The 71,432-nt window shown below is 44.7% G+C and overlaps 2 protein-coding genes across 14 annotated transcripts in view; one reads left to right on the top strand and one right to left on the bottom strand.

Moving 5' to 3' along the window:
• The window catches only part of TP53INP2 (tumor protein p53 inducible nuclear protein 2), a 23,848-nt gene extending 4,993 nt beyond the window's left edge, over nucleotides 1-18,855 (top strand). Inside the window, exons 2-4 of one of the 2 annotated variants that reach the window (XM_030009400.1) lie at nucleotides 4,747-5,086; nucleotides 8,723-8,852; nucleotides 10,289-18,855. In XM_030009400.1, the coding sequence (XP_029865260.1) occupies nucleotides 4,963-5,086; nucleotides 8,723-8,852; nucleotides 10,289-10,541 (507 nt within the window). In that variant the 5' untranslated portion in view covers nucleotides 4,747-4,962 and the 3' untranslated portion in view covers nucleotides 10,542-18,855. Of the gene's footprint in view, nucleotides 1-4,746; nucleotides 5,087-8,542; nucleotides 8,853-10,288 lie in introns of both variants that reach the window. The other variant, XM_030009399.1, reaches the window with a different exon arrangement.
• A 3,002-nt stretch (nucleotides 18,856-21,857) lies between these two features.
• On the bottom strand, nucleotides 21,858-69,475 carry NCOA6 (nuclear receptor coactivator 6). Of its 12 annotated transcripts, XM_041122737.1 has the most exons (17): nucleotides 63,860-65,096; nucleotides 61,954-62,056; nucleotides 57,775-57,889; nucleotides 56,359-56,511; nucleotides 55,985-56,259; nucleotides 52,813-52,968; nucleotides 52,100-52,222; nucleotides 50,549-50,677; nucleotides 48,028-48,843; nucleotides 45,084-45,230; nucleotides 43,018-44,137; nucleotides 36,100-36,221; nucleotides 32,192-35,179; nucleotides 30,502-30,570; nucleotides 28,534-28,570; nucleotides 25,690-25,838; nucleotides 21,858-22,453 (listed from the first exon to the last, which is right to left on the bottom strand). In XM_041122737.1, exons 5-17 carry the CDS (start codon nucleotides 56,217-56,219, stop codon nucleotides 22,407-22,409), a joined length of 6,138 nt encoding a protein of 2,045 aa, XP_040978671.1. In that variant the 5' UTR covers nucleotides 56,220-56,259; nucleotides 56,359-56,511; nucleotides 57,775-57,889; nucleotides 61,954-62,056; nucleotides 63,860-65,096; the 3' UTR covers nucleotides 21,858-22,406. The 12 variants fall into 12 exon arrangements, with proteins under 12 accessions (XP_040978671.1, XP_029863737.1, XP_040978672.1 ...); XM_030007877.1 differs by lacking the exons at nucleotides 57,775-57,889; nucleotides 63,860-65,096 and adding an exon at nucleotides 69,430-69,475; XM_041122738.1 differs by lacking the exon at nucleotides 57,775-57,889 and having other exon boundaries at nucleotides 21,858-25,090.
• Between the last annotated feature and the right edge of the window lie 1,957 nt (nucleotides 69,476-71,432).

Raw genomic sequence — 71,432 nt, 5'->3', positions numbered from 1 at the left:
CTCCAGCCCGCCAAGGTCCCTCTGGATGGCATCCTGTCCCCCGCAAATCAACTGCACCCTCAGCTTGGTGTCATCTGCAAACTTGCTGAAGGTGCATCTCAGGGATAAAGAGCCTGATCCTGCCTTTTTAACCAAATGTTGTGGAGGGATTTCAGAGCAGACAGGATAAAGTGAGGGTGAGGATTAAAGCTCATTTTGGTCCTTGCTTGCCAGGATCTATAGCTCCTGCCTCCACCATGCAGGTTTAATCCTGAAGGCTTTGCCAGCTGCACTGGCAGGAGCTCCCCCGCAGCTCCCTGAGTGCCGCCGGGGCTGGCCCTGGCAGGGCTCCTCCGACTCTTGGGAAGCCTTTGCTCTCTTCCTGTGAAGCCTGTCTGATCGTGCTGTCTGTCCTCTGCCCAGCTCCTGCTCCGGCCAGGACAGGCAGCCAAGGCAGAGTCTGGCCAAGCAGCCCCGGGCAGCCATTCTGTGGGGATCACAGCACAGCACCCTGGCTTTGCCGGCTCTGTCCGTGCTGCCACCAACACATGGGTGCTTTCGCAGGTGTTACCAGCGAACCAACCTCCTGTTTAGGATTGCAACATCCCCAGGCAGCGGGAGCTTGTGGGGTGGGGTAGGCTTGCTTTATCCAAGGAGCAGATCCTGCAAGCTCTGCCCTGCCTGTGTAGCCCACCCATGCACCATGGCACAGCACAGACCCCCTCACACCAGTGGGTGGTTCAGGGCCACCCCATGCTCCCTGGCATGGAGAAGGGGATAGCTGGTGACTTATTTAAACTCTTTGAGGAACGTTCCTTTAAAATGATCCAGCTCAACTTTTGCTTTTGGGGGAGCTTTTAACTCTTTCCTGCTGCCCCCAGAGCTATTGCAGCTGCCTGTAAGCACCCTTGCCCCAGCCCTTCCGGCATGCCGTGGGTTTGCTCTGGAGCAGGATGGCCCCTGACAGCCCATTCTCATGGGGTTGGCTGTGTGTGACAGGAGCGTGGTTATCCCAGGCTCTTTAATTATAGAGGTAAGGAAAATGAAGTTGAATTTGGGAGAAGGGGCAATTGAAACTAGTAGTATCTTCTATGTCTTGTGTCTTCAGGAAAGGAAATTTATCTTTGGGTTAAGGAGGGCACCTGTGGAGTCCACACACTTCAGCTCCTGACTTCCCCGTTGATGCACTCTGTGATTTTTTTGGGGACTAGTCTCTAAGCAGGTAGGTGCCAGGGGAATGAGCGCTGCTGCCGGGGCAGGGGGCAGAGGTAGAGACCAGCTTTGCTACTGTTCAGTGAAAGCTGCTGTCAAGTTTTAACAAAATAAAAAGAAGAGGTTTTCTCCTCTCTGTTTTGACTGTGTAATTTATCACGTGGCTTTGAACTCACTCAAGGATGAACTCCAAGCCAAGCCCGCAGAGCAGAGGGGAGTGCGCCGCTGCTGTCCGGGCAAGGAGCTTCAGCAGGGCTGTGATGCCGAGCCAGCCCACAGACCAGCAGCAAGCTCATTCTAGGCTGGCTCTGCCGAGGCTGTGGGGAAAAATCTCTGCCTGGCTCAGACCTTGGCCTGCAGTAGCTGCTTGGGTGCTTTTCTGGGTGACCTTCCCCTTGCAGCCGGGCTGGGGCCACCAGCCTCCTCCTGTCCCCTGTGTGCCAGCTCTTGACCCCAGCTCTCTGCTGTTGTGTGGCAGGCACATCTAGGAGGGGAGAAAAAGACTGAAATTTGCATTTAGGCCACTGGCCAAGGCAGGCCAAAAGCATTGCTAGTGTCCTCCCCAGCAAGGTGGGCTCAGGGCACAGCACAGGGGACCGTGCTGTCCCCAGCCCCTTCATCCCTGGTGTGTCACCCTCAGAAGCTTCACGGTGATGCTGGGGTCAGCTTTGACTCGGCACTTCTGCTGGCCTGGGAATGCTGAAGGCAGAGCTGCCCCAGCTCAAAAAGCACATGAACCTGCTCCTGGCCTTGCACGGGGCCAGGGCCATGGTGTTCTCGGGGGACTGGAGCCCCCTGTGCCTGCCACAGGCTGCTGGCTCCTTCCTGCCCCTCTCCTTCCTGCCTGGGGACCTGGGGAAGAGCAAACAGTGGGAAGCCCTGAGAGACATCACCAGCAGGTACCTGGCAGCAACAGGGTTTCTTCTACAATTAGATATTTAATAAATAATATTAATATAATATTAAAAGATATTTACTAAATAGGCAAATGCTCCAGGCACATGCCAGATTTCAGATTGCAGGCAGTGAGAACTGGAGTGTAATGAAGCCATGGCTGTGTACCGCAGGCATCAGGGCTGTCCTGGGTGCCCTTTGCCAGCCTGGCCCGGGAGAGGATGGATGCACACATGGGTCCCATGGGAGGGAAATCCCCATTGTACTTGGCACAGAGCACACAAGGGAGCCCGATGGGCCAGTTTTCATTCATTGCTCAGCTGGATATCAGCCCCTCTTCATGCTGTTTCCCTAACTTATATTATTATGCTTTAATGCTCCAGGAAAGGGGGGGTGTCTGGATAATTTAATCATGAGCACACTGCAGGATAACAGAAAGGATGTGGCTTTGCTATGGTTGTGGGGGTGTTGGGGGGGCTGGGAGGTGAGAGCTGCCTTAGCTGAGCCTGCAGCTCTCGCTGCAGTTGGAGGCAATCTCTGCCATGTCTCAGTGCCCCAAAACCCTCCGCTCAGTGCTTCCAGGGGAAGCCAGGAACACTTGTAGGACATGGAGCAGGGAATCCTCGCCAACCTCCAATTCATCATGGCGAGAGGGTCCATAAGTCTCAGCCAAGTCTGTTCTGAACATGCTTTCCCAGCTGGGGCCCAGCTTGTTTAGCTGCAGCCTCTCCTGGGATGGATCCAGGTGCAGGGTGTGAGTGGAAGGGATGAACCACTGAGGTGGGAGGCTGCCATCCTGGAGGGAGTGGGAAGCATGCGGAGCTGGGGGGGACCAGACCCCTGAGTACTGGGATCTGGAGCCAGGCAAGGTTGTAGCCACGTGGTCTGCCCTGCACCTCTGGGGCAACGGAAGTCACCTGGGGCTTGAGACCTGCTCAAGGGGACAGGTAGTGTCACACTCCTACCCCAGCTGTGCCAGGGAGGGAGAGCTGGGTGTTGCAAGGCTGCTTCATGCTCTGGCACTCCCTTCTGCCTTCAGGGGTGGCAGAGATCAGGATGAGCCCCCAGAGCCCAGGGGATCCCACCCATGGACCCAAAGGGTTCTCTTGATTTTTCATTTTCTGCCTTGTGGAGCAGATGTTGTACCTCTTGAGGCACCTAGGAAAAGGCAAAAGGCATGGCGAGCCCATGATGGATAAACCCATGATGGATAAATACAAGCGTGCCTGAGCCCCAGAACTGCAGCAAGCACCCAGGCCAACCACCCTTCCCAGCAACATTGGGAAGTGGCTGGAGAGGCCACTTGGTTGTGGGGAGTCTGAGCTAGAACTTGAGCTGTTGGAGAACTGGCATGTGTATGGACCAAGGCTCAGACACATCGTGCCTCCCTGCACCCTTCCCATTCCATGTTGTGCAGAGCATATGGGGCTTCACCAGGGTCCAGGATCACTTGCAGGCTCTATGCCATCTTGATCCACAGAGCCATGAACTGGGGGTTTGTCCTCTAAATGCACCCATGGCAATGTGCCAAGCAAGGCAGCACACAGCTGTCCCTCCTCCCCGCATCTAGCTCTTGATGGCATTTTAATGCCCTTTAATGTCTCTGGACCAAAAAGCATTTTTTCTGCACAAATAAAATTCTGCACCTTGTAGCTACCATCTGTCTGTGCCTCTCCGAGAGCTTTGCAGTCATTAATAAATTTAGTGAGTCCTAACCTCTCCCCGAGCTGGGAGGAATGTCTTTTCCCAGGGGTAAAAGAAGGATGAGCATAGATGGAGCAGAGGCTCACCCAGGGCTGGGATAACGTCATCCTCACCCTGCCCTGCTGTGAGGGGTCAGCACGCTCGCTGCCACTTGCTCCTGCACACTCATGCCCGAGCACTCGGGGCCAAGACACAACCCGTAGCTAAGTGCTTTGTCCCATGGCTCCTTGTAAGGTCCTTGTAAAGGAGCAGTGATGACAGGTGACAGTGTCATCTTTGGGGCTGGAGGGTGGCAACGAAATGCAGCTACATCAGAAGAGCATCCCTGCAGATACACACACACACACAGAGCAACAGTAATGCCTTTCAAAATTAAACCAACCTCAAGCAGGTATTGGCACAGGCAGGGCTCGAGCAAAACACTGGCAAGGGCTTCTCTGGACCCAGCTCAAGGAGGGGAGGGTGGCCATGCTGGCATGGCCATCAGTGGGTGGGTGGTGGGTTTTGGGGATGGCTTGTGCCATTCGTCCTCAGATAGGACAGCAGCATCGCACCCTTTGCCCTGCCCTAACAGCAAAGCTTAGTGCCACCAGCCATGCTCAGTGCCTGTTCAGTGTCAGGGGAGGCAGGTCCCAGCCTGACTTTGGGACAGTGTTTGGCTCTGCCCCTGCCAGCTTTGGCAGATGGGATCCCCCAGGACACACCACCCGTGAGGAAGGGGACACAATGCGGGGCTTGGTGTGGGCGGGGAGCTGCAGGGCACGGACACCCAGCCCTCCACTGCTGCTTTCAGACTTGCCCTTGGAGATGCCAGCAGCTGGGACAGCCCACGGTGCAGATCAATGCTGGGGCCACCTTTTCACCATCCCCTCTGGCCTGTCTGAGCCCCTGGGATGCAGGAGGGCCACACTGCCAACCAGTCCAAATGCATTATTCCTTTTTCTTTCCCTTTTACAGGCCTTTGCACTGAAGCCAAGTGAAGAACCTCAGAACTGCACTATAAGCCATTTAACTCAGCTACAACTTCATTAGCAGCAAAGCATCTCCACCACCACCAAGACCACAAGTGCTGTTTTTTCCCTTCCCTGCCCATTGCTCCCATCTCCGCGCCTGGAAGCCAGTACTCAGCAGTAGCTCTAACTCACTGTCTATCCCACTGGACCGCTCCCCATCATGTTTCAGCGTCTCACCAGCCTCTTCTTCAGCGACAGCAACATGCCAGAAGGCCTGGAGGAGCCCAAACCCTTTGTTGAGGAGGAGGAGGAGGAGGATGGCTGGCTCATAATTGATCTTGCAGGTGAGAAAAGCAGGGGGACTGGTTTCCCACAGCCTCTGCTGCACCTTGTCTCTCCAGAGCTGGGCAGACCCCTTGAGATGACGGCAGATGAGCTTTCACCACATGTGAAGAGCTCTGCCCTTCATCCCTCCTCCCCTGGTCCCCCTGCCCTGCCCACTGCACCCAGCCCTGTGGTCACCACAGCAGCCCCCCATCTGCTCCTCCTTTTTCCCTTTCCTCTCCCAATGGTGGATAGGGACTTTCCGCCCGCGTGGGAGCAGCAGCAGCAGTGACCCCAGCTGGGGCTGCTGCTGCCCGGGAGCCTTCATGTGCTTCCGCACCAGGATGGGACCCTGGCACAACACCAGCCGGGGGGGAGGCACCCAGGGTTTCAGTGCAATCCTGCCCGCCAGCAGCTTGGTGGGTTGGGGGATGCCAACCCACGCGGGCTGTCTGCCTGAGAGCTGCAGCAGTGCTGTGGCCTCGGCTAAGTGGTGCCATGGGTCGCAATTTGCCAGGAGGAGCTGGGCTCAGCCGCTCCCTGCGGTGCTCCTGCCAAAAGCAAACTGGGAGCCTGTTCCCCTGGGGGAAACCCCAGTCCCTGGGTGCTGGTGAGGGGGGTTCAGGATTTTCCGCATGCGAGGGCAGGCAGCGGCAGTGCCTGCCTGTCCCAGCTGGGATGTTCCACCGGCGATCTGACCATGCTTGGGTCATTTGAGTCCATCAGGGGAGCAAATCTCAACTCCAAAGGGCTTATCTTCCCAAATCATTCCCAGTGCCCATGCTAACACCACTCATACAAGGAATGTTTGGTGCAAGGTCCCCATCCCTCAGGGGCTCCCTCTTCCCAGGGATGGCAACAACCATCTGGAGCCCTGTTTGACACCAACCAGGCAGATCAAATTCCTTGTGTGCTGAGAGCTTCTCCAGCTCCATTAAGACCTTGGTGTTATTATTGTAGGGTTGATGACTCAACCAATTGCAATGATAATTTTATGATCTTTTGCTTGCAAATTGGGCAGTGAACTTAGACAAACAAGCCTGCCTGTGCAGGAGCTCCTTGATGACCATGGTCTGCTTTTGCAGCCTCTGGTTAGTTGTGCTGCCCCAGCCCAGGGGACCACAAATGTATCCTGCAGGTTTAGGAGGAGGGTTTTGTCCTCCCTCTTGCAGGCATCTGTCCTGGGAGCAGATGCTCCCTGCCTGTCCCCTGTACAGTGAGCAGAGGTCATTTTCATGTTGCAAGTCATTCGTTAGGGTTTTTCCCCCATGCAGTGAGCTGGAGAGGGAACCAGAGCATGGACAAGCCTGGGATGGTGGACAGGGACATCCCCGTGCCTGGTGGGAGCACTATGTATGGAGAGCTGGTGGAGGTGGATAGGTGGCATTGGCATGGGCAGCTGTGGAGGATTTCTTGTCCTCTGGGCCCTCTGGTGACTGTCCTGGGGGGGGGGGGGTCACAGCCGTGACACGGAGGGCGCTGGTTGCAAGGAGGTCTCTGGAGCAACAGGCATGCAGCTGCCACGTGTCTGGGCCAGCTGGTAATGGCTGCAGCATGTCCAAAGCATGCCAGAGGAGCCAGGAGTTTCCCCAGGCAGAGGAACGCTGGGCTGTGCCCTGATTCCTGGGTCCGAGGCTGCAGCCAGCTCAGCAGGGATCCAGGGATGACTTTGGTACAAATGGCTCCCATTTGTTTTGCAACCAAGTGGCCAAGCTCTCGGTGCAGAGCTGGCTTTCAGCAGTGTGTCTGCCTGGGACCTGCTAATCCCCACCAGCCCTGCCACTGCCTTTTCCTGTAGCATTCCCTGGCCAGTGAGGGACTGATTTATTTCAGCTCTATTTCTGAGGCTGGAGTTATCCAAAGTACTTTAAAAACCAAACCTGCTGGCTCCAGCTCTTGTCCTTCACCTTTGAGCCATGGTGGCCGGCAAGCATCTCACAGCCTGGCTCCCTCCCAGTAGCAGGGCAGCCTAATAAGCCTCCAAATTCATTCCCTCTCAGCCAGGTCGTTGACCTACACATTGGAAAATGCACCCGATTAACCAGATCTCCCGGGAGCGTTTCAGATGCCCCTATCGCCCAGCCTGGCTCTGCTCAGCACCCAGGGAGGGAGCAAAGAGCATTTCCCAGTGCTTAGCGATACAGCTGCAAGTCTCCCAGGGATTTGGGGATCCAGAAACTTTCCTTGGGACATTAAAACAGATCTTGGCAAAGGATGGGGACAGGTTGCCATGGATGGCTGGGGCAGAGTCCAGCCACTCTGGGTCCCCTGCTCCCCATGCCCGCAGCCCCCCTGTTGTGGGAGCACTGCCAGACTGGGAATGCTCCAGCCGGGCTCAATGGCTGTCTCCAGGCTGACAAATAATCTCCAGCCTGGCATGCCAACAACTATTAATAGCTTGATATCCACTGACCTGAAGAAAGACACTCTCGTGTTCACAAGGCTAATTGTGGCCTGCCCTAAGCCCCAGGGTTGGGGCATCGTCTGCAGGAGAAGCCGGGGATGTGCTGGGCGGTGAATGCCGGCCCCATGCTTCATGCGCTGTATTCTCCACTGCAAGAACACATTCACCTCTGATTTCTCCTGCACCCTTACCCAGCTGCAGAGTCACACGTGTCCATATAGATACTGCACTGCATCCCCCACCAAGACCAGTTCCCTTGAATCCCCCGATGAGGCCAGGAATGGCTCTAGGTATCCCGATGAGCCCAACATTAGGTGCAGGCTCCCTTCCCATAACACAACCAGTAATTCTGAGCACAGGCAGCCCAGAAAAACACCAGCCCAAGTGCTTTTGTGAGGTGGAGGTGAGGAAGGCTGAGGTGTGGGGGGCAGCTCCTGGATCAACCACCCAAAACTTGGCCTCTAATGGACTGAAGCTGAAGGCGTGGTGAAAACCTTTGCTGAAGAATTTATTCCCCTGATTTCTTCCAGAAAAAAGGTGTGAACTGTTTTTGTTGTCTGTGTGTGCTTGGCTTCATTGTTTGCAAAGTGCCAGCCAGTGTTTGCAAGCACAGGCGGGTCAGTGTTCCTCTGGAGTGGCATGGCACGGCTCAGATGCCATAAGAACAGGCAAAAGCAGCATTTCTTGACAGCTGAATTTCTTCCTTCGTTTTGAGAAGGAAAAAAAAAAATTGCTGTGGTAAACCCTGCTGGTTTCCCCCAGTTTTTGGTTAAACTGCCTAACCAGAACAATTTCCATTGCTTGCTGGCTTAGCAAAGCCAGACCCCGCAGCACCAGCAGCCGCCCCGGTGCAGAGGGTGCTGGTTGGGGCATGGTGTGGGACACTGCTGGCGTCTCCCTCCCCACGAGGTCCCATCAGCGCTGTGCCCGTCTCTCGTGGTGGTGATGGTGGTGGGGTGTCTCTTGCACTAACGATGCCCCTTTCTCTCCCTCCCTCCCCTCCCCACTGTACATGGTATGTGTGTGTCTCCCCGCTGTGCCCCGCATGGCTCTGCACCCCTGTCACCTCCAGGCAGCCGTGCCTGCCCTGGCACAGCCCGGCGAGTGGGTGCTGGTGGTACTGGGCGCTCGGTGCGACCCCGCCCGGCACCCCCTGGTCCGCCACTGCCGTCGGCCGCTTCCCCGGCTCTGGCCGGTCCCTGCTTGATGGACGAGAGTTGGTTTGTCACCCCTCCCCCCTGTTTTACTGCAGAGGGGCCCGGCCCCGGCGGAGTGGGGAGCAGCCCCATGGAGGACCTGCTCATCGAGCACCCCAGCATGTCCGTCTACATCACCAGCACCCTTGAGGTGGACAGGGAGGCCCCCGAGGACGATGCTGCTGGGTGAGTGTGGCTTGGGGGTGCTCGTTGAGGGCTGCCGGCCCCAGCACCCACTGGCAGACTGGGGTGGATGGTCAGTCCTGGCATCCCCATCCCCACGGACAGAGTGGGGCTGTGGGGGACCTCAGTGTCCCCCCATTCCCACCTCAGGGAGCACCCTACACACCTGGCAGGGTGCCCCAGCTGGCACCGTGCAAGGGTAGCAGCCTCCATGTCCCAAAATACTCTGCTAAGGGAATGTCAACATCATGTTGAGATGGCTGTGGGTGCAGGACTGTGAGCTTGTCGCTGGGCTGTGGTGGGAGAGGGCTGCATCTCCCTCCCCTGCCCCGAGCAGAGTCTCCTGGCACAGCCGCCCGTGCTGATGCCACCTGTCCAGGTGGTTTGCCAGGCTGGGCTTAAACACGGGGTTTCACACAGATATGGCACAAGCAAAGCAAACCCAACAGGACAAGGTGGCCTTTAGGCACAGTAGTTCCCCCAAGACTCCCAGCTCCCCCAGGCAGGAGGGTGCTGCAGTCCCCCCTGATCCTCCTCCTGGCTCCATACTGGCCCAGCACGGGGATGTCCCACAGCCACAGGGGAGCCCTGGATGCAGACATTTCTCCCTGTCTCAAAGTCCAGCTTAGGAGTGGCGGGAAAGGTTTAACAGAAATGGCCCCACTGCCCTGTCCTCCCCCAGAAGCTGTGGGCTGGAGCCCCTCACCATCCTTCCCCAGGGCCACAGCCTCACTGCAGCCCCTGGGGAGCTCTGCCCTCTCCCCGTGGCTGCCCTCCACTGCCCTGCAGCACCGGGAAAGCCCTGATGGTGCACACGCTCAGCCCTGCTGCTGCCAGCCAAGCCCCAGGTCCCACTGTGCTGTGGGGTCCCTGCTGTCCCCCAGTCCCAGCCCTCTAGCATCTCCCCCAGAAGCCCCTCACCGCAGCTGGAGAGGAGGACAAATCTGGAGTAAATCTCCATCTGGGCTAGGGGACACTTCCTCCAGGACTTCTCTCTTTGCAAAGTCTCCCTGAGGGCCACAGCTCGATCTCAAGAGCTTCAGAGGAACCTCAGCACTGGAGGGTGCAGAAGGGGGGACAAAGGAAGCTCGAAACAGGCCAGGAGACCAAACAGGTCACAAGTGGGATGGAAATAGGGCTGGGCTTGGCTTCCCTCAGCTGGGCTCGGCTTCCCTCAGCTGGGCTCAAGGGACTTAGCCACTTTGGGGGATTGTGGGGATAGCCCCGTTCCTGGTAGTGTCTGGATTTATCCTGGGTGTCCTAGAGCGTGCCAGTGCCCGAGCCTCCCCACCTCTTGGCAGACTGCTGGGGCAGGAGGGGGCCGGGTCCATCCTGGGGGCACGGCGTGACGGGGAGGGGGTTGGAGACCCCAGTCCCCTTCTTGCCGGGGTGGGCGAGGGCCGGGTGCCAGCGGCTGCTGATGGCCCCTTTCTCCGTAGGGAGGTGCCGGAGCCCCGGCTGGAGCGGCACATGCCCCACCACAGCAGGTCCCTCTCGGTGAAGGCTGCCATCTTGGAGAAGGTCGGGCAGGTGCGGCGGGTGCAGCGGGCCAAGCAGCTGGTGGAGAAGCACCAGCTCAGCCAGAAGGCACTGCAGCGGCAGAACCGGGCCCACCAGCGCCCGCTGCGCCGGGCCAAGCAGCATGCCAGGACCTTTGTCCACCAGCCCTGCCAGCGCCACTGCAACTACTGACCTCGCCCGGACGGCCGCACCGCCGCTCCCCGCTGCCTCCTCCCCCGGCAGAGGGAGACTTCACCCCCCGCCCCAACACCACCCGGGGAGCGCCGGCCCCGACAAACACCGGTGACACCGGGCTGCGGTTTCACTCCACAACCCCCCCCCCCCCCCCCCCCCCCCCGCCACCTGCATGCCCAGGCCCCCACTCCTCGTCTTCCTCCCTCTGCTGCTCCCCTCGCCCTTCGCCCCCAACACCAGCTGGGCCAGCGACTCCCGGAGCCACCAGCATGGAGGGCTGTGCCGCCCCCTCCACCCTTGCAGCCACGCCAGCCTTCACACGGGAAATCAGTATTTCCAGTGAAATCACCCGTTTCCAAAATCCACGGTGAAGCCCGTTTGTCCTGATGAGCCTGTGACATCAGTGCCTTTCTTCATAACATCATGACTCCACGGATAGCCAGACTGGGATGTCACAAGCCAAGACACCAAGTGGAAGTGAAACAAGCAACGAAGCAACAAGATTTGGGATTTTTAGGAAAATCTCATCAATGACACTAAATAATGCTTCTTCCCCCCAAAACCAGCAAATACTCCCCTCCCTCATTGATTTCTTAATTACGTTTTTACCATGATAAGACAAAAACCCCAGTGCTGGTCCCAAAAGGGCTTGTCGAGGGGAAGAGCTGGTGGAAACCTTTGTGGCAGGGACAGCCGGGCAGCTCGTGGTGCCTCATGGTGTTTTTTTAAAGACAACCTTAAAAGCAATCTCAGGAAACAAAGCACTGTCCCAGTACCTTGCTGGAGCCCTTGGCTGTGGGGCCAGCGGTAGCATCACCATGGCCGGTGGTCCCGCTGAGCTGCTGGCTGCCTCGTCTGAGCGAGCCCCCTCCTCCTGGAGCTACTCATCTGCCCAAGCCACACCTATATACATACATACGTGTGTGTATCGTATTTCTCTCTATACCTATATACTTGGAAGAGGCGCCATTGAAGCCAAGGAGCATTGGCTGCCTGGTGTCGATCCCTGGGAGGGGAGTGGAGGCAGGGACCTGTGCAGCTTCCCTGAGGTGGCAAAAGCACGTTGAAGCTGGTGGTGAAGGGATGCCAAAGAGGAGGCTGGACGGAAGAGGCTGAAGTAGGGGCAAAGATGGGCCTGGGAGCGGCTGCAAAGGGAGAGGATGGGGCAGGCCTGGGCAGTGGGGCCAGGTGAGAGGATCGCTGCAGGGGAGCCATAACAGGAACGCCTTCTTTGCTCACTAAAAATTGCATCCTTTCCTGTGAAGGGCCAAATTCCGTAGTGGGCAATGCTGATTTTTAATGCAAATCCCTCCCCTTCCCATGACGGACTCATTCTGCCTTTTGAAGGACACAGTCCAGACTTTTCACTGGCTCTAGCACCAGCTGAGATGGCTCCAAACCCAGCAGAAATTTGATGATTCCCCCCCCCCCAGCTCCCTCCCATTAGGGACTGGTTTTGCACCCCATGCCCCAGGGAAGGTCTGGCCATCATGTCCTGCTCGTGGCCAGCTCACAGCCTGGATTCCCACCCTCTGAGACAAGAAATACCCCTACCCCCCAAAAAAATGCTGATTTCACAGGAGTTTCTTCCATTCACCATGTTACATCCCTTAATATCAGCTTGGGACCTAGATTGAGGGAACTGTGGTTAGCCCAATCTCAAACAGGTGATATTTATTGATTTTTTTTTTTTTTTTAAATGAGATTAAAACCAAATTGAACACTCTTACAAGCACCACCCCCCCCCAGCTCTGTGCCTGGGAGCCTGGACCACAGGGGAGCCGGCTGATGATGCTCACCTGCAGCGTTTATCTTTCATTCCGATGACATGGCATTCCTAAAAGCACAGAAAGAATGAAAAACCAATTTCAAATATGCCTTTTAAGACTTTCCCTTTCAATTCTTCCAGCCCCGTTTCTTGTTTCAACTCCCCCTGAGACCCGACACCCTCATCACACAAGTGATGTGATGCCTCTTGCCCTTCCGGCTGCAGCAGCCAGTGCCCACCGGGGCAAGTGTGGCACTGGCTGCTGTGCCAGTGGAGACGCTGGGCTGTATCCTGCACCTGCCACACAGGTTTGGCCTGCTGCTTTTTCAGCCTTTCTGGTAAGCGCAGCGGCACTGGAGCTGATTTTTTACAGAGCATTAGCATTAAGTTATTAGCAGAGGAAGAGCAGGCTGGGGAACCTGGTGTTACCTCCCGGCCCTTGGCCTCGCCCACTGCTCCTTGGGCCTCGTCGCAATTACCATCCCTTGCTGCCGAACCTGAGGCCACGCTGGAGATTGCCCTATTTCGTCTCTGGTGTCTTCTTGGTGAAGAGACTGATGACTGCTTGACTCGAGGGGAACATGTACATCCTTTGGCTTCCTGGGCTTCACATTCAATGCCTTTTTTTCCCCCTGAAGTGATGCCTGGTATGAACCAGGAGCATGCCATTTGTAGGGACACTGGCACAAGGTGCTTGTGAAGACAAGCAGGGGCTGAGCCCGAGCTCTTGGGTGTCCGATGGATCTCTGATGAGGGGCTGCCTTCCCCATGCTGCTCTTGCCCGTATTGCTGGTGATATGCTCTGTGGCCACCAGGCAACAGCGTTGGAGGAAGCATTTTCTCTCTAGCCCAAATATATATCAAGAAGTGGACAAGCCAAGCAATGGTTTGCCTCCCAGCCGGTTCTCCATTGCAAATTCTCTTCCTGCACATCCAAGGCGCTGCCAGTCCCTCCAGAGTGCTCCCAAAATCAGAGGCTGGCTGTGACACCATCACCCTCTGTGCAGCTCCCAGGGGAAGACGGGCTGGGGACAGCAAGGCTGGCTGGGAATGGTGTCCCTGGGGTGGATCCTGCCATGCCTCACTTACCAGGCCTTCCCGTGCCCACCAGTCTGCTTGCAAACGGTACCCTATTAGGAGAAACCCCTCATCAAAACACTCCTCTGTGTCCCGCTCATCCATCGTGAGCCAGAAACCTTTGGCCATGCTCCCGGGGGGCTCAGCACAGTCATGGCTGCCAACAGCCAGCACCCAGCACCCATTTCAAATGCCTGATGCTGTTATTCCGTCCTGGTTTTCAGAAGCGAATGCAAACTGTTTTCTTTTCCTTTCTTCTTTCCATGCCAGTCTGAGACATCTTTCATCACTCTGTGCCCAGCCAGCACAGTACATGAAGCAGAACTATTATCACACTTTATATCAAGAGTATGTTTATAAAGGATTAATAAATTATTAATAATGTTTTCATGAAGAGGTTAATCCCGAGTCCTAGCATCCTGCAGGTCAACAGAATGCGCTTACCACAGCATATATGGGCTCCTGCAATCCCTCCCTCTGTTGTTGGCACACTTGCTTGTGTATTAACATCTAATAATCACCTATTAACCCCCTGCAAAGTGACTGTCGATCCACCAGTGTGATGAACCCTTCTTATGCTGTGGCAAAGGTGTGTTCAAACTGCATTTTGCAGAAGCCCTGCAATGCTCCTCTCCTGCCCAAGTGAGCACAAGACCTGGCCTGATACCAAATCTCCTTCCCAGTGTTGCCAGAGCAAGAAAACCACTTTACACTGAGGTTATGAGTCTCCTCGAATCTTAAAACAAATGAAAGGTGCTTAAAAACTGAGAACTTTTTCTGTATCTGCACATGTGTGCATGTGTAGATATTTCACAACACGGTGTGGGTGTCTGGTAGGTTGTTTTGGGGTGTGGGTTTTAGTTTTTTAGGGGTTTGTTGGGGTTGGGTTTTTTTGCACCCAGTATTTTCAATTTGTGACTAGCTGTGTGATGCTCCTGATGGGAAGGTGAAGGAAACGCGGTCCTGGCTGGCAGTGAGGCCCTTGGGCCTCTGTCCTGCTTGAACGGCTAGGGTGAGTCTGCTTTCTTTACTTGCATAAGGGGAAACTAGAGCACAGACTCAGGGACAAACAAATATGCTGGGGTCTTTAAAAATGTGTTTTTTTCCAGGCTTCTCTGTTCGGTTGTGGGGTTTGTTTCTGTCCATGAGGCCTTTGGTTGCACAGTCCTGAAGGATGCTGCAGGGATGTGGCCGGAGCCTTTGGCAGCGTGTGTCGGTGAGAGGCTGCACATGCTGCTGCGTGTTAGAACTGCAGGGTTTGATGCTCCGATGTAGTGCCTGCATGAAAAAGGAGCTGTGGCCACTTGTGGTGAAACCATCCCTGAGCAGCAGTCCCTCTTCGTTTGCTCATGTCCCAAAAATTCACCTTACAGCTGCTAGAATGCAGCTGGTCCCTCCTTGGGCTTGTTTGTGAATAACCAGGTACTGATTTTAAGCAATGAGCCCCTGAGGATTTGGGAAGTGAAGCAGAGCTGTGCTTTCTGCATCAGCCGCAGCTGGCCTGACTCCCACCGAGTACCTGCGATCAGAAGGCAGCTGGGATGGGGGAAGCTATCAATCAGAGCGATCGTGGAGAAATGCTGATGCAGGTGACAGGCAGATTTGTGGGAGGAAATTTTTGTATTTTTTGCAATGAAAGCATGGAAAAAGAAGGAGAAATTCCCCAGTGGAGAGACCTGGGCACATCTCTGTTCAGTAAACGCCAGCTTTGCCTGAGCAGCGTGGCACTGCCACAGCCGTGGCTGCTGGGGCTTGGATGGGCGAGCTGGTTCTGGCCCTGGCAGCAGCTTCCCGAAGACTCAAAGTCCCTGTGGTGTAGGGGATCTTCTCCAAGCAAGGAACGAGAGATTTGCATCTCAGTTGCCTTCTTTTGGTATGGGGCAGGGCAGGCTGGCTCCATACCAGTGCAGTGGATGAAACCCCTGAAGCGAGTGGTGAGGGTCCCCCAGCCATCAGGGCAAGACTGGGAGAGGCAGCCCTCTGGGAGAAGTGCCGCCTCTTAAGATGAAAACCGGATCACACCAGGACACATCTAAACCTGCATCCCAGGGCAGCTCCCTGCATGGCTCTGCTTGCTGCACCGTGCAAAGGCAGGCTAGTGGTCACGGCACAGCCACAGCACACGCAGGACACCTCACCGGCAGCCACATCAGCCGCAACAAAGTCCTTTCACCGAATTTTGGCCCTTGCCTGCACTGCATGGCTGGGGGGAGTTGCCAGGGGAAGTGGGGCAAAAGTCCTTGTCACCCGATGCTCTGAATCTTGCACTCACAAATGCGCTTTCCAAAAAACTCTGCTGTAAAAGCTCAATCTGGAAGGAAAACGGTTCTTTCCGTGGGAATCAGCATTTCTTTTTCATCATGGATAACAAAAACTCATGGTTCATCCCAAAGATCACTGCTGTGGGAATCTTCACTGTTCCTTTAGGCATCTTTCTCATCAATAGATAATTTTACAATTTTAAATCTTACTGATACCTTTTCCTCTTCCATCCAGCCCCACTGGGGAGAAAAAAAAACACTAGATGTCTTGTCATATCAGTCAGAACAAAAAAAAAAAGATGAAAAAATACTCCAGTGAGGTTCTAGACTTGAATCACACAGCTTTGCTATCGCTTCTGTGGAGGATAAATATCAGTTCCAGTGCCCTGCATAAAGTGGAAGTTAAATTTCAGGTGAATTTATTGAAAAACAAGCTAGTCCCAAAAGATTAAACCATATAATAATTAGAAAACAGCCAGTAAAAAGCAAGAGGACACCTCAAGTCAAGGAAAATGATTCTCAGCATCTGCCTGTTGCTGCCTGCCAGAAGGCAGCGCCGAGCCCCGCTCCCCTGTGCTGGGGATGGGGTGATGGCAGTCCCCAAGTCTTCCCTAAGTGTCCAGGTTTAAAACAAGAGGCCATCCGTGTTCAGCTGGTGCCACGGTGACTCTCTAGCCACCGGGGATTGTCAACAGCCACCATTTCCACAGGTGGCGCAGATGTGCCTCCAGTTTGCTGCATCTCCTTTGCTGCCTGCACTTAGAAATAGCTGCTGGTGGTGGGAGGGACATGCCAGCACTCCAGCATCCCCACCCCATCCTCAGAGCTTCCGCCCAGGTCCTTCTCCACCATAGGACTGTGTCTGGTGACCTCCTCAGCACAGCTGTTCATGGGGACCAGAGCCCAAGGACAGACACCCACCACAATTGCAGCCTCTCCATCCCAGGGGACTCTCTCCGTAAGACCAGCCGGGGACATTAAAGGGCCTTAAACGGGGTTGATTGCTTCAGGGCTTGTCTTCTTCAAGGTCAAGCTTTCCATCTCCGCCCATTTCTCTTAGATCTGCTCAATACAATGTCAGTGTCGTGAATAATTTCCTCAAGGGCTCGGTCCTAGTCCCATTAACATGACCAGAGCAGCTGTCACGGGTTGCATGAACGTGGCTGCAGAAGCTGGATGAAGTGGTGGGAGAGGCTCTGCATGGTTGGCAAGTCCCTCTTTCGGTTACCAGTGTCCTCAAACCCGTCAGAGACGCTGCCTTCTCCTCCACTTTACTCCAGGATGCCAGTGGTGGGAGCACTCATCAGCCATGGGCTCTGGACCATGAGACACAGCTTGGGCAGGAGGTCTCCCCATGGCCTCCCGTTTCATGCCATTCATCAATGTATCATCAAACAGTTTTCTTTTTGCTTCTTAAAAGAGATCTGTGTCATTAACTAAACCCACAACTCTTTCCTTAAAAGGATGAGGATGACAAAGATGAGCAGTTCCATTTAATAACAAAGATGGCTTTTAGGTGTAGTCCTTTTTAAAATTCTTTTTTACAGCAAGGTGACACACAGGTGTGTCCCCCTTACACTCACCCTGATCTAATAAGTCCTGGGCTGGTTGGGGGGGGGTCGCTTTTCCAGCCCCATACCCAGAGCAATTGCAAAGCTCTGCTAGACGGATGCTACCGCATGTCCTAGAGCATGAAAACCCTGCTTGTGAAGCTTTGGCTCTGCTACAGCTAACCACAAAAATCCCTCTACCTTCCACTCTGATTGTATTTTATCACCTGTGTGTGGGGAGGATTTTATTCCTTGCAAATGGAGGGGGAAACCAGCACAGTAAGTTGTAAGTTTAGCTTAAAAATTGTAAGTGTAGCTTAAAAATGGGGAGCCCAAAGTTTCTCCACTCTTTCATGTTCACCTCGTGTATCCACATCAGGGAAGCCGGGAGCGGCTATGCCCAAGTCTCACTGAAATCTTATCCTCAGCTTTGTATCGACACAATTATGCTTCGGGAAATCTAGGGATGAGGGAACAGCACAAGGCATAGCAGCAAAATAGTAATATTTTCTCTTGTATCATAAATATATCTGTACAGAGCTACTGAGCACTGCAATATTTTATTTGTATGTATCAACCCTAGGTATTCTGCTTGTAAAACTCATCCATGCGCATTATCCATCTCCATGCTGGACTGACTGTACATGTGCCTTTCACCCTTTTTCATAGTTTGTCATCTTTTTTTAACACAACTGCAGAACTTGAATAAATCAGTGAACTACAGTTAAAAGTCCTATGCAAGAGATGACTGGGGAGTCAGTTTCAATATTTCTGTGTTTCTCTGTTGTTTTAAAAGTAGATGCTGGGATTTTCAGAGAAGCCTAACAGAATTAATGCCCTAAAAAGCATTTAGCCCCCCCCCCCCTTTTTTTTTTAAGCTAAAAAGCATTTCAGATCCTAAATGTCTTAGGCAGCTTTGAAAATTTCAGCCTAAATCCCAGTTCCTCAGTGGTTTGAGCATGGAGAGCGAGCAGTAGCAGCAGAACGAGCACCAGTGCTTCGCCAGGACAGAGGGTGTGTTCAATAGCCGGTGTTTACTTTCAAGAGAAAGGAGAAGAAAGTGCTGTTTGGTCAGAAAAGTTTGCCTTAAGCCTTCCCTAAAACGCATTGGAGAGTGTTATGGTCCCTGGCCACCAGCCCTGTGCCCACCACTGCCCCAGGGCAGAGCAGCCACTCAGCTGGCCTGGTTGGGGTGTTGCAGAGGACCCACACCATCAAGCAGATGCCCCACGCAGCCGTTCTCTATCAGCCGTGCTCTGCTGAATGCCTTACAACAGTGGGACAACTTCCACGCTGAGATATTGAGAAGAGGGAAAAAAAGCCCCATGTTTTTCTACATCACCTATGCTGTAGGACTGAAACCTCGTCCAAAACTCGAAGCTAACAAAATACGTCCTTTTTGTTTGTTACATGTTAAATTGGTGTAAGCAAGATTAGTAGAGAAAGGGTGCCTACTTCTAGTAGGACATTGTTTAAACATTTGCCGCGTGTCAACAGACTGAAGGACACGACTGCCTGGAATACATTATGTAGTGTGCCTGTGTGTTTGTAACCTGGTTTTGGTTGTTAGGTTGTAATGCTGTCTTTTGACTGAAGAAAGTCTAATACAAAGAAAAACCACAAGAAATAATAATAAAAAAAAAATTTAAACTTTATTTTATGTGTATTCCTCTAAAGCCTGCAAGTAAACCTGTTTGCAAAAAGCTTTGTTTTTTAAAATAAGTTTTTAGAAGTTAATGCTGTAACTATCAGAGACAAGTCAATAGAAAAAAGTCCTCTTTGAAGACAAGAATGCACACACAGGGGAGGGGATGGTACAGGCTAAGTCATTTGAGGGGATTTTTTTCCCTCCCCATTACCAAACTCTCAAACTCAGTAGATGATTGAAAGGGCTAAAGCAGATGCCGATTGCCCTGAGAAAGACAAGTCCCACATCAGCCGATCTCTACAGCATCAGCTGTTTCTCCAAGCACGTACGCAACAGCCTGACACGTTCTTACAACCCACCTTCTAACAGAGGCAGAGAGATGCCTCCAAGATGATTAAGGGCTTGGAGCATCTGACAGGTGAGGAGAGGCTGAGAGCTGGGGCTGCTCAGCCTGGGGGAGAAGGGTCAGGGGGATCCCATCCATGTGTGCAGATACCTGGTGGGGGGAGTACAGAAGATGGAGCCAGACTCTTCTCAGCCCAGGGGCAGGATGAGAGGCACAAATTGAAGTAAAAAAATAAGAGAAACTCCACTTAAACATAAGAAACCACGTTTTTTACTGCAAGGGTGGCTGACCACAGGAGCAGGTTGCCCAGTGAGGTTGAGGAGTCTCCATCCCTGGAGATAACCCAAATGAGAGTGGACACGGTCATCAGCAACCTGCTTTGCGCAAGGGTGGGATGGGGCTTTCTGAGCTCAGCAGCCCGGTGCTGTGCCGGTGCCTCCAGGAGAGCAAAGCAAAGGGGTGCTCTGGGTGTTACACCCGTGATCCCCGAGCTGCTGGGGGAATCACTTCAAGGAACTGTGAGGTTAGATATCAGGAATGAAAAAAATTTGTAAGAGTGAGCTTTGATAAACCTTCTCATGGGAAAACCAAATTCGGCAGCAGGAAAGCACAGGGTCATTTGGGCTGGACCTCAGGAGGTCTTCAGTCCAACCTCCTGCTCACAGCAGGGTAAATACCAAATTCAGACCATGTTGTACAGGGCTTTGTCCAGCCAATTCCTGAAAATCTCCAAAGAGAGATCCTGCCACCTCTGAGCCCTGGTCCAGTGCCCAGCCGTCCCCAGGGAGAATTTTTTGTTCTATCCAGCCAGAACCTCCTCTTTCCATTTATTCTAGTGGTGTCGCCTCCTCCCAGCACCCACCTCCGTAAGAGCCTGGGTCCATCTTCTCCAGTACCTGAAAGGGTGATGAAGCCCATCTCCCCCAACCTCTCCTCTTTGCCCAGGTGTTCCCAGCCCCTGGCCATCTTGGTGGCCCTCTATTGTGTCCCCTCTATGTTAGCAACATCCTTCTTGTGTGTGGGGGCGGGGCAGTGGTGGAAACCAGGTGATAATATTCCAGATGTGGTCTAAGTGCTAAGAAAAGGGGAACAATCACTTCCCTTACCCACTGGCTACACTTCTGCTAGCACAGCCTGGTACAGCAGCCTTTCCTCGCTGCATTACGCCAGGCTTAGCTTGCTCTCCTTCAGGGCTCTGACCCCAGCCAGTCACTGCCAAGCGCATCAGTAGGCATCAGTACAAGGCTCCTTCCCACCTGTAGGATCTTGCATTTGTCCTTTCCCAAGGTCCACATCCCTGTAAACAGTGACCATGTCCTCAAGCTTGTCTGCTTCCCTCAATGTGGCGTTTTCCACAAACCTGAATGCATCCCCTCTCTTCCCCTGAGTTATTGGTACATGGACCTCACCTGTGAAGATGACCTTCCAGTTTTGTGGACTTTCTCCAGCTCTTCATTCTCTAGAACTTCCCAGCTGACCTGACCAGCAATAGCAGTGGCAAGGGCAAGCACAGAGCAGGGTGAACACCAGGTTACCTGTACAGCCGCCCCTCGTGTTTCAGGCAGCCTCAATGGGTACGACATCAAACTGCAGGGCCTCTCCCACCCCAACAAAGACTTCGACAGGCATGGAGCAAACTGGCATGTGGAATAAAACCAATTCTGCAAACTGGCCAACTAAAGATGAGGGTTAAGAAACACGACGTGGAGGATGGAAGTAAAAATGGGCTATTTCAGAAACTGCTTCCTATTGACTGAACTCATGTGCATGAGTGCATACAGAAATTTGTACATGCATATATAAATAGGAGTAGATGCTTTTTGTGGAAACCAACTTCATACTACCCACCCCATAAAGTATGAGCAGTGCGAGCACCTGGGGGAGAGCCAAGGCTTCAGAGAACAGGGGCTCTTGGGGCGTGGGAGGAGATGGCATTCCTGTACCAACATCTGACTTTTCCCGTGCAAAAGATACAGAGCATCCAAACTCTGACAGTGAGGACCGGAGACATTAGACAACTTGCTCAGTGTCTATTACCTTGTGCACAAATAGGTAATTTCAGTCATTATAAAAGGTGACAATTTATATTTAATGACAACTTATATTTAATCAGCCTTTTGATATACGTATTTTTAAAATTCCATAAGAAAAGAAAAAATGCATAAGTATCTATTTGTGCACAAAGCAACAAGCAATCTGAAAAGACTGGCTTCTCAGTTTCTCACTGTGAGAGCTTCCTGGAACAAAGAGGCTGACCTACTTTCTGCAGCAATACGTACAAACCAGTCACCACTGACAGCAGTGTAGTTATCCAGATGAATATACTTCAGGCTACCGCATTTCAGAAAGTCTTCAAACCATTTAATATGGCATTCTTCTCTACCGTGTTTTCCTGCTGAGCAGCTTTATTTGTGGGGAGCAGTGTCTTCTGGGTCTCCTCACTATGTATGTATTGCACATATCCCAAGGGCGGGAGAGTGGCCTTTGCGGTTTTTTTTCTTGCTTTGCAGGAACAGCTGCATCAGTTAATTCATTTGTGGTTAAACAAATTCCTTTCTAAAGCTCCATATAAGGAGCTTGCAGGCCTAGAGCTCTAAATAATCTCCTCAATCTTCCTGTTTGGAATGATGCTGTTATTGCTGCTAATAATAATACAACCCAAATTACAGGACAATAACATTTATTTAGAGCATGAGGGATTCCACATTATACAAACCCTTAAATTTATTTTTTTGTTTCACTGGTCCATTTCTACAACAAATACATCAGATCTACTATATAATAAAATTATTTACATTTCCAAACAAGATCAGGTTTGTTTATAAACCCTCTTACTACTATTCACATACAGTACTTAAACAACAGCACAATACATTATTTTAATACCTAAAAATGACAACCCTGTATTCTAATTTATGAAAAGTGGAAACAAATAAATTTACAATTGTCTTCCCCACCCCTTCCATTTCATACAAACACATTAACCTAATGTGCTAACCCTGGACTTCACTTTGTAAATCCAGGGGGTTTTAGAAGAACCCAGTTTTTGTATCTATTTATCTGTTTTTTAGAAAAAAATCATTTATTGGGAACAGTATAATATTAAAATGACTTACTGTACAGAATTTTATTTAAAAAAGAAAAATCACAGCTCAAAATTGCTATTGGTAAATTCACACTCATTTACAAGTTTCATGTTTCCATGCAGTAATTTACTTGGATTTTCTTCTTTTTGACTGCATTGCACTGGCACTCGTCTCTGAAATTAAGAGAAGAAAAAAAGCATGGATACGAAGTCGGTAAGCCATTCACCAGAGGTGCACAGATTGCCCTTTTATTTTTCCAAAATCACACCAGAGTGGAAACCTCTGAAGACCAGGATTTCCACAGAACCAGGACTGACTCTTCACAAGACTTAACACAAATGGACCCTTTACCCTGAAGACAGCTGTCAGCAGCGATACAACACCAAGTTCCCCCTAGCTTCTGTTAGGACACTATTTCCGAGCGTTGAGTTTAACATTTATGAAGTCCTAATATAATGGCCTTAAAAATAAGAGTCGTGTATTTTTAACTGTTCTTTAACTTTAGTTCCCCACATGCCATGACTTGCTCAGCTGTGCCACAGAAGGAAGTCTCCGTGATACAGCAGTACAGCGCTGGGCACAAACTGCGCCAATCAGACCCAAGCATCATGGAGGTGGTGTTATAAAAAAAACTTAGGACAGTATTTTGGAACCTGCCATGCAAGTTAAGAATCTACTTGTTTGAGTCCTTGGAAAGTCAGGTCATTAGAAAACAAATCTCTTCAGTGTACATTATGATTCACAGAAAAACAGCTTATGCAGAAAGATACAAAATATTATATAACACTGAAGCAGAACAACCAGAAGCACTTGCAGAACCTACAGTGAAAGCAGATGACATTTTCAGTGCACTTACCAAGGCACTAAGTTTCTATTCAAAACAAAAAAAAGAAAAGGAGTAAGGACCAAGGGTATTTGCATCTTCAGATTTTTTAAAAATGTGATTTTAATGTTGGCAATGTATCTTTACAATATTTTCCAAAAGCTATTACAGTTGTGTGTATTTTAAGAGTCAAAAGGGAAAAAATTTCCAAGACATCTAAAACTAGGAAAGCAATGGTACAACTCCATGCCTGTTAAATGTCATATTAAAAAACAAAACAACCCAAAACCAAACAAGATTTCAAAATTTAACAAACTCGAAGCTACAGTAAATGCTGAAACAGCCCTTGCTGGAAAGGTACTCCAAAAAGTGAAAATACCAATACAGTATCAGTTTTCAGAAGTGAAACATCTTAACAGGCACAACTTCCAGTCACCGGAGCTCCCTCCAAGCAGCAATGCTACTTTTAAGTAGCTTGGCCAGCAGCAGCATTAGCTGTAGCCATCCCTGCTGCTGGTGAAGTCTCCATGTTTGAGAGAACGAATGGGGCAGCAGTCAGTACCTGTCCCAGTCCCCAGTGCCTTGTGAGTATCACCAGCATCTCCCTCGCCTGCTTCTAACCCCAAACTGCACACCGAAACAGGCCGTGTATTTATAGATGAGGGCTGACTTTCAGTGTGTCCTCTTCTCTTACGGTTATCCTTCTGCCTCCTTCCTGATGCTCAGCAAGGGAATTCCTACGTGAACTGGTCAAAGTCTACTTCTCTCTCCCTGCTGTAAGTTGTTCCTAATTACCATTTTTATAATGACTTTAATCAGCCTCTATCTCGAAAGGTAACTTCTCCCAGCCCCGCATTCTCTTTAACATGGATTAGCGAGTTTCTCAGGACACAGATAATGTAACCATAGATGTCTAGAGGGAGGCCAGGAGCATACAAAACAAATGTGCTTTCTTAAACTATGATTCACTAATAAAAATGTGCAAAAGAGTAGGCACAAGTGGCAAACCTCGTTACACTTCTTTAGCTACCTCACTAATCCTCCAGCCTGTCCTCTTCCTCAAGAGAGTCTTGTTTTGCTCGTTTTCTCTACAACTTGAAAGTAGGCAGTTCCTTGCATGGAGACAAGGTAATCAAAGCCCAGGATACTACACAGTAAGTTGGACCTATGTTTTCAAGCAAAACCCTTAGATACTGCAGCAGTTTCAGATGCATGTTTTAAAAACAATGATTTTACTTACAGAGGTAAATGAATAATACAGTCAATACAAACCCCCTAAGTGAGCTCTGGTATTTTTTAAATCTGACGTACTTTCATGTTCCCACATTTTCAGAATTTGACGTGCCACTGGTTGTCATCTTTAGGTTTATTTGTTACAGTATGTGGGGCAGGTCATACGTTTCAGATCCCCTCAAACTCAGGAAGGTATCACCAAATCAATTTTACATTGGCTTCACATTTTTCAAACTTTTCTTCACAATCATGAAAGATAGTTTATTTTTACAATACAGATTTAGATTCTTCTGCACAATCCTGCCACAAGAAGTAAATTTAATTAAATTCAGCAGCCACAAAAGTGCAGAACATATAGGTCCCTCTATGTAATCTTTGAGAGTCATTGCACAATTACGTATAGGTGGAAGTCTTCTCCGAAACTCTTAAATGCAAATGTTCTTACCATCAAACTTTTAATATCTTCAGTATGGAAAATGGTTGCTGAATTCAACTTGACTTCCTTTTATAATAATTTTGTATTAATACCTCTTTGTTCTGTATGTTATCTTTAAAATATTGGTCGCATGTTGCCTCTTGACGGTCTTTCTCTACCCTCTCGCACAACTTTCGTCCATCAGAATTTTTCTGACCCTTAAACATAAGGAGCTGACACAGTTAGCTTCAGAAATGCAGAATGGCACCGTGGACCATGCATTCCGGTAATGACCACGTGTATCACACAAATGCTGCATACTTTGTTAAAGATTGTAACCTGTGTAGAAATAAGGCACGTCAGCAACTGCTAATGCCATGGGTTAATATCTGTAACTTTAGGATTTCACATGTTCTTGGAAAGAACAGCTGAGGCTCTGTGCACTAGCACACAGCACTCCTTGATGCTCCAGGCTGCCATCCAGGCAGCGTTCTGAGCATGCCTGAACTACAGCATTTGGCTTCACAAGAGCTAACCATGCACTTGGGAAGACTTAAGCATTTGTCTTGTGTCTTTCAGGCTTCAGGGAAAAAAAAAAAAGTCACTTTTTTTACTTGAGTACAGTCCTTTTAATGGCAACACATTTCTGCCAAGAGAATTCAACTTCAACTAAGCAAGCTTGCTGAACGCTACGTTGATGAGTACTGCAGAAAACAAGTTCCACAAATTTAACAATGGGAAATTCATACAAGATTTACTGCCAGTACAGATGTCGGTAAACACTTCAACCTGTGTCTAAATCATTGAAACTAGAGTTAAAGCACACAACATTTACAAGCTGTAAACCATCGTTATGAGCCAGTTATTGAAAGGGTTATTATTTGGGGAAGTACATTACTTCCTGCCCTCTCCAGGGAAATGATGGCTGTGCATTTTACCTTTTGCAGTGCTGGATGCAGATGCTGGTCTGGAGGACCTCTTGCGCTGTCCATTCTCTACAGTTTCCTGTGAAGCGGCAGAGTCCTCTGTTCTTGAATTTCTTCTATTTGGAGTTTTAGACTTTTCACAATTCTCTTTTGTCTCATTACTAATAAAGTGGGACAAAATATTTCTGATGAAGTGTAAGAAGAATTATGTTTTTCTATGCAACTCAGACAAGCTGGAGGATGGACCGACACAGGTACCAGTTCCGGACTATTAGCACTGAAGGTATGAAATGCTAGAGATACCAGAAGTTTTATCAGATGAAGAATGACCTGAGTAAGCCAGAGTATAGTCCATTTCTATTAAAAATTATCAGAGGATACAGAATTGAGAAGTCCTCAAAGAGAATATTTTCAACATTAGAAGACCAAGAAATTAGATGCATTATAAATTGTCTGCTCTGTTTTCCACAGGTGCCACCATTACTGAAGTCTAGGAAAAGCAAACAAGTTACATTAGAGACTGCTACGATATGGGAATACAGAGTTGAAATTGCAGATGAACATAAGGAGGAATTATGAACTCTTCAGTGAGTATGCCAGATTTCGGTTTTGCTGAAAAGACTCACTCCATTGATCCAAGTGATTTATTCACATATTAAAAAGCTTAAGGTTTATTTAAAACTTTCTTCAAGCTTTAAAGCTTGAAGTTAAAATCCTTTTTTTAATAACAGAAAACTTTTTCTGCTATAAAAAAATAATTTTAGGTAGTGTGGAAATCTGTGTTTCTTGTCACTGAGACAATAAATGGAGTGCTACATTTTGTAATTAAACTCCACTTATTTTATCACTCTTAACCCTGTAAACTCATTCTGAGGTTTGGGTATTTTCTCCTTAATGCATTAATGCCAGACAATTTTCGATGACTAAGTGGTTTCTGAAGATTAAGCTAAACTTATCTGCTGTGAATTCAAAGGTAAGTAATTAGCCAAATAAATTATTCTGCTGATAATGGAAAAGGGGAAAGAAAACTCATTTCATGCCCTTTGGGTGATACTTGCAAGATTTCAAGAAAGGCTACCTGAATCAGAGAACTGACTGAAAACACACAGAGCAGACCTGTGCATTACAGAGGTTCCACTACAGTGTCACTGTTTCAGAGGAAGTCCTGCTTTGAGAAGAAAAACTACTACAAATACTTGTAGTTTTAAGTAACAGACATCTGAAATAAAACACAGTTTGTCAATGAAAGGAGAAACAAACATTCTCAAGCAAGGAAACACAGTAGAGGAGAATATGGAAGCATGTGGATTGTCTCAGATACAAAATAAATACTGAAATCTATTTCCCTGTAAGGCAGTATTATGGGCAATCTATAAAACAAATCCCCCAAACAGGTCACAAACTGGTCTTCTGCTAAGTAACCTGGGCAGCTGAAACAACAGCCACCTGCTTCAGAGGATACCTCGAGGTAAGCAAACAGGCATCATCAGCTGAAGTTCAGTTATTACAGAGAAATTTTTCCAGATTCTAGTGACTAATCCATTGCTTGGATTGTCTCATAGGAACCAACACATCACTTCTCTCCTTTTATAGGAGGAAATCAAGTTGGCCCAAGTAAAAATATTTCTAGTGCTTTGCAGGTTGCAAGGTTCCTCTTAAGGTTTGTACCATATGGCATTGAGCTCAAGGAGCTCAAAGCTGACCGCTGTGAGTATCAGCCACCACTAGATTCACAGTTTGCCTGAAAACTTTCCTTCTTTTCCGGTCTTGCTCAGAAAAGCATCAGTCCAGAAAAATCCACAGAGAAAGGCACTTGTGGTAACTTGATGTGCTGACTGAGTTTGGAGAATGGTCACACAAGGACACTTCATTTGGAGAATCCGCTCATCTGCCAAGTGTTGCGCCTCCAGCTTTTTAGAAAAATTCTACCCTAAAAAAAACTTGTGAAATTTCAGTTTGTCTTTGATAAAACTAGAAAGATCCCTATCCATGTGAAGGTAAATATAGTTAAGTACTGAATACGGAGTCATTCCTGATCTGAGAAAATGTACTGCATTACCTCCCTTACAAAAGGCGAGGCTGCCTTATTTCCTGTTGAACCAACTAAGTGAACTGCACCTCTTGCCCTGCCTTAGGGGATCACTCCACTGATGAGAGCAGCATCAAAAACCTGGCCAGTTGTGCCAGTACAGTGATCCAAAAACCTTACAAAGGTCTGTCATTACGGCTGCCTAGGCTGAATTTAAGAGCCAGGTGGGTTTACAATCTAACAGAAATAGATCTTGGAAACCATATTTTCTTCTGACAGAACAGAACCATTTGAAATTTGATCTTTTAATTACTGAATGTCTTAATCTGGACAAGATGAAGTTTCAACCTGGCTTTCCTATCAGGTTTTGGCAAAGTGTCAACAAGAAAACACAGAGGAAATCTGGAGAAAACAGTCACAAAGGCAGAAGAAGAACAAACTTTAGAAAGACTTACTTTCAGAAAACAAAGATTCACATGACAGCTAAGCTGCAGGCTTTGGGGGTTTTAGCTTTGATTTTTTTTCAGAAAATATCATAACAGTGGAACCATCAAGACCCTTCCAGGACATGCAACACTCAGGGCTGAAGGGCTAAGAGGAAACACTGCCCAAATCATGAAGACAGACTCAGGAAAAAGTTACCTTACATTCTACATTTCAGCAATGTTTTGAAACATTCAACTATCCCAATTTCTTAGCAGGACAGAAAGGGTATGGACAAGAAAATGAAGAGCAGTAGCAAAAGCTGTGCAACTGAAGCAAAGAGAAAGGGACTTCCTCCCGTGGAAGCTATATCTATTCTGAATCTACACAAACTATCTCCTTACCTTTGACCAGCAACTACTGGAGCATTTGTTTCAAGTTCTACAAAAGAAAAAGAGAATTTTAAAGTCTGCTGTAGAAGTACATATCCACTGACAAGGCATGACTATCTCACATTTTTTCTCATTATGTATTAGGTCTGAAGAATAAACTTCTCTCTCTCAAGGGAAAGCAAGCTAACATATCAAAGTACCACATCAGCCAAGTGCTCTTTCTGATTATGGCCTGCACCAGCTAAGACAGAGAAAAGTTAAAAGGAACCCTGAAGAAGAAAACTGTAGAGAAACTTCCTGACAAGGGCTACAGTCCTCTCCCTTTTTTAACTTCCATTTTAGACAGTTTATTACTTCTAAAACTTCTAGGTTTTCTTAGTTTTAAACCTTAAAAACACTAATCTGGATCTATTATGCATGTAAAATTTTGCCTTAACCCAACCAACTCTCGGAGCAATATCTTCTAATGCAAAGGAAGACAATTTTCTGAAGCCCAATTATACTTCTACTGAATTGAAAAAAATCTCTCAGAAGATGATGTAAAGAGAAGTCTGACCTGCCTTCTTTCTCTCTCTCTCTCAATAGTGATTTTATACCTAAAGATCAGGTTTCCTTTTGAGTCTTCACCACAATAAACAGCTCTCCTTTTCCTCATATAAGATACCTAATCTTTTTACTATCCATCTTTTAATTCTCCCCATATCCACCAGATCCTTTGTTGATAGGGATTATCTATACCTAAACACAGCACCTCTCAGGAGAAACTGCCACTGGTTTAGGGACTACCATTACAATGTAATGTATTAACTCACTGTTTGTTTGTCACATTGCTTTATGTACTCCATCTCACCCTTAAACACCCTGCAATCTTTGGGACAGTGGTGCACAAAACTGTGGCTTTGCCTGTAAGATCAATTTAGTACCCAAGGAGAAGGAACAAAGGTGTAAAAAAAGTAAGAAAACAGATAGTATCTGTTCCCTTATGGTAAACACCCCTTACAATTTGTATTGCTGGAATATCAGACTCTTCAGTGTAAGTGTATATAGCACCATCTAGGAAAAAAAGATGTCTTGGTAACAAAAGAAAAATAGACTAAGCAACATAAGGAAAGAGTTACTTTTCTTTCTACTCAAAATCTGAATGGGGAGAATATCCAATAATAAAAGTCAGTAACGTCAGTGCTTCCCCCTCCCAGCAGGAACTCCCTAATGCAGCCACATCAGCACTGGGGCAATGAGTCGGATGTCAATCGACAGGGTGTGTGAACGTCTTTGTTTAAGTGGAAGTTCAAAGAAAGGAATTTAGTACAATTTGTACTTTCTGAAAGCTCTACTTCTAATCACATTAGAGATGGCAAATCGATGGAGAGTGGCACTTCCCATCCGCAAGTCCACATCTATCCATTTTCCCTACTCATCTTGGAAATTACTTTTTTAAAACACCACAGAATTGATGGTGAAACACCATGATAATAGATGGCAACAACAAAAAGCAATCTGCCAGGGCTCCATGCTTGACACACTGCTGAGGGTTCATTAAAAGCTGAACAGAAATAAAAGGATTACAACTCTAAAACTTATGTTCCCAGAATGGCCTTTGAAAATATTTTCAGAAGTGTCCCACATAAAAGAAAAACTCCTACTTGCTCTTAACAAAACTTCAAAACTCAAAACACAACATATCATTACAAATGCAGTCCCTCCACAGATTATGACTATCTAAAAACTGCCTTGGTGATTTTTTTCATTTGTTTTACTTGATCCCATACTGAATCTCCAACAAGGCTTTGGAGACTTTTAAAGCAATGTATCTAAAAAAGAAAATCAATCACAAAAGCACAAATAGAAAAATAAAAAAACCAAACAACCCCCAAACTACCAAGCATATTAGTGACCATTAAATATGCATTAAAATAAATGCATTTTCAATTACAAAGAGTTTAGTTCACCTATATTCTGCTTTTCCAAAGTAAGATTTACCTGTTCTTTGAACAGTACTTTCTGATGGTGCAACTGAACTTTTTTTCTGTGTTAAATGCTGAGAGGATGCTAGAATAAAAGTGGAGGGAAAAAGCATTATTTTCAAAGGGAGTCACAAGAATTTTCTGTTGTGCAATCGGGCTGCTTTTACAAAATGCTCTATCTTCCAGCTTACTGCATTTTTTCATTTACAGATGCAGTTTTTTTAACCTACCCTCTACTTTCCCCCCACCACACATATCTCCCCAGTTTTAGAAAAAAGTTTGGCAAAACTATCCCAAGCGACTTTTCTCAAACTAGAATAAGTGATGAAATTAAGTATCATAAAACACATTTTAAAAGGTAACAGCTTTTCACCAAACTGAGAAATTAAAGAAAAGTCCTAAAAATTAAAGTGTTTAGTCTCTCTCAGTTTAATGCTCATTTCAACAGAAGTTCTGAGGAAAAATCGCATCTTTGTTAATGAATCAATGCCCTCACTCTTTCAATTAAATTGCAAGAGGGCAAAATATGCTCCAAAGGCTCCCTCGAAGTCCTTTAGCAATAAGATCATGTGACTTAACATTTCTTAGGTTGCCAAGTTAAAAAATAAGATGGAAAACCAATTCTTGTTGGGCTAGTGCTTTCTAGTCTCCTCTTATATGTGATAATGAACTTACAAAGAACATCAAGATAAAAAGTTAAACATTCCTGTTTAAAGAATATCCACTTCCATTTTTCTCCTTACAAACCAGAATTCTTTCTGTGAAGCTCAAAGTAATAATTCCATTTTCTAGTGGCATACAGCTACAACAATCTAATAGCCACAGGGAAAGTCACATTCAAGCTGAACTTCTCAGTTCCACCGACTTCTGTGGATTTTATCTTCCATGATTTTATCTTCTGTGTCTAAACCCATGATGTAAAGCACAATGGATATTCAGACAGCTTACTTCAAGAGTGATGGTTTATTTCCACGCCATTTTCAATAGATTAAAAATAGCATCAAGAAATAGCAGCAATGTCATAAATAAAGTCTGTCAGATGCTCAAATTAAAATGGTAAAGGAGAAAACAGTTCAGATGTGAAGGTATTTTATGTTTTTGAATTGGACACAATTCACTTATAATCACTTTTTCAGGTATTTCTCTGAAATGAGCATTTTAATTCTTCCCTAGACATAAGGGATTTTGGCGTTTCTTTTTCTTCTGGAGGTTGTCCAACTATTTCCTTAGAGGGTTAAGGTTATTCAAAGAGGGAACTAGTATTATTAGGATTAACTCAAAATATCATAATTAAGTCAATAAATCGAAATAAGTTACAAAAATGAAAAGTCTGGCAAGACTGAAGCAGAATACCAGTATATTTAACAGTATAAAAGGCACCTTAAGTACTACTTTTGTCATTACTGATACATCCACTTTTTCTCCCTACTTCTAAGAGTTACATGAAGTCACTTCTCTGTTACTGCATCATATGTTCATGACAAATACCCCATCTAAGCAGTAAGTGGAAACTGAAATAAAACATCTGAAACGTGAATCTTAGTGAAATACAAGCCTGCGTGTCACTCAGATATTAGAAACAAAAAAGCAGTTGTCGGCCTTGCCTACAGTGTCTAAATTTTATTATGCTCATGGAAAAAAGCACCTAGGAAGTTAACAAAAGCAATCTTGTTTCTTCCATTTATGTAGGGTAGCACTGGACTTACCTGTACTTTGTAGCAGTTCCTGATGTGCTCCTGCTTTTTCCTCCACCACACCAACCCCAGTTTGCTCAGCTGGTAAACTGCTGTGGTTACTACCATTAGTGCTTGGTGCTGCAGGCGCGGGGTCTGGGACTGCAGGAATGGTTACAACTGACAGGACGCTCGTAGGAGGAGTGCTTGTTAGTACACTTGGAGATGCAGAGGCAGGAGCAGCAGCCGCAGTGCTGACACTCGAATTGCCAGCCCCGGAAGTGCTCTGTTTTATAAGACTGGGTGCTGGAGGTGTCACAGTTTTATTATCTAGTTCTGCTGGTGATTGCTCTGTTCCCAAACTATTTGGGACTGACGTTTCTAGTCCCTGACCTTCTGCTTCTCCATCCAAAGCATATTGCTCTTCCCCTTTCTCAAGGGAGCCAGTGACTTTCTTGCATGCTTTAGTCAGCAAGAGTTGGCCAATCTTGTCTACTTTTCCCTTTCCCTTACTCGAAGAAACAGGACTGCGTCTGTTCCCAGATCCTGGACTACTTGTAAGAAGAGGTGAAACCACAGGTCCAGACTGCATTGCTGTAGCAGAGCACTGGTCACTTGACCCACCACTTTGAGAAGAGGTCTCCTCTGGGCTGAAGTCTTTGACTTGCTGAGCAGGAAGATGTGAAGGAACATTGGAAGAAGTTGTAGCAGAGGAAGACAGCTGAATAGGAGGTGCCAAGGGATTAAGAACCAGTGGCCTGCTGGTGGGAATACTAGAAACAGGACTGCTGGATGATGTGCTGGGAGGAGCGGGCCCAGAGAACTTTATATTCTGCGGTATATGCAAAGGACCAACAACCGCGACTGACTGAGGCATCAGACTAGAGTTAGAAGTCATCGGGGCTGCTGGAATTGTACTTGATTGAGAGCCCTTCATAACTTGAATTATTGACGATGAGTTTATAAAAACGGGTGTAATGAACTGTGGCCGGGAGTTAGACTGAACTGCTGACTGTCCCTCAGAAACCATAACTTTGCTCCCTACGTTGGGCATTGTGACAACAGTCGACACCAACGCAGGTTGCAAATGAGATGGCAACGGTGCTGATGTATTAGCAGAAGATGTAATAGGGTTTGAAGTTACAAAAACTGTTATCTGGTTGGGGGGTAAAGAACCTGAAATAGAAGAGCTGACAGGCCTTTGCATTACTGGAGGAACACTCTGTGCAACATTTGAGTTCATTTCTCCCAGTTCCTGGTGCCCTGGATTTGAACAGGGCTCATTATTTTGAGGCAAGCTAAGTGAATTAGATGGCTCTTTGCTCAAGGATGAATCTTGTAGTGGAGGAATGACAGCTATCTTCTTTAGCTCCTCACCAGTGGTGACTATCGGTGCCATTTCAAGACCAGTCAGCCCAGGGGGCTTAATGGTTACATTAGGAGCTCCAGAATTATCAAGAAGTTGACTTAAAGAAGTTGGTGCCTCCCTCATAGCTGGAGATACCATGGGTTTACTTTCCTCCATGACTGGAAGCTTACTGGTGTCTAAGGCTTGCCCATCTTTTTTTGACTGTTCTTCTGAAACCAACGTTTTCATTTCTGGAGTAGGGATACCTTTTAGTTCAATACTGGGCTGGTCTTTGCTACCTTGGACACCTTGTGCACTTTGACACTCATTATCTTGAGGCACACTAAGGCTCTCTTTATTGTCTTCAGGAATGCCAGTCATAGCAGGTGCAGAAATTGCAGGATTCTGATTACTTAGCATGTTATTATTTTGAAAACTTGTAGTCACAGGTGTTGGCAAAGAAGAGGGACCAGCCATCATATTTCTTTGTAATTCCACGTTCTGCAAGAGAGATGGGTTCTGCTGAGTTGTCAATGATAATTTAGCTGCTTTTGAATTCTGTCTGCCAGGGCTTGGTGTAGTTTTCCTACTGGATCCAGGACTAGACCTTCGACTATTGCTTGGACTTGCTCTCTTTGTTCCTCCAGTGTTGGTTTGTTTTCCTGAATTAATGACCACACCTTCCAATTTGTGTGACTGTGGAGCAGCAAAACTAGACTGATTGTTAATTGTGAGATTTGATGGGGCTTGTCCAATGGCCTTCAAAGTAGTGGGATTAAGACCCTGCTGATCAAATCCTCTGTTGAGATTAGGCCTGGGAGGTAAAGGAATATTAATCTGGGGAGGGAACAGACCAGCTATAGAAGCATTGAGTCTCTCTGGAGACAAGCTAATTTCTGATGGTTCTGTGCTAGGTGGACGGTTATTAGGAGTCTGAGGATAGTATGGCCTTGGGCTTGCTCTGTTTGGGGTTTTAGGCCTTGAAGTTTGTGATGGGGTGGCAACATTCGGAAAATGGTGCGTAAGAGCACTAGGCAGAGAATTAGACTGCTGCTGGGGACTTGCACCTTGTGCAGTTGAAAGTGGAGACGGTCCAGGTTTGGGTCCCGTCATCATTAATTGGTTCTGTGAAACTACTAAATGAGATGTCAAATTATTCTGAGCTACTGATGCTGGGGGGCCTTCAGCTCCACCTCCTTCTGGAAGGGAGGATACTGATGAAATCTCTCCAAGGGGTGAGCTGGAAGGATTCTGTACATTATCTTGATAAACCATTTTTCTTGCATTATTTCCCAGAGGAGGATTGCCTGGCAAGGAAATTCTTTGTTTATCAGGAGATGGAGGCACTGATCCAGGACCTTGGAGGTTAACCATTACTGGCATGTTACCACTTTGCTGCATTGGCATTCGTTGAGCATCTGGATTCAGAGGCCCTCTAGGTGGGTGAACTCCTTGTGGTACAGGAAGCCTGACCGATTTGGGATCCTGCTGCATCATAAGCATCATCATCATCTGCTGCTGCTGCTGTGGTGTTTGTGGTGGTGCCTGGGCTTGCTGTGGTGGTGGCTGTGGTGGCTGCTGCTGCTGCTGCTGCTGTGCCTGCTGTGTATGTGGCATGAGTTGAGGTGGCATCTGCTGAAGTGGTCTTTGTTCCACCGGCTGAGATGGATAACCTAAGACGACAAGATGATACATTCATTAAAATCAAACAAAGATCAGAGAAAGCAGAATTCCTGTAACAAACAGGATCAGACAGATAGAAAGTATAGCCAGGAACCTGTTTATCTTATGGAAGAGCCACATTAATGAAACAGGCTTTACAAATAAGGACAAAGATTTTACTTAATTCTTAAAAATATTTTTACTTAATGTGTGAATGACTTGCATGACACTTAATTGGAGATCTCTTAGTGTATCGTATCAGCTACTAGCTCCAGATTCATGTCACCTGAAAAGTCTCTGCAGCTGTCCACGGGCTTACTTTCACTTACAAATGCAGAGTTGGACTTTCACTAATTATCACTCCTTAAAACAAACTAAGAATTTGACAGGCCCTGTGGGACATGGACTAGCAAACCTGCTACAGGTCTGACATTTTATAGTGTACAAAGTAGAATCTGTCATGTATTACCTGGCCAAAACTGGTGCTAAGAATCACCCGTCTGGCTCATAATATAAATTCCTTTGCGGACTTTGGATTTAATCCTCCCTACATGCAAAGGATAATTCCAACTGCAACCTCTATTTCTTAACTCTAAAAAATCAGCCATTGGTTAATGCTAAATTTTTTAAGGCATCAGTCTGTGCTACAGCTAGAAATACAGAAATTTTTACCAATTATGTTATTGCTGAATAACTCTACAGTATTGACTATGATATCTGCTGGATGATACATGAGAATGTGGCCACCTCTTCATTTTGAGCTAATTCAAAGAAAACAGTTAAACAATGGTACCAATCAGTTACTAGGAGGAAAAAAAAGCTTTGGACTTGAACGTGTGATAACACAAATAAAATAGAACTGTCACAAAGATCAGTTAAAAGCTCTCCTATAGTTATTACATTCAGATAACACACAGAAAAATCCTACTACCTGGTGGCCTACTTGCAAAATCTGAAAGTTTAGGGCCTGAATTATCTAAATTCATTCCTTGTTCTCCAGACATCGATGACTGATCACTCTCTTCCAGGCCAGCTGGACGTGGTTCTGAAGAACTGAAAGAAAAATAATTGTAGTTAAGATCCAGCCCTCACATCAGTGTTTGACTTCTGCTTCCATAACTAAGTACTCAAGTAATTAATTCCTAGCATTTTTCACAGACCAGCAAGTAACTCACTAAAATGCACCGCTACCTCTGGCATAACATGACAAATGTGAACACAGAGCCTAGGTCTGCTGACAGTCACTCCTGTGCCTTAAATACTACCGAAAAGAAAACAAGTTGCCTGGTACTCTATTGATCTTAAACATTTCTTTCCTTTGTTTCTACCTTGAATCTGAGTTTTATAACCAAGAGAATGCCAATGGATATTCCAAATGATATAGATATATATATTTAAAATAAACAGCCTTCTCTCTAATACTGCTGTGACATTTGTATAGATAAGTACGTACCACAGGTAGATGCATAGAAATTTATTTTAATGGTAGCACCATTTCTTCCAGTATTGTACCCAGAAGTGACTAGCTCAGGGTATCAGAGACCTCTGTTAACATCACAGCAAAACCACACTGACGTATCAGACATTGTAAGTGACCCGCCAGAGCACAGACCTCTGTGGGATAATTGAGGCTCTGTAAGTGATCACAGCATGGTTTGGGTTGGAAGGGACCTTAAAGATCATCTAGTTCCAACTCCCCTGCCATGGGCAGGGACACCTTCCACTAGACCAGGTTGCTCAAAGCCCCATCCAACCTGGCCTTGAACACTTCCAGGGATGGGGCAGCCACAACCTCTCAGGGCAACTTGGTCCACTGCCTCACCACCCTCACGGTAAAGAATTTCTTCCCAATGTCTAATCTAAATCTACCCTCTTTCAGTTAAAAACCATTACCCCTCGTCCTATCACTACATTCCCTGATAAAGACTCCCTTCCCATCTTTCCTGTAGGCCTCGTTTCGGTACTGGAAAGCTGCTGTAAGGTCTCCCCAGAGCCTCCTCTTCTCCAGGCTGAACAACCCCAACTCCGTCAGCCTGTCCTCATACGGGAGGTGCTCCAGCCCTCTGGTCATCTTCATGGCCCTCCTCTGGACCTGCTCAAGCAGGTCCATGTCTTTCTTATGCTGGGGACCCCAGAGCTGGATGCAGTACTGCAGGTGGGGTCTCACCAGAGCAGAGTAGAGGGGCAGAATCCCCTCCCTCGACCTGGCGGCCATGCTTTGTTTGATACAGGCCGGGATACAGTTGGCTTTCTGCGCTGTTAAGTGCACACTGCCAGCTCACATTCAGTTTTTCATCCACCGGTACCCCCAAGTCTTTCTCCAGGGGTACTTCATGCTCCAGGAGACTCTCTAGGACCATTTAAAATTGTTCAGATTGAACACCTAATACTTCCACTGAATCAAGACAGCTTTTGCAGACTTCGAAAAAACAAGTTTCCGTACCTATCAATATATATGGTCAGAGGATGTAAGATAAAGACGAATGAAGAGTAAAAGACCTTAACTGCTTATCGGCTTCATGAATATATGAAGGCTGTAGGGAGATCTACGTAGTAAAAGCTCCGAGTTAAAATTAAAGACATCAAAATAAGCCCACTGCCAACAAACAGAGGCAGAATCAAGCAGAAATGCCAAGGACAAAAGAAATTTTCAGCAAAATAAGAATTTGAAGTATGTAAAGGTGGAGAGATCTACCTTATTTAATTTTACTTGAGAGTAACAGTTTCTGGCATCTGTACAGCTGACATGGAGAGACCCAGGCCTGTCCTAATGTGCTATTAAGTACCCAACCAATGTTCAAAAAGGAGTGTGTGACCTGAAAGTCCCTGAACTTTCACGGGTCAAAACTAGGGAGAACATAAGCCAAGAGAGAAGAAAGGTAAGAAATGGGGCAAACACAGAACCATTCCAAGCACTGCTGCTAAGCGGACAAGTATTGCCAAAGAAAGTAGTTAGAGTTATACCTTTTGTCTAATCCAGCACACCACCAATTTTTGTGATGCAGTTGTTGTAGGCTTACATGCCTCCACCAATAAATTTGATGAAAATTGGCAAAATGCATACACGTGCCCCAGAAGCATTGTATTAGCAGCCAGAAATGAACAAAAATTCTGGCAGCAGTATCACCCAGAGGAGCTGCAGCCTTTGATGTAGGTGCCAGCAAATAACTGGAATAACTGCCTAAAACTGTGAATACAATCTTAAATTTGTAATTTTGCCATTTACTGTTTCTTTATAATGGTGGGAGATTAAAAATGCTACAGTTAAAGATTAGATAAAAGCCAATGCAGAGCATCACTGCAAACAGGTTTAACCTAGAAAACAATCATGGTGCAAAATCGATCTTAGAAAACATCTCCTGTCAGATGGGTCTAATCGGGCAAGCTGTACAAACCTTGCAAAACAGACATGAGTTTTGTTTGCTAGCAAAGAAGAGCAGTTATTATAGGAAAGACTGCTACTGTAATCGCTGGAAAACTTAAACATAACTTGAATTTTGAATGTAGCTGAAATTCACTGGGCTTATTTAGCAACCACCACCCATCAAAAACCCCCAAATTCTGAATACGAATAACAAGCAAGATGAGAAGTTTGTGTGAGGGGGACAAATATTCTGTATTTTTTTTCCTTCCTTTTTCTCTGGATATAAAAAAAAAAAACCCCAAAACAAAACACCAACTGCACATTACGTACAGTATGTATTGTCATAAGTGAACCCTTTGCTCCACCAGCAGCATTCTCAAGCACATTCTTCAGATACAAAATCCCTCGTCAGAGTGGAGAGAGAACTCCAGAATACAAAAAATAACCCAAACACCTCCTCTCCACCCCCCCAAACCAAAAAGGACTGCAGATGCTGAAATAAGGTGTGCAAAAATAAAATTACAGTACAGATGCAACCAGAACCAGCCCTGCCGACACAGTACAATGCTCTGCAACAACTGCTGCTTTTACAGAAAGGCACTCATCCTCTGATGCTAAATGAGTTTCATTTCCCATGTGTACAGGGGGACTGTCACCTCCAGACCTGGAGCTAAAAGCTCTCTAAATCTGGTTGAGAAAAATTTCTTTGTCCTGCAGTGCTGTTCACCACCTGCACACCACACTTCACACTGGATACTGCGAATCTGAATGCCAGCAGTGATTTCACCAAGTGTATTATTTCTGTCTAGAAGTACATGATGTTTATGGTCTGTGCACAGGGGAACATTAAACAACTGTTTGTGCATGTATTTAATAGAATTAACTAGCATGTTTTATCTACAATCACATTTCCTCTAGCATCTTTTTTTCAGTTTACACCCCATTACCTACAGTCTTCAAGTTCAGAAAACAGATGCACTTTTAAACAACCTATTTTCCAAAATGTCTTGGTTTTTTCATTCCAATGCTAAGTTCCTCAATTAAGCAAACCCTTAAAACTATTTTAGACTCAGATGAATAAACTCTTTCAATAGCTCACTTATCCTACTTACATTCCAATATGGCTCAGTCTACAAACCATATTGCTAACGGTACTTTTATTACTATATTATTACATCTCAGAAATTATTTCTAAGAAAAAAACCAAAATAATTTTGACCATGTTTATCAAATTAGCTGCATTTCTACATAAGGTTTGCTGCTCTGAATTCTAAAATTTCTAAGGAAGAATGACAGAGAAGAAGCCGAGATGAAAAGCATCCTGTTTGCTTCTGACGCAGAAGAAAGTGATCCAAATCAAATTTAAAAGAATCAGCAGTTCCAAGACAGGAAAATGCTGAGCTTGCCTAACAATGTTAGGGAAACCAAGAGCAAATGAGGCAGGAAGGTATTGCAGCCAGGTCTCATAGCAGTCACCCTCCTTCTGCTGGAGTATAATCTCAAAAAATATTTTGAAGGATAGCTCCCTTCTTAATGCTCCTGCAAGGATAAAGTGATTAATAATATAGCCCATTAAGAAACAAAATGCTAATCCATATCAGGTGCCAAAACAGCATTCTGCAGCTAGCAATCGCAAGAGAATGTTCACTGAAAATTTAAGTGATAGAATAAGTACAAAGTGTTATTTCCTTTGTTAAGTACACCAAAATCTGATTAAAAGCCTGGTTTAAGAGCTAGGAATTCTTTTTGAGTTGTCACAGCTCAATAGAAAAGCTGTAATTTAGGCTCCTTTTGTTGTGAAAACTTTTTAACAAATAGTCTTGTGGGGCTTTGTAAGCTCAGAGGAGAGCTTTATATATCTGTTTCTTGATATTCCCAGGCCACACTGAAGCTGGGTGATCATCAGTAAGACCAATGAAAACAAAATCCTAACAAGGCTTTTCTCTAATCGATTTTCTTTTCAGAAGACAGTGCTCCCTCTGAATCCTCTGTCATTTCCATGGCAAGACAGCTCACTACAGTAGTGGTTACTATTATTTTATTGGAATCTATTTAAAATTGAAGCTTTTTTTTTTTTCCTTCACATAGCACCAGATCTTTCCTACCTAGAAATACAAGGCCATTTTTGTCTTTGGTTTGGGGCAAAAAACCCCCACTTTCCATGAAAGATGCAGATGACTAATAGTGATATAAGGTTTGCGTATTTTACTTCGCTGCAAATTATCAGCAGTGCCTTCTGGTACTATACAAATTGCTGTTGGGTAGCAGCTATGCAACATGAATGTTTTTGATACAAAGAAAAATAAGACATTGTTATTGTTTGAAAGACATCTGGATAGCTTTGAATGTCAGGTGAACAACAAACAGGAAAGTATCTGCTTGTTATTTATTTGAGACTCTCTGCAGGATCTAATGTAACAAAAGCAGGAAGATGCACATTCTACCATTATGCTACTACTATTCTTTACAACTGGACCACACAACACTACCTTGTGCAATATACCGTTACAACCTGCTCCTGCCAAATTACTTGCACTTAAGATTTCTGGAATGGCAAAATTAAGACACCTACATGCCCTCATATATCTCCCTTCCACATAGCCAAAGACTATCAAAGCTAGAAAGCTCAGCACATCAACACCTATGGCCTTCCCTACAGGCCTGCCCTGCTCCTTGCGGCAGCACTGCAGCTGGATGGATCGTGGCTGTCCGCAGCTGCCCACCTGGGCATGAAGGATCCCTGTTCTACACATTGCAGAAGCTGATGAGGTTTAACAAGTTAGGCACTGCAAGAGACAAGCTGGCATCTCAGTTTCCAAATCACCCCAACATTGCAGTCTATCCACATGTTGGCCACTTGGTTCTAGGTGAGTTACTTTAACCAGGTTTTCACAGCTGGCCATTGACTGTTTACTCCTTCAGATTTAATCTGAAATCACATGGCCTGTTCTGCAGCAGTGTTGAGCTGATAAGCCATACCAGGGCCATATATAATTATATAGCAGGTATTTTAAAGACTTTTTTCAAGGCCTATTAAATTAGCATCTTTGCTTTGTCTTCGCTATGCAGCATTTCTGCATCTGTAAAATGCATGTAACAGCTCCTGCATTTTATTTTAGTACTAGTTAAACCAATTAACAATTGTCACAGAAGATCACTTGCTATAGACGATGCGAGTTGTTTCAGTCCAGAACTAAAATGTCCATGAGAAAATTAATTCCATTTTCATGAAGGAATCTAGACATTGTGCAGAAAATGCAGGTTGTGGCTACGCACTGAATAACCAAGGGAAAAAATAAAATATCGAACAGTTGCTTAGTACTTGAGTGCCATCTGCTCTTTGCACTGAACTGGACATCTGTCCCTGGAAAAGGTGGCATAAACTTCAGGTTAAAGACTTACAATGATTATTCAAAGGATTGGGAGTGGTGGAACCAGAGCCACACCAGTAGCTTAATGTGCCTTTGCTACCTTTTTGTTTGTTTAAGAATTTAACTTTGGAATTTCGATATTCTTGGGTTATAATTTTCTGTGCAGAGTTTTTCCATTTTTTCTAAAGCAAACTAGAAACAATCCCCAGATGTTCCATCAGATGGGTTTCTGTCAATGCCCCTGTGGCTCATGTGCAGCATCAGAATAATTAGATATAGCATATCTGCCTTTACCATTTTAGCTAAATAATGGTACAGCAGCACTAGTCTACCACCCTGTGCTGGTATTAGTAGACTGTCAACAGCAAAAGGTTATAGGACAGCTGGTCAATGAAGAACACGCTGGCCAAAGAGGAATGAAAAGATTCAGCAATCTCATATTTCCACTAAACAGGTACATTCATTCATTATCTCTCAATATTACCCATTTGCCTCTTCCCTCTCAGGAGTTGTGGGTTTTTTTCCATCCTAATCTCTCCTAGGCCAGGAAGACCACCACTGCTTGGGCCTGTTATCCTCATACCCAGGAAGTACCAGATTCCTCCCCCTAAATTCTAGTTGCAGCTTCAACTAAGAGAGAAGTCCAGCTCAATTCCAGGCAGAAACACGTCCAGATATACATATAATTCAGGAAACAACCCCCCAAAAATCTCTACTGCACATGTGACATGGAGGCTTCTAATTCTTCTGAAAGTACTTCCCAACCTTTGACTGTGGCTGTCAGGCTGCTTAAAAAAGGCAGCCTCATCTTCCAAGGGCTGTGGCACCATGTGTCACATTCTACACTTCCTTTACCCAGTAAACATAAGGAACGGTGCCATTAAAATTGGGTTTATAATTGATCTGGGATGTTTGCATGTTTTTTTTTTTAATCTTGAATGAACTTTCCAGTGGCAGAGTTGCCAATGCGTTATCATTTAACTCTTGAGAGAAACTGCTAGAATATGAAATAATACAGGTCCCTTCTCATCCCATACTTGCTGAAAAAATATTGACAAATTGCCTGTGGAGCCTCCCCATGCCCCTTATAAAAACAATGTAATATTAAACCTACGTTGTTTGTTCTAGTTGTTGATTATTTTTCTTCTTCCTTGGAGGCTTCTTCTTCTTCGGCTTGTTGGCATTCTGATTATTTTGTTTGTTGTTCACACCAAAGTGTCCTGCTGATATATCGCTTTGTAGAAGGTTAACCAAGAGTGGACTTGTGAGCGTAACATCTTTATTGACAGGAAAAACAGGATTCTGCCCACAGGAAATCTGATTCCCATTTGGCGTTCCACTAAACCCTGTATTGAAAGGCAGCCCATGGCCAGAGAAATGACTCCCTGAAGCATTGTTGTTTCCTTGCATTGCTTGCATGTGAGAAGGCACCATGTTTGGCTGCTGCACAGGAACATCCGGTAACATCTGTGTCAAGTTCACATCATTATTTGTTGTAGTAGTAGTATCCCCAAGTTGCTGAGATATGTGAGGACCAGGTCCGGTGGGTCTTAAAACTTGCCCTTGAATTCCCATAACCTGAGAAGGATTACCATTCACAGGGCCTTGCTGTGCCATCATCTGCCCAGTGAACTGCACCATGTTTCCTTGCATGTTTGGGGTTGGTCCTCTCATCAGTTGAGCTGGCCCCGTCATAACATTGGACTGGTTTTGAGTACTAAAAGGCTGTTTATTTCCTTGCAACTGAGTGGTCATCATCTGTTCCATCATTGAGTTTTGCTGCAACAAGACCTGGCCCTGAGGTCCCATCATCTGATTGTGTGTAGACATCATCTGTTGTCCCTGCTGGGGAATCATCTGTTTGGGTGGGGTCATCCTTTGGGGAGAAGGACCAAGATTTTGGTTTTGTGGTGTCACCATCATTTGGCCTTGTGGCATGAGCTGAGTTCGAGAAAGTATCATCTGGTTTTGAGGATTCAGCGATCCCTGAGCCTGAATGTTTACCATCTGTCCTTGAGAGGATACAATTTGCTGATGCATTCCCATAAGCTGAGACTGTGGTCCTTGCTGAGGCTGCCCCTGTATGTTGCCCATGTTAACTTGTGGCAGCCCACTAGCACCAGCCTGCTGGTTGTTCATATTTCCATGAAGTCCCATTAGATTGGTCTGCATCATATTTGGTGGGCCATGTGGTGCTTGCATCTGATTTTGAGGAGGTCCAGATCCTTGCCCACCTTAAAAAAAAAAAATTGCCAGTAAGAAACTGATTGGAATGGTATAAGAGTTTTCACAACTTTTGATGTTGACTAAGTACTCCAAAATTTTTTTCCTCCCTTTTCAAATGAACTGGAATATCTGACACATTTGCAGTCCTGTGATGCAGTGTTTGATGCTACAGATACATGTCAGTTGTCAAAAGAGAACATCACACTTCTCAAAATAAACACTTAGACTGGTATTTCCCATGTACTCCACTGCAGAAGACATAAAAAATTTAATTTCAGTTGTTACCTGTACATAAGTTTGAAAATCTTCCATAATATCACCTAACTCAACAGAGTAATTCCTAACCAAAATAAGCTTCAAACCTTGAGGTTATTTTATAATGGGTTAAAAAATAAATACACACAGAGTACTGATGAAATGACATTATCAGGGTACCCATAATCCAGACAAAAGACTAATAATAGAATTGTTAAATGGAGACATTTATGAACTAAAGATTTAATTTTTACAGGTCTGACTATAAGCAGACTTCCAAAGCTTTCAAAGGAACTAATAAATTATCTTTTCAAAGCAGAACAAGATTATTTTGTTGTTGTGCTTCTAAGATAATTACACAATTTATTTTTTTTTCTGGAAAGAAGTTCCTTTTGTATTGTACCATTACCCCTAGCCTCCAAATTTCAGTGCCACTTCCATTCCACTTCTTAACAGATACTTCTGGATCCTAGCACCACAGTCCTAATCAGTAATAGTTGGGTTGTTTGAAAAGCCATGAGCAGCCTCCTGCTTGTCTTTTCTTCATTTAGCAATACACACAGAATGCCCCTGCAGCCCCAGCTAGTTAACTCCCTATTAATGACAAGAGTTTAATGTTTTGGTATCTGTGTTACACAAGTAAAGGCATAATTTTCTACAAAAAAGAAAAAACTGAGGAACACCACATCCCAAACAGACCTGTGTGCTGCACGTTTTGGCTAGTTTGCAGCTGCGGCGCTCCACTGTTCACCGGTGTTCCTGGAGCTGTGGAAGGCACCTGACCTTGCATGAAGTTCTGGTTAGCCTGGCCTGCAGGGAACCCTGGGGGGAGGCGCTTGGGTATTCCTGAACACAAGGATTTTCTTATTAGTAAGTATGGAAAACAGGACTTAAAAAAAAAAAAAAAAAAAGAGAAAAAAAAATCTACAATTGGACTGTGATAGGAAGGATACTTTTGAGTCTGTACTGTCACATTATAGGTTTAGGCAGAAAGTGTTTTTTGCCAATACACGAAACCCACTGAAGACATTTATAGTTCTTATGTGTGCAATAATTCTGCCTAACAAACTACTGTGACTCAGTTCAAACTGTAATTTAAATACAAAACTTACCCCACAGCGAAGGCAAAAACTTCACGTTTGACTTCTTAGAAACTAGAAATTAAAGTAACATAGTTTGCTGTTTTCTTCTCTATTGCATCTCAACTCTAATCAGGCCCTTAACTTACTCCATGTACGCAAACACAAGTAACTTGCATTTGTTACTGTGATGCGCTCCTCTCAACAACTCTCACCATAACACACCAGGTACACGCTCCTTGGCACTGCTGCTGTGTGTACGCACACTCAAAAACCTCCACAACAGCTGCTCATTCAAGTAACCCTGCTATTCCTACTGCAAGAGCAAATAATTCTATCAGGCCCCTATCTGGCACAACGCCCACCCTTTGACGTATCAAAACATCACTGCTGCCCTGGGACAAAGAGCAAAACCTTCCCTCTATCTACCAATGTGAGCAGCAGCAGCATAAATGGATTTAACAGAACCCACTTCTTCTTAACTCGCTGTCAAATAGACAATGCCCCACACGTAGAAGCAACCTGTCCTCCCTTATGTTTCTGACCCACAATATACAGCCAGAATTTGACTTCGGTTCCTTCTGCAGTTAGAGCTTTCTTGCACACTTAATTGTATTGCTTGTGTTAATTAATCTGGTCTTACGTTTGTAATTAATATTTCAAGATAATCAAGTTTACAGGTCAAACAACAAAACACATCTGCAAATATGGAACATATACTTCTTGAAACATCACATCACTGGACTCTAGTTTTAGTTCTGCTAAAGCTTCACGAAAGTTTTGCACATAGGAATGCTTGAACTGATAAAAAAGAAGTGTTAACTTGGCCTATTCCAAATCTAATATAAATTCTGATTTGCTAAATTAACTAGGCAAAATGGAAAACGTTTGAATGTATTCATTTACACCAAACCTTTAAATGCAAGATGGCTTAAAAATTGAAAGATCCATAATTACCATTTAATTAACATATTCATTGCAGCGAGGAATGAGCATGCACATAAGCCAGGCAAAAATCTCAGCAAGTGGAAGCAACACAGCTTTACTGAAACCAATGGAATCCTGTCTTTTTAAATTAGCTGGGGATATAGCTCACAGCAGGATTACCGATTTTAGCAATAAGGTCTACAGTGAGTCCAAATAATGTATTTTGATAGTTTATTTGGGGTGTCATTTTTAACTCAAAAAAAAGTAGGGTTTTGTTTGTAGTAGGTTTACTTAGAAAGGAAAGAGAATACACAGGTTGTACTATCTAGAGGTCATGGCTATGCTACCTAGAGGAAATGATTCCTGATAGGGACATATGGCTAGTGAGGCAAAACTGTAGGGAAATGTGACTATAATAAATAATAAATATAACGGCTTCCAGATGGAGACAAGATAAGCTATATCAAGTACAGGGTACTGGCAGAGCCTAAGAACAGTCTGGAAGAGGAGAACCTTGAAACTGAGACAATTCATCTGAATTCAAATGAGGCCCATGGTACAAAGAGTGAAAACAAAATGCTTGTCCAGATCAGCAGACCAAGAAACGGGTACTCCTTACAGCTTTTTGGACAGATACATACAATGTGAGAATGCAAGAAACCAGAATATATATATATCTCTGTGTGTAGGTGGACAAAGAATATGGCTCATACTTTGTAAGTACAGAAAGAAAATATTTCAAAAGCTTAAGCAAGACCTTGTGTATGGGTATCTGAGAGCAGCCATTCCAGAGAAAGATGAACAAATGAGTGAGCAGAGAGAAGTGCTACAAGTCTGGCACAGAACTACAAAAGAGGACAAAAACACCAAGGACACAAAAGAGATCTTGAGATTGACAAATGAAATTCATTCACTGTTAGAGAAGAATTCTAGGAGTAGTAAGTAAAAGATGTGAGTGTGGAGGTCCAAGGAGAAAACTAAAGACAACACAGCCAAAGGGGAAATTAAAACACCCCTTGATCTCTTAATTTTAGAATAGGGAGTACAACAGTATGGCAATAATAGCTCTTTCCTCTTTTATATGGGAAGAAACTGATGACAAATAAAGACAGGCTCAAGAAGAGACATCCAAAACATAGAAAGGAAGATGCAAAATAATGCCTCGCTTCTGTAGTAGAAAATGTAAATGGTGACAGAGGAAGCTGAACAGAGAAATAAAATGTTCATTTGTTCTTATTACACTCACTCTCTCTTTCTCAAAAAAAATCCCCTTCCCAAAGACCAACCCCAAACCAAAAAAAAACCCCACACCATCTCTGAGTATCCTGAACTTGCTTAAAGGCAACAGAAGAATTGTTCAAGAGGATGACTGGCAGTCATAACCAGCAATCGCATACAGCAATTTCTGCAGTGGCCCAGAGTCTACCCTTAGGTTATCACTGTGATGCTGCAGGACAGAGATAGCTAGTAGAAATGAAGTGATGCTGATGCTAATTTCACCCGTGCCCACTTTATACTCAATCTATGCCTTTATTCTGTCTTTTAAAGGATCTTTTCAAAACTAACAGCAACATTAGTACTAGCCATTTTATATTTCTTTTCTTTTTAAAATAAAAGAAGGTCTCAGTACTTCTTACCTCCTAAACCAGGGTGTAAACCTTGTGGACCTTGGTTTTGCTGCTGCATCACCATGAAGTTGGGGGGTACGTTCCCCTGTTGCACCATAGGATTACGACTAGGAGAACTGACAGGCTGCTGAAATCCCTGGGGAACCGTGCTACTCTGGGGAGGCCTTGGTCCCATCTGCTGCTGCGTCTGGTTAACTGTTGGAGATGATGCAGGAGATCCCTGCTGGAAGGAGGAGGGAGAGGAAGCAGGAGACTTGTTGGTCAGGTGGGGTTGTTGTAGTGGCGTAGGAACCCGTGAGGGCCCTCCCTGAAGGCTTTTCATTTGAGGAGCAGTAAACTGGCCAGGATTGCTCATTTGGGGAAAGTTTGAGTGAGCCTGGGAAGCTTGCTGGCTTCCAAAAGGATATGGAGGTGGAGGATGAGTAGGAGTTTGTACTGTTGCTAGAGATGGTCTTGCTTGAAGTTGCTGCTGCATTTGTCCAGGCAATGGGGCCTTTTTCCAACCCTGGTTTACTGTCAATGTACCCAATGCTCCCTGGGCTGGAGGAGGCTGAAGTGCTCCAGAAGGAAGCTGGTTCCAGCCAGGGGGAACTGGAACCTGTGCTGGTGAAGTAAATGAAGGTCGAATACCCTGCTGTGGCTGCTGATGTGGCTGGGGAGGACGTGTCTGCAACTGCGTCTGCTGCTGTAGCTGCTGAAAGTTGGCTGAGTTCATCTGCCTGTTTACAGGAACTGACTGCATTGAATGGAGCTGGGGAGCTAAAGATCCAGATGGATGATTTTGCTGCTGGATATTTAGCCCAGATAAGAGTGGGTCCATTGCATCTATTAAAATAGCAAAGAAAAGTAAAAAAAATAACCTACTGTAGACAAAACTCACCCCAAAACAAGAAAGGGTAAATTGCTTGCTTGCATTTGCTTACTCTGCATAAAAATTCACGCTCCAGTGTTCCAATTTCTCCAACAGACAGAACAGGCAATGCTCTGAAAGTTTTCAAAATGTTTGGGAATCCTGAGAAGCCAGGTCTTATCAATTTATAACCTCTACAATAAAGCACAATAGCTCCACAACGCTTGTTGCTACAGACTAATGTAAGCCTTCTACATGCTTAGAATAGTAGAATCACAGAGTATCTCGAGTTGGAGGGGACCCATAAGGATCATCAAGTCCAACTCCCTGCTCCTCACAGGACTAAAACTAAACCATATGACTGAAAGCGTCATCCAGATGCCCTCTGAACTCTGACAGGCTTGGTGCCGTGACCACTTCCCTGGGGAGCCTGTTCCAGGGACCGACCACCCTCTCAGTGAAGAACCTTTTCCTAATGTCCAATCTGAACTTCCCCTGACGCAGCTTCATTCCTTTTCCTCATGTCCTATTGCGGGTCACCAGAGAGAGGAGATCAGCATCCCTCCTCCGCTGCCCCCCTCGAGGAAGTCATAGACTGCGATGAGGGCACCCCTCAGCCTTCTCTTCTCCAAGCTGAACAAGCCAAGTGACCTCAGCCGCTCCTCGTAAGTCTTGCCCTTGAGACCTTTCACCATCTTGGTCGCCCTCCTTCGAACACCCTCTAGCAGTTTGATGTCCTTTGTGTACTGAGGTGCCCAAAACTGCACCCAGTACACCAGTGCGGTGTAGAGTGGGAAAATCACCCCTCTCGACTGGCTAGCGATGCTGTGCTTGATGCACCCCAGGACACAGCTGGCCCTTTTGGCTGCCAGGGCACACCGCTGACTCCCATTCAATTTGCCATCAACCCAACCCCCCTGATCTCTTTCCGCGGGGCTGCTCTCCAGCCTTTCGTCACCCAGTTTGTATGTATAACCCACTTGCTGGGGCTATTATCCCTACCAGTTAAAAAAAGTGGCATAACAAGAAATTAAGATAGTATCATAAACTAATATTCCCGGAGTATTTAAAACATTTCTGAAAAATGCTGTCTGTAAGAATAAATACTGCACAGATCTACAGAAGTTGGCAAGCACTGCCACCATTTTATGCAGCGACAAGGAATAACCCCCTCTCTTCTTCAGTAGTCCCAAAATGCAAGTAACTTGTACTGGCAGAATTGCGAAGAATAAACTCTAAACATTCACACACCCCCAGATCCCCAATCCTTGAACTTCCAGTCTACCTACCCCTCCTGAAAAGCAGTTGTGCTCAGTCTGGTGCATTTGCTTCCTACTGGAGACATCTGCCTCATTCAATCAATCCTTCTCTCACCTTTATCTAAACATAAAGCTCAGTCACAACAGTTCTACTGCAAAAATACCACTACTGCTGCTCAACGCATTTGAACAAAATACTAAGCAAGCTGGTGACTTATTAGACACCCAAATTATTTGAAAAGTTTTACCAGATTAATGGGGGCGGGGAGGGTTCCACAGAAAGAGTAACTCCCACAAAGGGCAGGGGAAATATTCCAGGACAATTCTGGAGTACTCTTATGAGTGCACGCTCAAGCCTGTGTGCTGAAGAATAAGAATTCAAGAACATTTTCAGGTCAGTACTGTGACTAAATTTTACCACCTGGCTGTGAGGAAGGCCGAGGTGTTCTTGGCTGCAGCTCAGCACTAGCACCACTTGCCACCATAGAGGAAGGCACATTTCCACTCTGGGACATCATGACAGCTGCAGCATTGCTCATTCTTATCAAACCTTAAAAAATAAAAATAAAAGTTATCAAGTCTTGTAGTTTTTACATAAAGAAGAATTTTAGGTTGGTTTTTTTTGTGTTTTTTTTTTACAATAAAAAAATTCTATTTGTTAATAAAACATTTCTTTAAACTTTAAGAACTGTTTGTCTGAAATAACCTGAGGACACATTTCTGTCTGAAGGCTTAGATTCCCTGGTATAAAACAAACAAGTTAAGGTCATGCTGAAGCTTTTCCTTTAGCTCCAAACCTTTAAAAAGATTACAGAAGGAGACACTACTGACTCATTAATTATTTGAGCCTGACTTGCCACTAAAGTCACCAAGTGACAAGATTTTATCAGTTATACATGTACTGAGTTTTTGGCAAAAGCTGATACTAGAAAGTAACTGAGGTGGTATAAGAGAGAAAAATTTCAATGTTTCACTTCAACAGACTGCTATTTTATTAAATGGTTTATATTGTTGACCTGTTGGTTATACTGTTGTTATGTTTATACTGTTTACATTTATATTGTTGACCTGCAGGTAGGAAATGAAGCTCATGATTGTCACAGTGAAGATTAGAGCAGCCACTTTCAAAGTAAAACCTTCTTTAAATGTTTTACATTCCTTGTTACGCACAGTGATTAAACTAGTGTTTAATCAGGTTTCTACAGAGGTGAAATGTTGTTTCCATTCCTTCTCATCATCTTACATTAACTCTGACAAAAAATGCTCCCATTTTTTTTAATTGCTTTAAATCCTATTTACTAAGATATTAATTCTTTTGCCTTATGATTCAGCTATTAAAATACATGACACAGTAGCTTTCTTTTAACTCTTCCTAAAATCTGACTTTTGTAGTTAGAAATTACTTATCATGCCCATGAAAATTAATTCTCTCTGATCAGATCTCAAAAGTTTATCAGAAAATAAAAACAGAAACTAACAAAGACAGTGTCCTCCTTCCCATAATTATAATGGATTTAATCTGAAATAGTTTATTATTGTACACTGAATAAAGGCTTATGCTCATTTTCATAAAGGTAGCTAAACAGAAAACTGTGATAATTTGTGCACATTTCTAAGTGAATTCACTATACTAGACTCATGTGCTTTAACAGTCTTTATTTAAAAAAAACCCACAAAACAACAAACCGCCAAAACCCAAACCCAAACCACCAAACCCTCAAAAACCCCCAAACCAAACCAATCTGCCCCACCCAAATCACTCCAATGTTTGTAGGACAAAAAGCAGCCAACTATTTAGTTTACATAATGTGGGACATTGTTTGACAGTACAGAAACAAGAACACACATCAATTAAAATGGCAATAATAATTCTGCAAACAATAGTTGCTATAATCAGTGAAATTTTACACTTAGCTTAGTAACAAATTTCAAAGTGTATAAAACTAAACAAATAAAAACCAAAGGAATCTACCTTGTCCCCCCTGCATGGGAAACCCCGTTTCCATTCGCACTGAGTTGCTTGCTCCCAGGGGCCCATTGATTCGGACATCTTGGCTTCTGTTTTGAGCTAAAGCTAAATTGATAGCACCTTCCCCTAAAAGTAATGCACAATCTGGGTGAACTGAACAATATACAGCAAAGCAGAATACAGACATTTTCAAAAGGACATTTAAAAAATGTCAAGGAAGGAAGAACAAACTTTACCTGTAATGCGCACTTCAGAAGGATAGTTATGCATCGTACTACCCTTATCTTCTGGATTTCAATTTTCAGAAAAACAAACACCATGACAAGCATTAAATGCCCTTGTTTTCATCCTGAGTGTGCTCTTGGAAAACTGTCCAGAATAGGTATTTTAATTGTGAAATCCACTGAAAACTTGTTCTTAAGAAAGCCTCATATGAAAGAATTAGGAGAAAAAAAAATGGGGGCACATTTTGCTAGCTAACACTCAAAAAACATTTTTCAGGAGGTTTCCTGATGCTCAGAGGATTTTCAGCTATCATTTTTACTATTAAACTTATTATTGAAAGAATAAAAGCCTTGAGCCACCTTTTCACTGAAGTCATTCTCCAAACTACTAAATTAGAAGTTTTGCAACATTAACCCAGTACACGAAATTGCATGTTGAGTACACTTATATTTCAGCTTAATGCCTTTGGAAGCAAATTAGTTGTGAAATACCTTCAATTTGAACTGAAAGAATTCCCAGGTCACGAAGCTGTTGGTTATTATTCTGAGCCAGAATTCGCAGCCGCTCAGCAGCTTCACGGGGTATATTGAAGGTAACGCGGACACTGTTCCAAGGCTCTATCTTCTGCAGTTTTAACTTGTTGGATTCTTAAACGAAAAATGGTCAGAGTCAGTGCAAAGGCAGTTTTCAAACATGTATGATGAAATAACTTGGCAAAAAAGCACAGCTGAAAAAAATGAAACAATTATTTGGCTTTGAAAATTATCAAGTGGTTAGTCTCAGATACAGGAGATTTCTCCAGCAAAGGCGTACAGTGACCGATTCTGCCAAACCACTTCATGTATTTCCCAAAAATTGGCAATATAAAAACTACCCAATTGATAACCAACGCAATAGGCAATGCAATCACTTGACAAAAATTGAAATGTTCTGTGGATAAACTACTTTGGAAAGATATGAAAATATCTAATTAAACAGATTTAGTAAATCTGTTAGTGAACCAGATGGATGTGTGAAAAAACTGACTACAAGAATGAAACCCTCATTCTTCAAATATTTGCTCTACAAATGCTTGTGAAACCATCTTTTTAGAACACCAGTGCTAACAGAATCCTACCAGTATTAATTAATTTCTACCATATTATTTAGTTTTTCTGAATAGGTATGTTCAATCCACTGAAAAAAAAAACATATTAAAGTAATGCAAAATATTTAGTTGCAGGTGTTCTGAAAACCTATTCTACATACAAGTGTTTCTACGTAGATCAATTGTTTTAAAAGTAACAGGTGGAAATTAGCAAAAAGGTAGGGCTATCTTGGATATATTTATCTGGAGTGGTACCTGACTAAATTATTGCTACAAAAATGCATTTACAGATAATTAAAAGTATATTCCTAATACAGGTTTCTAAGCTTCCAGTTTCTAGCTTTCTGAACAGGAAGTCCCTTTGAAACCAGTAAACATTGGCCCAAATTTTAATCAGCTAGTTCCTCCACTGTAACATCAGATTTACTAAAAGTTTGCTAACTTTTTGATTCTGAAGAACATGTCATTTAAGAATGCCAATAACTCACTCCTATTTAGGAATCTCTTGTCCTTAACTAATTCACCAAGTCCCTTCTGCTGCTACAGTAATGTATTAAATTCATCCTCTTCCTACTTATAAACACATTTTTGGCTGGAAACATGACAGGAGTAGTTTTAAAACCTCTTTTTGTGGAAGTTTGAACAGTCCTATATGTTATTAATGTTCCAATATTTTACATATAAAAATTGCATTATTAGTTTCAGTATTTCTAGATATTAGTACCTGAGTGTCTTGTTTTTCAAATATTGCATCTGCCAAGTCTAAACCAATGTTATTTACTAACTCAACATTCTGAATTTCCTATTTTGCTCTGAATCAGTTTAAATTACTTGTCACATGGATAATTTTCAAATTAATTTGACACTGATTTTAAAAATTTGCCTTCTGCTTTCTCAGCTGAGGTCTCAATCATGTTTATTAATCCTGCCATTAATATTTATAACAAACCCAGCATGCAGATGCCTCTGTATAACAAAGGCAACTCCATACAGCTACAGATTGGATTTATCTCCATTCAAAAACTACACAATTCATCTATGGTATTAACACATACCCTTTTACACCAGTAACTATCTGTTAAGTTTTATGTCTACTTCCAACTGTTTATAAGATACAGCTCAAAACAGTCGTATTTCTTCATAGCATTTTTGTCTTATCCCAACTTTTTTATCACCCCGAGAGGTAACAGCAAGGACCCCAACAACTGATGCCAGACCCAAGTGACTACAACTGGACAAAATGGAAAGGAAAGAAAAGAACAAAGTGACAAATTCAGTTTGATTATTCAGAAGTCATAAGTTATTTTTCTGAAAAGGTATTTTACATTATTGAAAATACAAGCAATGCAATGAACATTTTAAAACCTAATCTAGAAAATTAGCTTTGTTTAAACACAAAGGCTGCCTGCCTGAAGAAGAAAGGTGGATTCTTCATCGTATGGTGTGATTTCAAAAGACCATGCAACAGAAGAGCACCATGCTGGGATGGCAATCTATAGTTATCATGAAAAGCTTGGATGACTATCAGCAGAAAGAGGGAGAGTGTATGGGCAATTACGTGGCTTTTAGACTGCAGTTATATGACATCATGCCAAGTCAGGTCAGCGCTGCTGTGGTTCCAGTTGCCAAGGCTCTTCTGGGTATGTGTTCGTGCCACCCCACTTCAGGCAACCCACCCAGCTTTAACTGTTTCTATAGCAAACTATACTAATGGCAAGAAATTAAGCCATTAACCTGACCATTCAAGTAATCTCAGATGAGGGGCACTGCTGGGGAAACTGGTGGTGCAGAGGGAGCATGTCACTGATACAAGCACACTGACCCAAACCATCACAACACTGCACCCTTACCCAGGAAGGGCTGCCTATCAAGAAAGATTGTACTTGTACAAGCAAGACTACATAACTGAGCAGCTATAAGTAGTCATCATAAGACCATTTACAAAGATGCTCAGACAGTGGGCAGATGTCTTTTTCCAGATCTAGATGTGCTGGTAAAAGATGTTATTGTCCCAAAAGCCTGTGATCGCTCACTAGCTACACAGCTGTCCCCAGACCTTGGTGGGCATACAGGGGTACGTCAGAGCACTCCATGTCCTCCGTCAGAAAAAAAAAATCAGGTAGCATAGGTCAATGTAGCAGCAAAGGGGCAGTAACATCTTGAACTGACAGTTACTTGAGAGTGAACCCATTCTCAGATGAACTGCAGTGGTTTAAACTGGATGGTTTTGGTAGTAAAAAACATCTGTGTGGACAAGCCTGGTATAACTTTCACATAACACAGCAATGTGTAACGGTGGGAAATTAAAGAGAAAAAACCCAAGTAAAACATGGGAACTGAACAGGAATAAATGAACTCACTAATTAAATCAGTTTTAAACAATAAAACAACTGCAGAAACTTGTACTGTATCTCTCTGAGAAGAACAGCTCCCAAATTCACTAAGAATAACCCCAACAAATCTTATTACAAACCAAGTAACTCCAAAACAATATAATATATTTCTTTGTATAAGCACCCTGACTACATAAATAAATATTTTAAGGACAGTTGAAAAATGACAACAAGGTACATTACCCATGTGTAAAAGGCCAGGCACATTCTCCAATATGGTATCTAGTTTCTGCTCAAAGTCTCTGTCACCTATATTTCCTTTAAAAGCTACAAAGATCGTGGAATCCTCAGGAGCAGCCTCCTGTTTCAGTTCATCTTCCTCCAGTCCTGAATCAAAATCCACCTCTAAGTCTTCCATAGCTGAGGAGTACAAGGAGGCATATGTATCTTTTAAGTTAGGTAGATCATCCAAAAGCATTGTTTCCAACAATGGGAGCCTGTCAGACGTTAAGATGATGCTTGGAAGGGAAAAAAAGAATTATAAGTACAATAATAAGTGTGTAAAGACATTAACAACTGCTTTCAGTGGCATGTAGATCATTGACAGAAAAACCTACCGGCTGACCCAATGCTAGGGTCTGTGAGACAACCTGTGCGACTTTGAAAACGGTGGCCATTGCAGTATCCAAGCTGTTCGTCCACTAGAACAAACAGAAGTGGTTTCCTGACAGAATGCTGCTGCACATGACTTGAGAAGTATTCCAGTTGACCTCAATGATAGTCAGGTAGAAAGGAAGGTAGAGGGAAAAAAAGAATAATAAGAAAATCAATTACATTCATCTCCATATCGTACAGAGGACAAGCAAGCACCCAGTACCAATTCTCCAGTGCCTGACTGCCAGGAAAATCTAAGACTCACAGCAATACTTTAATTATAGAAAGATAGGAAAAACCAGCAAATTTAGTTTCAGGGACTGCAGATGCAATAGGCACTCCTTTGTACAGCAAAGCAGTAGGAAACTTTTACCATAGCACTTTTACCACCAGAAATTTAGCATTTGACAAATATTTAACTCACATCCAGGGAAATTTCAGGCATACTATGCCTTCTTTCTAAAAGTTTGTAAAGATTTAGGTGTTTTCACCTGCTTATGCACATTACAACCTGAAATTTGCTCCCCCTGTGCTAGCTCACAACTCCCCCCATGCCCCTATTGAGCTTGGATAAGAATGAAATCAGTACATCAAGTCACATACTGGATGTTTTTTACTTTATGAAATGTCTAGACGTCGCAATAAATTTTACTTGACATTACGATAGTAATCTAAGCTGTTATGTGTACAAAAGTACAACCTACGGATAAAAGTTTTCCCTACATCTACGGTGAACAATACCATTTAGTTAAGATACAAATTTTTCCACTCTAACAGAAGCCGTTACAAGGGCTATGGCACTAACTCCTTCAGGCGAGACCTCTATTCCCACCCTCCACGCTTTGCAAGTATTGCTAAAAGATTAAAAACATCTACACCAACCAAAACCAGGAACCTGTTCCTGAACACTTTTGTCAAAAACAAATCAATTCAACAGCCAGGACTGTCAAGACCTCATAACTCCAAAGCTGTCAGTATTCAGCACAACCCACCCAAAACATTTAGTTTGGGATGACATACCCTTGAATAGGATACGGATTGGGTTTTTGGCAGAGGTTCAAGTTCCCAACACAAATTAAAACCACAACTCTGAGATTAAAAGGTGAGCTGTAGATACTGGCCAGAAAACAGCCTTTTCTAATAAAAAAATATAACTATGTTAGACTAGATTCAGCTCTACATTGTTTGCACACTCGTGTAACATTGCTGAAGGGACAATATTACAAATGAAAAAACAAGGACTTGGAAGTCACAAAATACCCTCAGCTTTTGGTCAGGCCTCTATGCACACACTGTGATTTTACATAATACAGGGGTTTTTTCTCCCTTTCAACTCTACACCACACTAGACAGGCTAAATGGCATTAATGAATAATCACCTATTTTACATATAGTTACTCTCTTCATACTGCAGCACCAGGCCTTCATTCTCAAACACGACTCAAATCTCGGATTAAAAACAAAGCTAATTTTGTCTCACAAGCTCTTCTTGTCCTGCAACAGAAAGTAAGTAAAAATGTTTCACAGTCACTGATCTATTTCCATAGTGCTTTCATAAGTTACTTGTTATTACCATGGAAATTTTAAAGATGGGGAATAGAGATAAAAATTTTAAAAATTCATTACCAGGTGAACACGGAGACAATTAAATCTTCTTTTCTTCCCCAGACTCCTTGCTGCTCAGCTCTGTATCTCAATTACAGGTCAGTGTTTGGCACCTCCATTAAGTTAAACTACTCAGTTTCATGTCAGGTGCTCAGAAAATGAGAATGACAATTAATAAGCATCTGTGAAAAGCTGTTTTAATTGATTTTCACACATAATTTCTTGGACAGGGAACTTCCTTACCAGAGCTGGCTTTACATCAACCAAGATAGAATTCCTTCTCCTTCTGCAACCCTACATCATTCATTACATATACACTGACTTGAGGGAAAATGAAGCTGGGAACACTACACAAATAACCTTTTTAACGACCAAGCACAGTCATTCTGTGCACTGAATGAGGCAAGCATCCTGTGAAATATAAGCACTCTATTTTGAGGAAAATTACATAGAAGATTATTTATCTGAACATCTCGATTAAGTTTTTCAGGGACAGAAATCTCAGCTCAATATACAGGCTCTTACGTGTTGAAAAAGCACAATTACTTGGAGGGGATGGGGTGTTCCACCTGCAGCAAGAAACATGAGTACTTCTGACAATCCCTGACACCAAAGAAATAAAAATTTCTCTATAAGAACACAAACATTTCAAATCTTTTTTTTTGAATGGAAGTGTCTGAAGCATCCATGTTCTCTGTGAAAGAGCAGAAGACTCCCAGACTACTTAAACCGTGGTTCTAAAGACTTCATGAAAATGCTGCAGCTTAGACCGGATTCCACCAACCTCACCTCAATGTGCCAAAACCTGACAGGATTTGTTGAACTTTTTGGCCCTTCATGAACACTATTTATATACAGTTTGCTAAATCCCAAGGGACCACAGGCCTTGTTTCATTTGACTCAGAAAATCATAGGACTGCAGGGAAAGCTTGAGTTAAGAAAAAAAAACAAACCAAGACTGAGCTTTAAATGTTACTTTCTGGACAAGAACATGTAGCTACAGCTCCTGTCGCTTTTTTTTTTTTTTTTTTTTTCACATTACACTCCTGAAGGATCTCTGCTACATCCATCTTCCCCCTCTCCCTCTCAAACACACGCAGGTTAGTCCATTCCTATATTCAGGTATAATTTATCTCAAGTATGACAGGAGGAAGTAATGATTTGTGAAATTTTCCTCTTCAGGCAGAGCACAGCACACTGTCCATCTCAAACCAAATGAATCCCAGCTGCATCCCTCGTCCTAACAAATTCTGTCACCTGGTTATAGGGTTGACTTCCATAAATCACAAGCCAGGACATGACCATAATTAGCGTGTACCCTTGCTCAACACTCTTCCACATAAACACAAAAAGCCTTTAGCATAAGCACACACAGGTAAAACTCAGGTCATTCAACAATTCCTGTAAACTAGATGAACTCCCAGCAGGCTATAGAGTATCTCTGATGAGTAAGAACCATACTTGAATTGATCTGCATAACCACAGCACATTTCATGAACTTGAGCATTCATGCTCACGTGGCAGCACAAAAAGGTCTCCGAATATCGTCCTCCGTTCAAAGAACATGCATGGCCTCCTCCCTGCCCTGGCACCCTGTTGTTTTAGAGTTTCCGATTTAATATTTCCCATTATGCAATTGTTTCTGGAAACTCAGAGCAAGTCCTGTGCTACCACGTGGCAACAATCTACCCATGAACCTGGCCTGGGGCAGTGTTAAGCCTGTTTATTATAAAGTTGGTCTTATTCAGTACAGTCTAATTATTAAAAATATGTAACTGAAGTAAGAGAGGCAGGGATAAATAGCCAGATAACAGACTAATAACCAAAACGCACCTGCAGTATTGTATGGTGGTAGGGGGTGGCAGGAAACAGCCCATGAAGACCGGAGTGTCCAAACTGAAGGATACAGGGCACACCCTGGGCTGCTGGAGGCTGAAACTCCCAGGTACACTTCGCATATGGATAAAACAATGGACAGACTAAGATGTGCAAGACAGACGCTCTCCAGAGGAAGAATTCATGTAGGGTGCAGCAATGCCACAGTCTAGTTCTGGGCCGATGGACAGCTGGGTCCCACTGCACACCATGGGGAACCCAGAAGGCAGTTTGTCATGCCACATGTTGCTCCCCACCAACAGCCCCGATAGTAAAAGGAAGCCTGCACGACAAACCCAGTGCCACGTGACTGGGCAATACTTAGAAAATCCCATCCAGTCCCTGGGAGAGATGGGATTAGAGCAAAATCTGAAAAAGCCAGTTGTCACTAGCTGGGGAACAGCTGAACACCAGAAAGCCAGAAGGCTCTGGAGTGCCAGCACTGCCAGATGGAAGTGCTGGTCTCTGGGGTTAAAAAAAGAACAAAACAAAACAAAAACCACAAAGGGAAAAAAAAAAAACCCAAACAAACCTGGTATCTTGGAATCCTCATCCCAAGATCCGCTCAACTGATCCAAACTTAAGGTTATGTCAATTTGTTTCTTAAACAGAATGTGAAACCTCTTGTGTTGCTTTCTTCTAACCATGGCACTACACAAGCCAGTAAACCAAAACCAGGCTTTGTCTAGTAACTTGCCCAAGGTTTTCTGCAACACAGTCTATTTATTGATTTACAAGCTGTTTATACATTTCGGGCAATTAAGAATAAACACTTTCACAACTGATGTCACACCAGAACATGCACCCTCTCAAAACAAACATGCAAGAAGCCCAATTAAATAAAAAGTACTAAAATCCTGCTCTACGCCTGAAAAAGTACTCTTCCAAATTACACAAAAGTTTGGAAAGGGCGAGAGCAGAAGGAAGGATTGACTGTCAGCCTTCACTAGCAGATGGCAGAAGTTAGCACTGAGCAGGGTCCTCATCCTCACACTGACTATTATTTAAAGCTGCAACAGGGAAGAGAAAGAAAAAACAGCCCAGAAATGAGACTACAATCAAGTCCCCTGGGGAATCCAGAACTGAGAGCGAGGAGAAAAAGTCTCTGATAGCAGTAGCAAAATAATTTCTGAAGGATACAGAACCCTCCTTGCTTTTGCGTTCATTGAAAAATAGTTTTCAAGCAACTTACTAGGAAGGAAAAAAAAAAAGGAAATCAGAAAAAAAACTGTCTTGAATAATCTACTTGAAAGTTTTCTTGTTTCATTTGGTTTAGGTGCCAGTGAGAAAATACGTAAAGGCATTTATTAAGTTTTTCAGGATGGGGATGGAGGAGGTTCAGCATTGCCAGAATACTGTTGAGAAGGTGGCTTTCTTTTAATACACATGTACTCACATGCACCCAGACAGGCATACTTTTACAGTGTACCACCTATAAAACCCAGAAACACTCTGATCATAACACTTTTTACTGCAAATTTGTTAACAGTGTATTATCCTCCTACAACTGTTTCAACCGTTTTGTTGCCTAGCATAGTGATCCTGGAGCTTGTTAAATCTGACCAATGAGTAAACCTATATACACACAACCATTCTATGATACAAAGATTAAAATGACATAATTGTTTTTGGCAAAAATACACAAAAGAGACTTTTAAACAACTTCTAGACAAGTGTCATATTGTTACACAAGGAGATTAAGTAAGGCTAAGAATCACTGTTATAATATGAAAGAATACCTAAAAATAAACTTAAACATGCAGCAAAATTTCCTCTGGAACAACTTAGCTAGGGGTAATTCCATCAATTTGGAACTTCAAACTTTAGCATTAAAGAGGGATAACACCACAAAACCGTCTCAACTGTCCTCTTTGGGAGGAAGGTCTGAAAACAGCTACAAACCTGATGACAAATGCCCGTAACCCTCTACGGCAGACTGAAAACTCAGCTCTGAAAGACAGCCCAGCCCTTCAAACACACACAAACATTAGAGGCAAGGACCTATTAGTGGGACAGTTAGGAGGAGAATATATAAGAACAAGAGATACTCAAATGCATCATATAGTTATTTTACCTACCAAAACAAATTCCACAATTTCAGTATTTTGTGACATGCAACAGGTCTTCAGGTAATTCCAGACTGGCAAACATGGTTAAACAGCAACTCCCAAAAACGTAATCCTAAAAGAAAACCATCATGTTTCATCAGACAACGATGCAAAAAACAAAAATACTGAATATAACAGCGAATACCTTGATTTTTAATATGCAGTTTTGCACCAAATCCAACTCTCTCCTTAGTAATGTAAAAAGCACATGTTACCATATTCCAATATTAACAGCAAAAACTGAGGATCTTGAAAAATCAATCTTTCATTACAGGCAAAAACCCAAATACTCCTTTTGGTTGGAAATACCATTTTATTCCTCTAACCACGGCAAGTTTTATCTGGAATAATGTATTTATTTAAGTCTTAAGATAAACTCTTCTAGACTAAATTTATCTTCAGAAAAGAGCAACTGGCACAACTAGGATGCACTTCAGCACAGGTTAAGCTCGTAACACCTTATGAGCCCACAGGACCACCTCAAACAGACATTTTTATCGCAGGTGGCCAACAAAGCAAGATGAATCCATCCCCAGAACCTGCTCCTGTTCACAGTCTCATTAAGTTGCACTCAAACCTCTCAGGGTAACAGAAACACAGCAGTAAAGCTAATGGCTTCAACGAAAACAAAACACCGCCCCTCAAATCAAGATGGTTTATATTAACATCCCAGTGCTGTTTTTCAAGCAAATCTTCTGCTTACACACCAGCCTGCTCATCAGTGGGGAAGTGGACTACCCAAAACCAAACTGGGGAAGCAGAAGAGGGAAGAACACTCAGAAAGACAAAGCAGAAATTTGCTATCTTCTATCTAGACGACAAAGTAAAATCGCTTTAAAAGCCTTAGTATTGTCCCATAGCCTTTGCACTTCTGCCAGCCCAGCAACTCGAAGGGAAGGAACGAGTATTCATATTAAAGCAGCTCAAATATGCTTTCTAGCACTTTTAATAGTCATCTAACACTTTTCAACCTCTGGTATCTTCTTGTATTTCTAAATCAGCATTGTAATTCAAGAAGCAGTATAGTACAATTATAAGACCTGAGCGGCTCTATCATAAGCAGTAACTTTGCTGTTTCTAGCTATAAGCAAAACTGCCTGAATATCACGACCGGACACCAAGTTGACAAGCAAAACCAAAATCTGAAATATGAAATTTTAACATAGTTTATTAAGTCTAAGCCAAACCTAAAAAAGCTTTCCACGATCTATAGCGGATATTGCATTAGTTCTTTTTTCCCCCCACCCTTTTTATAAAACGATGTTCCATGGACTACTTTAGATGGCCTAAAATTGAGTCACGTAACAAACTGGCTGGTTATCTCCAAAGCCATGCTAAGAGTTCACGTGAAAGGACAGTCCTTACTTGCCAAGTAAAAACTGTTTTTAAGGCGGCCTCAAACCTGACAGAAGTCAGCCCCCATTCTAACTATCTGTGCCTTAGCAAGGCAGGGGTAAGAGTCAACATTTGGCTGAAGGGTGGTGAACTGGAGGGAAAATCATCTGAACTCCTTGGTGCAAGGAACCAAGGGGCTTTTTGCTCCTTCAATTCTCCCTTCCAAGGGGAAGGATGACCCTCCCTCACCACAGGTGGAGGGTATGAGATGGTCTGCGGACACCCAACTGCTCCAGAGAAGAGAGGACTGGGAAAGACGGGCTGTCCTAGTAAGCTCCTGTAAGAAACTGAGGATGCTCAGCCCGGGCTATGGGAAGAACAACAATTAACTGCTGATGTCTCCATTCCCATCATACACACAAGACGATACCAAATTTGGTTAAGGAAAATAACTAATCAATATTGGTTCATCAACTCCAACTTTCATTACAATAAGCTATCTGACAGAGACCTTGGAAATGCCGAGAGACTGAACGCACACCTCAGCAGACACAAAGGAATCCGTAAAAACAGCCCCGTGAAGCACTCCATCTACAGAAACAGTTCAGAGGTTATGCTTTCCCAAACGTGAAGGAAACAAAATAAGTCTACAGGAAGGCAGGTTTCATTCACGCATTCTGATACAGAACTACTCACCACTCACTCCCACAGTCCTCAAGCATAAAACACCTAAACCCAAGTGTTTCTGATAAGGAGAAAATTACAGCTTGTTATAACACATATGACCTTTTGCAGTGATATCTTGATGTATTTTGACAGCGGGTTTAGTGGAACAAAGTTTCATGAAGTTTGTTGAAACCGCACAACTCATGCCAAGCTGCAATGGACACGTCTCAACTGAGCCATTAATTTTTATTTCAACAGAATTTGAATGACAAGATCATCAGGGTTGCTTTAAAAAGCAAGATGATAACTCCAGAATGAGATTCAACTGCAGTTAAGTTAGCCATGTAGAAATTCCCACTTTCGGCAGCTAAGAAACTAACACAAGAGGGCTGCCAGTCTTCTTCCTAAGTCATGAGTTAACTCGGAATCAGCAATTTTCTTGGAAGCTGTAGTCTGCACGGTGTAATATTTGATCAGTCAATTCCCATTAGCTGAATTATTAATTTCACATGTTAAGGATATTTCCATTTGGAAGAAATACACTATAGCTTGTAACAGATGGATACTATGACAGAGCTTTGCAGCATGTAACTTTTCAAAAATATCCACCAATGCAACCAGCAAACAAGTAAAATGAGATGCTATTTAAAATCAGATGCATCCTGACAAGAAACTATATTTTATCTTGCCTTCCAAAGACTACGAGAAAACTCATTTTCAAGTAGCAATCTATTAATTGTTTGTGTTGCGACAAGCTTTTTATTTAAAGCTGAATTTAACTTCCACCAAACCTTTCTGGGTTGACATGCCCCACAGATACTCCTTTATCACCAAATTCTCACGGAGCTTCATAAATGCCAATATAACCAGTCCAGGTATTCTTGTGATTACCAGTCCTGAAGTAAGGTTTGACCGAAAACTGTACCTCTTGTTTATTGCAATATTCTTCCTTCTTACATGTAATAAAAAGTCTAGAAGATTTCACTAGTTTTTTAAAATTCTGAAATGTTATAAAGTATGACAAAAAGATTTAAGCTAAAACAAACAGCTTAAAAGTAATTCCTTTGGTATGAGGCACTCAGTAATAAGGAGACCGTTTTCCCTGACCAAAAAAAAACCAAAAAAACAACCAAACCTTTACATAACAGAAGTAGGTATAGGTTTTGTTAAAATCAAGATTGTTCTGAGAGTTTCCTGATTGTATAAAAACTTGCAGCTTATTTTGTGCTGCTCTGGGCTTTTGGAAGAATCAAATTTCCAAAGTGTTACTTATTGCCATTACTGCTATTAAGAACCACATCACCACTGGTCAACTTTGCACCTTCTGGTAAAACTAGGATGCAACAGAACTAGACAGCAATGCATTCTTGCAGAGATGGGAAGAGTGAGCACCCCAAATAACCCTTAGAAGGACCACTCTCCCATGCTGCAACCAAAAGATGAGGCACTATTTCTTGTCCAGTATTATTCTTAACTGAGTCTCAATAAAAAGAACTGGTAGTATTTTTGCTTTGGGAGGTTCAGCTCCTACTACCATAGTCCCAAGACTGGAACTGCTAACTCGGCTTCTCTGGGAAAGAAATCCATCACAATTGCCAATACGAGCCTTCTATCTCATCTCTCACATGCTCTCCACTCGCTGCTGGGAAAAATGATGTTATTACAAATGCCAAAACTTCCAATTGATCAGAAAGCAAGGCAGAAATAACTCCTCACATTTTCCTTGTATCATCCAGCAAGGAAGGAGGCTTCCAAGAGTCCACCTGCACACACGTATACAGAACAGAGGCTTGCATCTAATTCGGTTTCTGCAAGTACTGCCCAGAAACCATGATGAGAAACGCCATCTCATGCCAGCTGTGCAGTCTTGGTAGGTCATTTGATTTTTAAAAGAATAAAAATTATAAAATTGCAATGATATGCATAGGACTTAGAGAATTTAATAGCATGCATCTTTTGGTGGCAATAACTTGATCATTCCCTTTCATACATCAAACCTAATGCTCAGGCTCCCACATATGCAACTCAGTACAAGCTGTCCCAAATTACTGGTTTACATGAAGACAAATTTAGACAAGGCATCATTCATCTCCTGTACTTTTCAATTTTCATACAAATCTGACTCAAACCGCTGTGTAGGTCTATGCTTCAAGACTACTCATTCAAGCTGGAGAAGCAGGCAACCGTCCTCTCAGTTCCAAAAAGATAATGGCTCTCACAAGCTATAGAGTCCCCTGTGCACCTCCCTCCTTCACCCGAGCAAACAAACTGGCTACACCGTGACACGCACTGGTTGCCCTTCTTTTTTCCCAAACACATGAAGAAGGGTTATTTACTGTGACACAACCTCAAGGCCGCAACATATACATGACAGAATTTACTTCTTGTTTCTATTTTTAATTATGACAATAGCCATTTCTGATGTGCAATTCAGAGTGCAGGTGGGATGCTGTTAATAGCATCAACTAATGACAGAGGACACACTGGATGGAATATGACCACCAATGCCCAATGGACTGAGAAAAATCCCAGGCTCCTGGACCTCTGGAAAACTTCCACTACTATCCTTCAATGTAATCCAAAGCTTAGATGAACTTTCAATTCCAGCAGCATCACTGAAAATATTTTTTTCCTTCCTGCTAATTAGCCAGGACACTAGACAATCTGACTTTCATACACCACTTTGAGCCAAACCTTCAGCTATCAATGTGTAGAAACTAAGGAACATGCTGACTAGGTGGCTGAAATGCTCAGTTATCTGCAATGGGTAGTTCCTGCTGAAGAGCATCAGTGATCCGACCTGGAGGAGACAGTGGAGTTTGTAACAGTGTCAAGACAAAACACAGAACATTTGTCCTCTGGCTAACAGATGGAAAATATCTCACCTGGAGTCTGACGATGCATCTTCCCTGCCTCAGGTCTGTGTCATCTAGGATTATTTCTCCTTCCACTTCTGTCCCTTAACTTTTCCCAACCCTATGCATTCTCTCCCATTATGTCTCCTCTAGCCCAACGTTAAGGAACAAGTTTATGCCTGAACACAGTTTTTACATACACATGGTTAGGTCTTGCTCTTCAATTGTCTACACACTAACAGCCCTTCTGTTCACTCGTATTCTCTCTATGCCACAGCATTTGCATTTCTCAATAGAGACCACATGACTTTGAAACAGACACCACCATCATGCCTTCTGCCCTTCAGAGGTACACTAGTGACCTATAAAATTTCACTATTCCCAATGCAATCAAACTGTTACAGCCACATTAACTCTTTGATATCTTCAGTAGCATGCCCTTTGCCACTGCAAATCTATTAAATTTATTATGTCTGTGTAACTCAGTTGTAACTCCAGCTTCCATCCAAAAGCAATCAATATGGTATTAGAAAATAAAAATATACTGTAAACCTGATTAACAGTTTAGTTATCAGTTCCAAATATTTAACATCTACTACAAAGGCACGCAATCTTTGACAGGATCATACTTAAACAGAACAAAGAGTGGCATTACGATTGTTCAGCAGAATTTACCTCTACAACCCCATATTTTCAATTATTCAAGCCACTGAAAAATGAAAACAGTAACACTTAGTTTAGAGATGCACAGGGTGGCCTGGATTTCGCAGGTTTTCCCACACACAGTTGTTTATTTTAAGGAAAAATTCTTTTTTACTAGAATAGTGTAAAATTACTGTATCAGTTGGAGGGCCTGTTTTAAACAACTCCAAGTCCTATAGAAGAATAGGCTTTCCAGAGAAAATGGCTGGAGAGTGCTGCTGGGAGTTTTTCCAGTCAAAATCTGAAGCCTAACAGTATACCCTTCTGTTGGTTTAAAATATTAAGAAATGTCATCTCTGAACAGATGATCAGGTCTGTGTGCAGCCTCCCCCATTTTATTTTTTCTCATAGGAGAGTCAGGATAAAGCATTAATGTGAAAAATGGTTTCCTGGTAGAGCCAGTTAACTTTCAAAGGAAGCCACGTGGCTCAGTGAATATTTGAAGAGCGTACGACTGTCTAGCAAACACCTTGATGTCTTGCTGTAGGTAGTGCATTTAGTCCAGAGGCTCGTAGACCTGGCCATTTTGGATACATGCCTTGAGACCTTTGTCTCTCTCTCCACAAGATGCACAGAAAAGCTGGGAACGCTTGCTATAAGCAGAAAAGAGCTGCTAAATCCACAAGTTGTGGTTATTACACTTGGCGACCTTTTTTGAAAATGCCAAATTTGCTCTCTGTGGTTGTTTTCTCATATGGGAAATACCGAACCAAAGAACCAGCCAGAAAGCCTACAATGTGCAATCATTATAAATACCAACAAGAGGCACTGTCTTTCATCTAATAAAATTCAAATGAGAAAGGTTTTACTACAGTTGTCAGTTAGGGAATGAGCACAAATGTGCATGTCCGGAAGCTGAGGGGTTCTGAAGAGACAAAGCTCATAAAGCTACCATTTCCAGACAGCTTTCAGAACCATGCCGAGGTGAGTGACAGAAAAGCTCTCCACTTCCTGCTCCCCAAAGAAGCCTGAAGGAATCAGAACCCCGGCTTTTCAGAGACGTTCTAAAAGCAGATGAAACTTAGAGAAATGCAGAAATCAAACCCACGGAATAAGTTAAGAAGCCTTTCTCTGACTATTTTAAAGAGTTACCGAGGGAATTCAAACAAAAGCTTGGGTTCAAAGAAACGTCAGCACACCCTCGCTGACATCTCACGAAGACGTCAATGCCCCCATGAGGTCAGGGCTGAGAAACTAAAATCAGAAACAACGTCCTAAGTCGAAAAGAAGTTCCCGTGGCTGACAGTACCCCGACTGCTTTCCACGTCTCACTTGAAACGCATTCCTCCCCGGGAAATAAAGGGATGCCCTCAGCACGGCCTCGCAGAGCCGACCAACCACCTCCCGGGCCGGGGCCGCGACTGAGGGCGCAGGGCCGATTTCAGGATTTAACAGGTTGCGGCGAAAGGTGGAGATTTGAGCGTCGGGAGAAACGGGGCCGGTTCAACAGCCATCCCGGCCGGGGGCAGCTCCAGCCCGGCAGGGCAGAGGCAGGCTGCAGGCCGCGGTCGGACAGGCTCACCCGGCGCTGGGGCCCCAGGCCGCGGTCCCCCCGCAGCACGCTGACAGGCTTCAGCCAAGGAGCCTCGCCGGGCCCAGCAGCCCCCGGCCCGGGCATCCCGGCCCGGCCCGGCCCGGCCCGGCGCTCCGCCGGCGGGGGGCCGGGCCCCGCCGCCCCTTCCCGCCGCGCCGCCCGCCTGCGGCCCGCGCCCGCCGGCCCGCGCCGCGGGCCCGGCCCTGCTCTCTGCCCGGGCCGCCGCCGGCCCTGACACCACCGGGGCGCCGCTTCCGCCCCGCCGCCTCTGTCACTCCCGCCGCTCGCCGGGTCCCCGCGCCCCCGCGGGCAGCGGAGAGGCCCCGCCGAGGGCCGGTCCCGCCCCGCCCTCACCTGGCGCTGCCGCCGCTGGTGGCGCCGCCGCTGCCGCTGCCTCCGCCACCGCCGCCGCGCCCGCGCCGCGAGCGCGCGCAGGAGGGCGGGGGCCGCCTCGGCGAGCGGGGGCGCGCGCGGGGCCCGCGGGAGCGGGGGGGACGGACGCGGGGCGGGGGGTCGCGCTTGGCCCGGGGACGCCCGGGAGAGCCAGCGCAGGCCGGCGCCGCTCCGCCTCCGCCTCCGCCTCCCTCCGCCGCGGCGGCACGTGACCCGGCCCGCCCCGCGCCGCCCGCGCGCGCCTGCGTCCGAGCGCGCGGACCCGGGCGGAGGGGGTGGGGGTGCTGCGCCCCCGCGCGTGGTGCCGGTGCGTGGGCGGGCGGAGCGGAGCATGTCCCCTCGCCGAGGTGCCGGGACACCCCCTCCCACCCTCCCGCGGGGACGTCTTGGCCCCGCCGCTCTGCCCGCGCTGTGGGAAGAGCCCTTCCCGCCGGGGAGACCGGCCACCGGCTTCTTCGGGGGAAGAGCTCCCCGCGGGGTGAGGTCCCGCGCGCCCCAGGGGCGGGGCACCCGCTGGCCTCGTGGGAGCCCCCCTCAGCGGCGGGAGCGTCTTCGGCGGGGCGGGCTGTCAGGGCGGGGCCCCGCCTGAGAAGAGCGCCTGCGCCTCGCCCGCGGCGGTGGAGGCCGCGGGGCTGGCCTGCGGTTCTGCGACGGAATAAAAAGTGTTTCCTGGATGAAGCTGAAGAAAAAGTAATAATTAAGGCCTTTGTGGGGAAATGACTAGGAAACGTGGTTTTTAATTCAGAGGAACTCTTCATCTGAAGATTTCAGACTTTATAAATATCAATGAATTACACTGTTTTAGCACTGGGGAGGTGGGAAAGAAGCCAGAGAGCAACCTGATACGGATTCAGCAGAGGCCACGATGCTGAATTTTTAATTAAAAGTCTCTTTATCTGGTTAATGAACAGGCCGGCAGTCCCCAGTGGGTGATGCTCCCTCCCTGAAAAGACACCTCGGGGCACGGGGGGGCTTTACAGTGGAGGTGATCCCCCCAGAATGGCTTGCTGGACGCAGAGTCTCCCAGTTTGTCTCTTCCTACAAACCTTTATTAATAGGAGAAATGATAAATCAGTATAAAAAGACAGTGGCACTGTAGAAATGTCTGGTTTTTTTCCTGCCGGTCATTGCTTTAAGCAGAAGGCCATTACCTGGCGGTGGTAAGGAAAAGAAACACATGGCAATTACTATTTCAGGCTAGTAAAACAATCAAAAGTCCCTTGTGGGAAAAATAAAGACTTTAATCCTGCAAAAATACGTACAGTTAACGTTAGTAACTTGAGTAGGATCTGCTGCCTTCAGGAGGGGTGGTGCAGGCCTGTGGGGCTGCACAGCTGGAGCCAGCCCTCACAGCCTCCCTGACATTGGCTTTATGCAGATTACTGAAGGGTAAACGACATGGAAAGAGGAAATTTTTTTTTTTATTTTGCAAAACCTTTAAAATACAATAATCCCACATCTCATTTGTCACTATAGCTCGCAACACAGAAAAAATATCTTTTTTTAAATTGACATATAAATGCATTCTGTAAAAAAACAAAACACCAAAAAAAACCCCAAAATAATGAACATCATGGTTAATATATGACTTATCTTAATAATTAAATATTGTTGGGTGTGTGGAAAGCTGCAAGCAGATTGCTTGTTTCCTTTGCTTTTGCAGCCCTAAAGCTCCCTGCTGGCAGACAAGCACTGAGTAATTCTTTGCTGAAGGACTGTTCTGTTCATGCCTTTGTCTGTTTACGACTTCTCCAGTTTCTGGGATAGGGACCCCACCTCCAGCACCTCTCCACTGCGCTATGGACAAGTGAAAAGCCCTTCCCCAAGCCCCGGGAGACTCACTGAGGTGTCAGAAGAGGAGACGGGGCGTCAGTCACAGGAGTGGTAACAAGGAACATTCATTACATCTGATTGTCTACAGGGAGTTTCTGTTTCCATTAGCGTGGATGTTTCCTGTGCCTTGC

This window comes from Aquila chrysaetos, chromosome 3 (genome assembly GCF_900496995.4).
Source record: "Aquila chrysaetos chrysaetos chromosome 3, bAquChr1.4, whole genome shotgun sequence".
NCBI lineage: Eukaryota > Metazoa > Chordata > Aves > Accipitriformes > Accipitridae > Aquila > Aquila chrysaetos.
Note: the sequence above shows the minus strand (reverse complement) of the source record. Positions and strands in the feature narration are given on the sequence as shown.

Bases quoted from the DNA above. Each gene is read 5' to 3' on its own strand.
- NCOA6 (XM_030007877.1), bottom strand. From the start codon at position 56,219: ATGCTTTTGGATGATCTACCTAACTTAAAAGATACATATGCCTCCTTG. The intron at 35,180-36,099 runs GTAGTAGGATTT...TTGTCGTCTTAG, and splicing joins TTTTGCAAGTAGGCCACCAG to GTTATCCATCTCAGCCGGTG. The intron at 25,839-28,533 runs GTAAGGAGATAG...CCACTTTATTAG, and splicing joins CCAGTAGTTGCTGGTCAAAG to TAATGAGACAAAAGAGAATT.